Raw genomic sequence first — 72,089 nt, 5'->3', positions numbered from 1 at the left:
AAATACCTCACAATGGGCTACGTCATATGGGTTAGTAACACATCACAATGGCCATGGCATATGGGCCGGAATTACATTACAATGGACCTTTCTAAATAGGAGATGGGCCCTACACATGGGTCTCAAATACATCAAGTGGTCTGCATCAATGGATCGTACCGATGGACCTCATGTACATCACAATGGGTCGCAATACATGGTGTCACCTATATGTCAGTTGGGCCACAATACATGGGCCGAAAAATACAACTCATTGGGCCTTACCAAGTGGGTCGTGCCAATGGCCTCAGCACATGGGCCATAGGTTCATCACATCAGGCCTTGTCCACGGACCTTAAATACATCACAACGGGCCTCGAACATATCACAATGGGCCATAACCCATGGGCTTCAAATACACAATAGGTGGGCCCTACACATGGGCCTCAAATATACATCATGATTGGCCTCATGGATGGGCCACACCAATGGCCTAATATACATTAAATGGGGCCACACCATATGGACCGCACCAATGGTCCTCATATACACAACAGGTAGGCCCTACTCGCGGGCCTCAAATACATAACATGTGGGCCCTACACATAGGCCTCGAATGCATCAAATGGGCCTCGTATCTGGGTCTCGAATATATCAAATGGGTCATGCGTCATGAGCCTTAGACATAGCACAATGGGCCTTGCCTATGGACCTAATACATATCGCAATGGACTTTGCCTATAGGCCTAATACGTATCATAATGGGCTTTGCCCATGGGCCTCAGATTCAAGCAGGTGGGCCCCATCATGTGGGCCTCAAATATACATTACAGGTGTGCCTAAAATATAAATTACAGGTGGGCCTCAAATGGGCTGAAAATATATCAGAATGGGTCTTATCAAATGGACCACAACTACATAACAAATGGGCCCTGCACATAACCCTCAAATATATCAAGTCGAAAGATCATCTGAACCATACCATGACGGAATTGCACGGTGTGGCCTACCATGATGTATTTTGAGATCCAACCTATTCATAAATTAACATAGGGATAGATGAAGTGAAAACAAATATCAGCTTAATTGGAAACTACTGTGGTCCTTAGAAATTTTGAATGGTGGATGACACTGTCCACTGTTTAAATGGTGGGGTCCACTTGAACTTTGGATCTGGCTCACTTATTTTCCCATGCCATAAAATGATCTCACATGTGGTTGGATAGTATGAATACAGTGTGTGCATCATGGTGGGCCCCACTGTCCAAACAGTGGAAGGCGTAGAAATACATACATCAATTTGGGGCCCACGGCTTGCTGCCATCAAGAGTAGTAGCAATATAGTTGTTGTTCATGCAGCTTGCTGCACTTAAAAAGGCAGAGGTGGGTCCTACTTAGGGCCCACCATCATGTATACATTATATAATGTAATATATAATATATATAATATAATATATACATCAACGTGTATTCCACACGTTGGGTGGGTTAAAACCCATATATCATGGTGTGCGCCGCACCAGCAGATGGACGGCCTGAAGCAAAAATCAAGGTGGGCCCCACAGAACTTGGTGACGTCAACTACTCGTGGGACCCATGGAGCTTGCTGCGTCAAAGCAGCAACTATAGGGCTGGTGTGCAGTACACCAGCCACTCCAATTCCCTTCACAGGTGGGTCCCACGTGGAGCCCACCATAACGTTTATTTTCCATCCACCGGTTGGCAGGGTCACACGGACCGGATGTAGAGGAAAAACAAATTTCATATCTGATCCAAAACTTCTTTGATAACCCAAAAGGGGTTTTAATGGTATACGTTAAATTCACCACTGTTTCCTTTGACGTGGGCCACCTGAGTGTTGTATACGGCTAATTTTGGGGTGGCCCATAGCTGGAAAGGGGGGCCACTAAATAAACGGTGTTGATGTACTACACACATCATGGTGGGGCCCACGTCCCTGGCCCGTTCACTGTCAGCGCAGGACGCTGCCGTCCTCTGACAGTCAGCAGCAGCGCTAGATATTTTCTTGGGGTTTTTCTGTGATAGGGCCCGCATCGTGAGGATCGACCTCGCCCAATGACCCCTACGGCTTAATATAAGCCAAACAAGCCCAATATTCAATATATGTTGGCGTATTGAAACATCGGGGTTGATTTAAACAGTAGACACACTGTTTGCTATGCTATGGCCCACCAGAAAATCGGATTGGCCCCAGTTTTCGGCTCAACGCCTAAAATGATATGGAGAATGGAATAGACGGTGTGGATTGGATTGATACATCAGGGTGGGGCCTGTGTGAGTGGCCCACCCAAAAACCATTTTTTTTTCCTTTTGTGTTGTTGCCGGTAGTACACCCCACTATCTACCCACGCTCCACAACATGGCCGTGTCCAGCGTCCCTGGACGCTGGATGATTTGGTTACACACATTTTCAAGGTGGGTCCCACATGGGCGTGACCCACCTGGGACGTGGCCCACCTAATTGGATCAATCAAATATTTGCGTTTTCCCCACGTCCGGCTGTGGGTTATGGGATGTCAGGTGGGCCCACTTGATGGACAACATAGATAAAATGTATACTTCATGGTGGGGTCCATTTAGGTGGGCCACACGGCCAAATCATCACATGAAAAAAAATGAAAGAGAGAGAGAGAGAAAGAAAGAAGCACCCACTTTTGATCTTCTCCTCCTTCTTTCGCCAAAGTATCCTAGAGGATCAATAGACAAACTTCAACGGTCGAGATTGGATCATGGACGGTGGAGACGAGAGTAAGGAAGGTGGACCACACTAGCTTCTCCTCTTAGAAGCCATGGACGTGAGTTGCTTGGTGAGAGGAGCTTGAAAAATTAGAGAGAGAGAGAGGTGTAAGAGAAGTGATGGAAGAAAGGATGGTGAGGTGATGAGAAAGTTGACTTTTAGGATTACCTTTTGTACTTGGGAATGGGGAGAGTAATGGGTGTACTTTTGATAAATGAGGTGATTGATGTGATGGATTCTCTCAAAATTTGTAATGTGCGGCATTTTCCTCGAACTGAATGCGGGCCCACATCTCCTAGCCAGGGTACCACATTGGCGTGCAAGACGCGACATCGGAACCTCGGCGACGGCGTGGTTGCACTGGTATAAGTCTTAGGTCGAGCCGACTCAGATATACAGGACACATCTCAGGGTCGCGCGCAAACACCGATAACCAACCGCGGGTCGCCGGAATTCGACCGGGATGACCGCGGAAGCCTACGGAACAGTACGTGATAGGATACAGGTCTTACGGCACCAACTCGACCTAACCCGCCCGACTTTCAACCCTATCTTCCTAAGATGCCAAAATGTTTAGCCTTCCTTAAAATAGCTTAGGATTACCTTAATCTCGTAATTACACTCATAGGGGAAAGGTTCTATATGGTTGAGCTCATGGGAACTCCCCATGAGGTCGAGTTGTGTGGGCCCCACCATGATGCGTGTCGAACATCTACCCCATCAGTCAGATGCACCATTCCATGGTGGGCCCAGGGCTTAAAAATCAAGTCAATCTGTGACTTTTGTGGGCCGCACCACGTACAAAAGTTGAGAGGTTACCCCCCATTAAAACATTCATAATCATTTTTTGGGCCCATTGAGATGTGGTTCACAAATCTAGCCCATCCATTATGTGTGTCCCACTTGGATGAGGGGTCAGACCAAGTTTTAGATGCATCTAAATTTTAGGTGGGCCCCACCAAGTGCTTTGATATGTTTTAAGCATGTCTTCACATGATTTTAGATGGTATAGCCCACCAGAGTTCCATATACGGCTGATTTTTGGGATATCCCATAATTTAAATGGGACCCATCAAATGAATGGTGTTGATGTTTGACATACATCATGGTGGGGCCCACACAACTCGACCTCATGGAGAGATCTTATGAGCTCAACTGCGTGTGTGTGTCATGTTGTACCCGGAATAGAAAACAATTCTCATAATTTCGCAAAACCGCATGCTTCGGCCAATTTCATTGACAGGCATTGAAGGCCCTTCAATGAGATTGAAGCCTCCTTAGATGGCATTGAGTAGCACCTCAAAAACAGTTCAATAAGCAATTAGAATAAATAAGGTTTTTTTCGATGGGATCAAATGTTGATGATGTGATCCATAACTTTTTAATGGGATCGAGTGGTTTGTTGATGGCACTGAGACATCCTGTTCCAACTAGATTAAAGACATCTAACAGCACCCACCATGATGTGTGTTTATCCACATCGTTTATCTGTTTTTCCTGCTAATAGTGAGATATGAGCGAAAAATGATGCAATATAAAGTTCAAGCTGACCACACCACAACAACAGCGGCGATGAATACACGCACCAGGTCCGGGTGGAGTTCAATCCCCACCGTTTTCTATGGTGTGGTGCACTTGAGCTTTGGTTCTGCACCTTTTTTGGGCTCATATACTAAAATGAGCTGGCAAAATGGACAGACTGTGTAGGCAAAACATATACATCACGGTGGGCCCCACAGAGCTAGGGCCACGTCGTGCCGCAGGGATATGCTGCAGCCTGCAGTCAATCTCCTTCCGACGGTGATGTCCTTACCCATATCAGAATCGTGCACGATCCACTCAACCTCTTTGGGCCTACCATGATGTGTACGTGAAATCGACTCCGTCCATTAGGTGATTGGCATTATATTCATGAAGGATAAGCACGATATAATAAATAAAAATAAAATAAAATAAAATCTCATGTGGGCCGTGCCAATGAGAACAATATAAAATTAGGCATAAACCTCTTTTAAGTTCAGCCGTTTTGACTCACCTAATATTTTAATCATGCTGAGTTTTGTATCTTCTTTCAATCTTGGTGATTCACACATATGAATGGGATTGGTGAAAGATATACATCATGGTAGCACCACACACAAACCTATGGTTTGAGTTATCCTAAAATTTCACTGTGGTGTAGCCTACCTGAACGGTGGATCTGTTTGATTGTTTGAGTTGTGGAGTTGTAACCGATGGCCGGAGTGGATTTCACGATGCCTTGAAGCCGATGCGATTGGCTCATGTCCTTGGGAGGTCCCTCCACCTGGGCCTCAGATTCGGTGGATACATGACTTTGGGCACACCGTGAATGGATGTGATTTATATCCAAAACCGTTCATCTGTTTTGATAGATCATTTTACGGCATGGGCCCAAAACTGAAGTATATCTAAGTGTTGGGTGGACCACACCACTGAAAATAGTGGTGATTGAATGCCCGCCATTAAAAAACTTCTTAGAGCCCACTGGAATGTTTGTTTGCCATCCAAGGTAAGGTCATACGGATTTAGATGAAGGGAAAACACAAAATGGATGGCGTGGATATAACACACACATATCAAGGTGAGTCCCACGGAAAGTGATCCACTTACCTTGGTGGTTCCGTATCCCTGTTTGGTACATAAAATTAGGAATTGCCATTCTCTGGAAGATAGATTGAGGGAGGGACACCAAATTCAGTTTGACTGTGATGATGGGCCTGTGGTGATTGAATGTCTACCGTTGGAAACTTCTTATAGGCCTCACCAAAATCTGAATTCAATTCATGGTGATCTTGTCACTACATACCTCAGTGGTGACATGATGTGACAAGAGTTGATTGGGCCAAGTACCACTGTTTGAGATTGGATCAAGTATAATCACCTCATCAAGCAGGTGGTATGCAAACATGAATTGCATGAGACCATCTTCTACAGTGGCATTGATCCAATCAAATCATGTCATGTATGTCATGATAGATGTCCGTGGTGGTAGGTTGCCGTGCAATCTGCAACGGAGATTGCACAGTAAGCCGTCCACCGTGCTTTTGCCAGCTCATTTTATTATATGAATCGGAAATGGAGGCATATTTATAACTTAAATAGACCACACCATACAAACATTGAAACCTTTCACATGCCTGCAATAATGTTTAGTTGTCATCCAAACTCTTCCTAAAGTCACACGTACTTGAATGAAGGGAAAACACAAATATCATCTTTGATTGAAACTTCCGTGGCCCTAAGAAACTTTCAACTATAAGCGTTCGATCTTCATTGTTTTTGTTGTGTGGTCCACTTAAGCTTCGGATATGATTCAATTTTGGGTAGATAAAAATCACGACAGTGGGCCCCATAGGGTCCTGCCCAACGTGATCAGAACGGGGAACAGGAGCGGGAGTGGAAACGGAAGCAGTGAAGCTCCAAATTTGAAGCGGGCATGGAACATCAACGTGCACATTTATAGAAATAAAAGAAGACATAATATGCCAACAATCAACCTCTTCATTTAAAAACATAGTATTATAATGTTAAAAAACAATCCATCCTATCAAGTACCAACTCATCTTTAAATGTATATTAATTTCATCATTTAAATTATTTAATAAATAAAAAAGAAATGAGCTCGAAAAACAAGAGACGTGAGAGAAGATTCGAAGAGAGTTGACAAGAAGAAATGAGCTTATTGGAAGTCTAATTTTTGAATCATAAAGAAGGAAGAGGAGAGATAAAAGAAGGATAGAGAGAGAAGTTACTTGTTGTTGACATGAGCAGAGGCAGTTCGGAAGACCAGGAGATGGGAGAGAGAGAGAGAGAGGAGCGACTCGAGAGGCTTGGACTCTTGAATACAGTTCAGATTTTATTGTTATTATAATGACAAAATTTTCTCCATTTTTATTAAAAAAAACAAAGATAAATAAAGTAAAAAATGAACTGCGGTTTGCAAACAGTTCCATGCCTGAACTAATAAACCATAGTTCTGACGTGAATCGTCTGTATGTTTGGACAGTTCCAGTTTCTAAGGTCCTACCACCATCGAGGTCAGTGGTGTTAGGGTCACTAGGCCATCCACTTCCCTCTTCAACTCGTACACTATACGTTAGCAATGTGGTATACGCGCGTCTTCAATTACAGGAAGCTGGGCCCATTATCTGGTAATCCAGACCATTGCTCGGTTGCATTCCAGCTAGAATAGATAATCTCCCTGAGATCTCTTAATAACTTGGAAGATGGCAACCACTGATATGGGTGCTTTTTTCAGTTGAATGCGTGACGCTGTTATATTTCTTTTCTTTGCTGTTTTTTGTAGTCTCTAGCCCTCTCTCTTTAAGTGCATGTGACATCCAACCTTTTTAATAGGTTGGTCCCACCGTGACGATCATCTAATGCAAAAATCACCCCTATCTACATTTTTGGAAGGCCACATGGTATAAAACAATTTCTAACCATTACTGAATAGCTAAAAATATGCTTGGTGCATTTGATAAGTGTGTGTGTGTGTAGTGATAAAGGCTTAAAAAAGGTATTTGGATGGGCTGGATGTCACAGGCACGTGAAAGGTTGGAAGGTATTGGTTGGGTGGACTTCCCTCTCTGCCTGCCCTTGTAAATGATCAGAAAAGTTTCAATGAGTGAGTACTCACTCTCAACTGATATCTGTGACGTGGATTTTTAAGCCCGTGGCTCACCACGGAAGAGTGCATCTGACTGATGTGGTGGATGTCACACATATATCATAGTGGGCCCCACACTGCTCCACCTCATAGGAGCTCCCACTTGGTCGACCTCCCATGAGGTGGAGAAGTGTGGGCCCCACCAAGATGTGTATCGAAAGTACATGCTGAAACCTGGTGCGACACTCCATTCAAGTGAGACACACAATGAATGGGCTGGATTCCTACATTACATGCAACATTGAGAGGGGTTATCCTCCTATTAAAAGCATTCGAAATCATTTATTGGACACATTGAGATGTAGTTCACAAATTCAGCTCATACATTATATGTCCCACTTGGATAAGGGAAGAGACCAAGTTTCAGCTACATTCAAAACTCAGGTGGGCCTCACCTAGTTTTTTTTTTTTTTTTTTTTTTCTTCCCTTAAATGTTTTAGGCATGTCTGCATATGATTTTAGATGGGCCTCACCAAGTTCCCATGAGGTGTGTGTGTGTGTCTATATATATATATATATATATATATATATATATATATATATATATATATATATATATATATATATATATATATATATATAAGAGAGAGAGAGAGAGAGAGAGAGAGAGAGAGATGCACGTCATTATGTGCGAACCTTCCTATCAACCGTCGGATAAGGTAGACGGTCTGGATAAAGGCACTCTTAGCGCGAGCTTAAAAAATCGAGTTTCCTTCTCTCGCACGCCTCTTCACCCACTATTCGAATGATGCGGCGAAAGCCTTTTCACATAAAATTCTTTCGCTGGGATACTTAGGTGGGTCCCACCAAGATGTTAATGATAAATCCACGCCGTCCATGCATTTTTAAAAATAATTTTATGGTATGAACCCAAAACTGAGGTAGATCAAATTCTTAAGTGGGCCACACAGTGTTGATTGAATTCTCACCATTAAAAACTTCCTGGGGTTACCTAATTTTTGGATTAAGTTGATATTTGTTTTTTTTTTTCATCATTCAGGTCTGCATGACCTAATCTACAGATTGGATGTCAAATAAATATCACAGTGGCCCCTAAAAAATATTTAACGGTGAGAATCATTATCACCGCTGCTTCCTGTGGTGTGGTCCACTTGAGATTTGGATCTGCCTCAGTTTTGGGATAATGCCCTAAAATGATAAGGAAAAATGGATGGACGGGGTAGATTTCTCAAAAACATCATGGGTGGCCCTACCTAGATTTCTAATGAACTTTGCAAATTGCGTGCGTAATTAGGGGCAGATTTGATTTCCTATGAAAGCCTTTCGCAGGAAGTTCCTGCGCAATGATGCTGGGTGGGGCCCACCACCATGTTTTTGGGAAATATACTCCGTTCATCCGTTTGTCGAGCTCATTTTAGGAAAATCTACCAAAAACGAGGTGGATCCAAAACTAAAGTGGGCCACACGAGAGGGAAAATTGGAGAAAGAAATACCTACCGTTGAAACCTTCCTGGGCCCTGCCTTGATGTTTATATCCCATCAAAACCGTTTATAAGGTCATTAACACAGGGATGAAGTGAAAATATAGAAAATTTATCTTGAAAAAAAGTTTTTATGATCATAAAAATATTTCAATGGTTCTCACTGAAACCCTACTGTTTCCTCTCGTGTGGCCCAGTCAAGTCTTGGATCCACCTCGTTTTTTGTCGCTTGTCGTAAAATTAGCTTGCAAAACGGATGAACGGAATATATTTTCCAAAAATATGGTGGTGGGCCCCACCCAGCATCCTTGCCCAGGAACTTCCTGCCAAAGGCTTTCGTAGGAAATTCACCTCACCACAGAGGTTGACGTGGATTGGATTGGATATTGGCGTAAGTTTAGCTAGAGACTGCTGGAGTGACGTTACCAAGTTCTGTGTGCCCCATATAATATATGTGTTGTATCCCCACCGTCCATACATTTGGAGAGATCATTTTATGATATGGTCCAAAGAATGAGGTAGATCCAAGGCTGCGGTAGACCCCACCATAGAAAACAGTGGTGAGAGTGATGCCCACCGTTGAAACCTTCAAAAGGTCCACGTAATTTTTATTTGAGATCTAATCTATTCATGTGTTAACGCAGGCATGAAAGAAGGGAAAACACAAATATTAGCTAATATGATCATGCTATAACTTGGCATGTAATTGGACCTTATCTGGGCTGTGGAAATAACCTGTGATCGAGACATTAAGTGGACGCAGATCTGGACAGCGTGTGGCCCTCACAATTGGACAGCATGTGGGCCATACCATGGGCCATGGGATGGACATCCATCTGGACCATCATATGGGCCTGAAAAGTGGTTATAATATGGGCCTAGATCTGATGTGAGATGGTGCAAAACAGTGGACCGTGCACTGATCAAGTAAGATGAAATGGATGGCTCTTATCATAAGGTGAAGGATGCATACTTGATTGAGGCTCACACGTGCTGAGCGCTTTAGAGAACTGCCATGTGTAAACTACCATCTGTTGCTTATAAGTAGCAGCTGCTGTGAATGAAGGTTAGCTGCCTCATACAACGGTTTAGATGAACGGCAATTGTGTTTTCCCTTCTTTCATGCCTGCGTTAACACATGAACAAATTGGATCTCAAATAAAAATTATGTGGACCTTTTGAAGGTTTCAACGGTGGGCATCACTCTCACCACTGTTTTCTATGGTGGGGTCTACCGCAGCCTTGGATCTACCTCATTCTTTGGACCATATCCTAAAATGATCTCTCCAAATGTATGGACGGTGGGGATACAACACATATATTATGTGGGGCACACAGAACTTGGTAACGTCACTCCAGCAGTCTCTAGCTAAACCTACGCCAGTATCCAATTCGGGTCAACATCTGTGGTGATGCGGATTTCCTGCGGAAGCCTTTGGCAGGAAGTTCCTGGGCAAGGATGCTGGGTGGGGCCCACCACCATATTTTTGGAAAATATATTCCGTTCATCCGTTTTGCAAGCTAATTTTACGACAAGCGACAAAAAACGAGGTGGATCCAAGACTCGACTGGGCCACACGAGAGGAAACAGCAGGGTTTCAGTGAGAACCATTGAAATATTTTTATGATCGTACAAGCTTTTTTTCAAGATAATTTTTCTATATTTTCACTTCATCCCTGTGTTAATGACCTTATAAACGGTTTTGATGGCATATAAACATCAAGGCAGAGCCCAGGAAGGTTTCAACGGTAGGTATTTCTTTCTCCAATTTTCCCTCTCGTGTGGCCCACTTTAGTTTTGGATCCACCTTGTTTTTTGTAGATTTTCCTAAAATGAGCTCGACAAACAGATGAATGGAGTATATTTCCCAAAAACATGGTGATGGGCCCCACCCAGCATCCTTGCGCAGGATCTTCCTACCAAAAGGCTTTCATGGGAAATCAAATCTGCCCCCAATTTGCAAAGATCATTAGAAATCTAGGTAGGGCCACCCATGATGTTTTTGAGAAATCTACCCCGTCCATCCATTTTTCCTTATCATTTCAAGGCATTATCCCAAAACTGAGGCAGATCCAAATCTTAAGTGGACCACACCACAGGAAGCAGCGGTGATAATGATTCTCACCGTTAAATATTTTTTAGGGGCCACTGTGATATTTATTTGACATCCAATCTGTAGATTAGGTCGTGCAGACCTGAATGATGGAAAAAAAAAAACAAATATCAGCTTAATCCAAAAATTAGGTAACCCCAGGAAGTTTTTAATGGTGAGAGTTCAATCAACACTGTGTGGCCCACTTAAGAATTTGATCTACCTCAGTTTTGGGTTCATACCATAAAATTATTTTTAAAAATGCATGGACGACGTCATTGACATCTTGGTGGGACCCACCTAAGTATCCCAGCGAAAGAATTTTATGTGAAAAGGCTTTCGCCGCATCATTCGGATAGTGGGTGAAGAGGCGTGCGAGATAAGGAAACTCGCTTTTTTAAGCTCGCGCTAAGAGCGCCTTTATCCAGACCGTCTACCTTATCCGACGGTTGATAGGAAGGTTCGCACATAATGACGTGCGAACCGGTGCGTAGCTGAGCGTTCCTCTCTCTCTCTCTCTCTCTCTCTCTCTCTCTCTATATATATATATATATATATATATATATATATATATATATATATATAGACATAGACACACACACACACATTCAAAAATAAATATCAGCTACATTTAAAAACCCATAATGGTTATTTTTCGTTCAATTTGTAAATAAGGTCACACAAAGCTAAGTAGAATGGAAACAAAACAAATATAGGCTCGATTCAATACTTTTGTGGCCAATAAGAAGGTTTTAAAGATAAATCACCACTATTTCCTAATGATGTACCTGAGATTTTGATCTACTTCATTTTTAGGCCATTTTAATTTGCTTTATTTTTAAGCTCTTGCCCTAAGATAATCTCACAAAATAGATGGACGGCATGGACATTCAATACCCACACCATCTTGGGTGAGGCCGGGGCCGCACCTGATCCGCTCTCGGATCATCCATGGTTGGGCACAAAAGTCCAATTGTATGAATTGCAGCACAATGGGCCCCACCTGTGCTGGTCCCTTGTCAATTGCACGGAGCATTGTTTCAATGAGTTTCGCCAATTCCACAGGCGTTTTGATCCGTCCAAATCCACACGCAGGCGCGTGTGCATTTACTTGACAGGTGTGTGAGATCTGAGCTTTTCATCAGGTAAGCCATACTGTTTAGATCTTCTCACATAAAATCAGGCTATTTCCTAGCTCAGGTGGGCCACAGCATATCAAAACAAATGAATGGCTAAAAAAAAAAAAACAAAAACAACCCCTTAAACTTACTTTTTTCGTTGTGGCCCACCTGAAGATTGAAATTGATGTTTCAGGCAGAAATCTAATCATTATTTCCAACTTTATTGAAACTCATATTTCACACACGTGTTTCATATTTGCACGTGGGGCCTTTCGCGCGTGTGGAATTATCACACAAGGTTTAGCAGACGGCGGTCAATGGTCATAGGCTCATAGCTACCTCACCTATAAACGGCTGTTCAGTGCACATGGCAGGACGAAATTTGGCTGGTGACGCTGCCACTATGCAGGTGGACAGTGGTCGGTGCTTTGTGGGCCCCACAATGATGCATGTGTTTTATGACGCCGCTTATTCATTTTCCATATCTTTTTAAGGCTTCACATCCTTGAAAAATGAGGCAGATCTAAATCTCAGGTGGACCACACCATAGGAAAACAGTAGTGATTGAATGTCCACCGTTAAAAAAGGCAAAAAAAGCAAATATTAACTTGATCCAAAACTTCTGTGCCCCAATGAAGTTTTTAATGATGGGAGTTCGATCAATATTGTTTCCTGTGATGTGGTCCAATTGAGATTTGTATCTATCTCATTTTTTGGCTCATACCATAAAATGATCTGAAAAAAATGAATGGACGGCTGGGATGAAACACACACAATGGTGGGGCCTACAGAACACCGACCACTAGCCATTGGCTAGTGGCATGGTCAGTAGCCAATCCGCGTTCCACATGTCAATGGATTACTACTATCCAATCAGTGGGCCACCTAGTCAATGTCAAACATCCTGAAAATCCCCCTGATTGGGGAGTTCACAACCATCTTACCATTACCTCTTATTGGATGGTCAAAAGCAGTTTACGGAACTGTCCTGAAAATTGCTTGTAGATTGAACGGTTAAAAACACCAAATTGATGAAAAATTTGAGCATCGGTCCCCACTTTGAGATGGCCTACAAATTGGACGGTTCAGATTGGTAGTATATCAAACCGTTGTTTGCATTTACTCCATGGTACTCTAGGTGCACTGGATTCACATTGGGAAAGAATCAGGACATTGGAAGAGAATCCCCAAACTTTCTTTTTTTACGTCCAGGTTGACGTCTTTGTATACGAGAGCTTGCGTGGGCTAAACTTGATGATTTGTAGCCCCCAATTCATTCTTACATTTGTTAGGGGATAAAAATGTACTGCGCTAAAGTTGCACCTCATATGTCAGGACCTTAGAGAAATGTCATTTTAAAAAGGTTGGTAGGCTTCACCCAAAATTAAAATTCAACCCGGTTGGATGATTTGATTCATTTATTTTAATTCAACATCTGTAAACTGAAGGAAGGAATTTTCAGTTAAGTATTTGAAGCTATTTGTGGCCCATAATTAAACTAATATTATGCATTAATTTTAAATTATTTTCTTATATGTAGTCTATCTGCGATAAGTTTTGCCCTTAAATTTAGACTGACGACATAAAGTTAAAATCTTTTATATATGAATGAGATGGATTTTCTAAAATTATATATGAATGTAGTCTAAAATTATATATGAATTTTCTAAAATCTTTTATATATGAATGTAGTCTAAAATTAATCTTTTAAAATTAATGGATTACATTGATCATGAGGTCAACCAAATTTTAGATTTTTGCAGGGCTAGGTTCTTTTCTAAAATAACCTTTCTTATTTTTGGAGACGAGAGGCAACGGTACAAATGGCAGCCATGCCATAAGGGCATTTTTGTCCTCTAAAAAATTATAGTTTCAGCGCTACGGAGCCTCAAGTATGGCCCGTAATCCATAGTCCGTACAGACTCTTGCCATGACCCCATCGCACTGTGAGGCCATCTAAACCAAAACCCATGCAGATAGTATGCACCGTGCTCCATATTGTTCATTCAACCTTAAAACATCAATTCGATGGTTGAGATCGCCAGATCAGTATTTTTTTTTTTTTTTTAATAAATTATACGGATATGGATCGTCTGGCATGGATTAACTTGATGATCTGTCCGAACTAGTGAAATGATGTGCTAGATGTCCCGTTCTGGTGAGAAATCACGATAAGTTACATACTCACTATGCACGAGATAAATAGGTTAGTTGGAAATCTAAAATAAAACAACTGCTACACAGATAGAAGTTGGAAGGTCAATAACTTGGAAGCTTAGACTGACCACCTACAACCTGTTATACATCACACCGCATGCTTTATGCTTTCTTTTATATCTGCCTATATCGATTGAACCTGGACCATGTTTCAATGGGCCAGACCATTTATATGATAGCTTCTCAAGATTTAAAAATCTTATCAATGGACCAAAAACCAATGCAAAAGGAGACGGTTAATATTCAAAGTAAAAAACAAAAATGATCAAACGGTTGAAATGTTCCCATAGAGTGAATTCTTTCGTTTCTCCCACATCTACCGTGAGGCCCATCATTTTCACGGTTTCGATTATTAAAATATAACTCCAATCCAACAGCTAGAGTCCGGGCGTGTACAAGTCTAACCATTGCTGCACGTTGTACCAGACCTCTCGGAATTTTTGTTTCCAGTTTTCCTGGACCAGCAGATTGATCTTCTCGAGTAAACCTACAACCATTGCATGTGATTAGTTCACAGAGGCGGAGGGCAAAACGGTCAATCAAACAAAATAGAAGGCCCCAAGTCCAACTGGTTGGACGACAAGTCATGGTCCACCTACCAGATAAATTCCAACCACTTAAGTGAATATGACATCCAACCGTTGCAATATGTTGGCCCCACGCCTAGTACAAAACCTAGCCTCATTAAGTCATCAGGTGGGCCACGCGACAAAATAATGTCTAACCACAGAAATAGAAAAGACAGATGTGGTCCACTGAATGAGTGGATTAGGCTAACCTTTCCATAAGGTAATCCTTATGGTGGGGCCAACCAATTGGACAGGTTGGATACGGCACGCACATGAAAGTTTTGAAGTTGTCCGTGAGTTGTACTATTCCTTATGGTACAACCGGTTGGATTCAAAACCTTCTCCGTATAAAATACGCTCCACGTCGTTATAATCAGGGTCCACAGCAGATTGAGCGTGCGGGAATCCCGACGTGCATTCAAAATCCAATGGATGGTGAAGATTAATCCATGAACTCTCCCAGCCCCAGTAGGCGGACTCCTTGGAGCCATCACCATCTTTGACTAATTATATAATCCTCGGCCGGAGGACACGTAATCTAGCCTTGAAAAGTGGGACCCATAAGGGTCCATATTAAAAATAAGTACCTGATCGGAAGATCTGAACCATCCAATCTTTTGGCACGCTTTCACCAAAAAGACCTAGACATTTTACATTTTCTTTTCTTAGTCGTCCGTTTCCGCTCCACCAATTGGAGGGTTATGATTGTCCCATCCGGAAATTTCAAAGAATAATGCCATCCGCAATGGGTCCCATCAAAGAACTGGTATGGGTCACTAAACCATGTGCGCCACTTGTACGAACAATACCAGTGCACGATCCTCAGGCAAGGACCACAAAGTCCTTCCCATCTCGTGGCCACACGAGGTGGGGTCCACCAGCTGATGAATGAACGGTCTAGATCTCTTCCTGCACTTTAATTCGTCCGACCCATATAAATAGAAAGGCCATGTAGCTTTTCTTCCTTGCTGTGCTTTGATCGTTTGGCCTGATAATGGAGATGAAGAAAAAGGGAAGCTGTGTGAGCTTTTTGAAGAAACTGTAGCAAACAGATATCTTTTTCACACACACACCACCCCATCTACAGTCCTCCTTTTTGCTATTTTACACCCTTTTTTTCTAGTTCGAGAGTTCGTTTCATCCTTTTTAAAAAAAAAAAAAAAAATAATGGAATCGCTACAGAAGCAAGAGATGGAAGATAAAGACGACAGAGAAAACGATCTGGGCGAGAGAGGCAGTAGCAGCAGCAGCGATGAAGAAGATGAAGAAGGTCTTTCTCCTCCACCATCAGTTGCTCCTTCAAATTCTCTTCCGCCTCCTCACCCTTCTCCTCCAACCCCATCATCGACCCAACTCGTCCAGCAGCTCGTTTACCTCAAAACAGAGCCCGTCGTTGACGACCGTCGGCTCGACTACGTGCCGGTGAAAAGGGCCGGGCCTATCGTCGGACGGAGGATTTCGAAAGATAGGCATACGAAGGTTGAAGGCCGAGGACGGAGGATTCGTATGCCGGCCGTTTGCGCGGCGAGAATTTTTCAGCTGACTAGAGAGCTGGGCCACAAATCAGACGGTGAGACTATACGCTGGCTGCTGGAGCACGCGGAGCCCGCCATCGTGGCGGCTACCGGTACCGGGACCGTTCCGGCCATAGCTACGACGGTCGACGGGACTATCAAAATTCCGACGCAGACGTCGTCGACGGCGGAGGAAGGTTCTAGGAAGAGAAGGAGACCGGCTGCTAGCAGCTATCAGCAGGAAAAGGCCTCGGTTTCAACGGGCCTCGCACCGATCAGGCCCACCGCTCCGGCCCAGAACCTGATGCCGATGTGGGCCGTGAGCGGCGGAGGCGGAATGATAACTTCCAACCCCAACATGGCCACGCAGACCTTCTTGATGCTTCCTCCTTCCGCTATTGCCGGGCCGTCGAACCAGCCGCAGGTATGGACTTTTCCGGCTCCCGGAGGGGCGCCACTCGTCAATCTCTCTCCGCGGCCCATTTCTACGATGTTCTCGGCGGTTCCCGGGCTGAATCTCGCCACCCCAATTGAAATTCAGGCCCCTACTGTTGTTTCAACGGCTGTGATGGGTGCTTCAACGACGGGACGGGCGGGCGGTGGGAAGCAGGAACTGCAGCTGATGGGTGGTTCGAAAAACCATCAGCAACAGAACCACAACCCTCCCGCAACCACCAGATCTTAGCAGGCAGTTGGGTTTTCATTCAACGGCGGAGATTGGTTTTCTTTTTCTTTTTCTTTTTTTCTTTTTTTCTCGTTTGATTTTTTATGTTTTCACAACTCTGTAATGGTGGAGGGGTGGGGGAAGGGTGTTGGCACGTGCGCACGTGGGAGTTGATCGGTGGGGTTTGATTTTAACTCGTGTTAGTGGGGTCAGGTTAGGCAAAGGGTACGTGAGGTGGGGCCCACTTGTTGGTGGGGAAGGTGGGTGGGTCAACAGCTAAGGCGCGCTCCGTGTACCGTGCAGAGTGGTTTTCTCGTGGGCCAGTCTCTGTCTGACATGTGATGGCGGGCGCGGGCCCCAAAGTTTGTGGGGCCCAACCCGCCTTATTCGCCTCGATGCTGCCGCGTTGGTGGTCCCCACCTGTTCTTGCTTTCAGAGAGAAGGAAAGTCAGGTGGGCCCCTTTCCAAACACGCCTCTGGCGCTAGCTGGAGAAAAGGGGGACCAGACCGTCATGGGCGCGACACGTGGCTCGATGGACGAGGCAGGCGAATATGCGGTTAAAATGGCATGGATACCTTTTTTATTTTTATTTTTATTTTTATTTTTATTTTTATTTTTATAACATGGTAGCGAAGGGTATGCATGGATGATGATGTATGGATGAGATGTGATGTGAATGGGAATGAGAATGGGATGGCTTGTTTTCTTTTCCTTTTCTTCTTTTGGGGGTAAATTGGGCAATAGAATGTTCCCTTGTTTCATCTGAACCGTTTATTTGTTATTATTGCTGATTTTCATACTTTAGATCTGACAAATGTGTTATTAGACCTCTTTTTTCACTATGGTGATAAACGGTTGTAATTGTTGCTAGATGAATGAACATGGGCAAAAGAGGTCCGTTGATGGTAAACAGTGGTGATTTGAATTAGTGAGATGGAATACAACTTATAAAATTAGTATCCTTTCATTAGGTTGAGAATTGGATACAAATGTTATGAACGGTCAGATTTTCAAATGTGGGCCCACTTCTATGGCCCACCTAAGACTCAGAATTTCATTATTTTTAGCTGAAGAATTAAAATTGATTTACTTTATGTATTTCAATTTCTGTCATCCAAATACAATTTTTGGATTTCAACTTATTGTAATTATAAGCATCCAATTATAATTACATTGGGTATCTTTGTTACTCTAGATAGTGTGATTGATGATACACAGGCACTTAGAATTTATTGAGCATTTGCAGACATGTCATGCAACTGATTCAAATTAAGCTGTCCAAAGTATGTTGCCAGCATAGATATATCAGTAACCAAGAATTAGGCGTTTGTTATCTGGATATTGGATTGTTAGATGTTTGCTCGAAGGTTAAAAAATGAAAATATCTAATGGTATTGCTTTGGAAAAAAAGGGTCCACGAAACCAGAGACTAGGATTGCTCCTCCAATCTGATTTTGGAACTGTAACTGGCGACAGTAGGTTCCAATTTATCTGGTTTAATTGAATTGGTGTATAGCAGGTGTGATATTCCAGAGTGCTTGAGTATCAAGTGTCATATGTTGCCAGAGTATTAATTAAGACAGAAGATTTGAGCGAGGAGTGGGGGTGGAGTTTGATTTCAACTGTTGTTAGTGGGGTCGGGTTAGGCGGAGGGTTCTGTTGCTGGTGATGTGGTTGAGCACAATAAAATATAGTGAAAGCTTATGTGGATGATGGGAAGTGGGTTCCATTTTCTTCGACTTGTTGTGGGTGGGACCCACCTTAGCGGAAGGTGAGTTTTGTTGGACCCGATTAGGGAAAAAGTGTTAAGCATCTGTTGACAGTATAGTGCACTTTAGCTATATAGTATCTGATTAAATGCTTTTATCTTTGCTATCAAGCATCTTTCATCTTTTTACACGTTTAGAAAATCTGGACCGTTCATGTGTTGGGACCTGTTATTAATGGTCCATAGCCCATTTTCGATACTTCTTGGATATTTTCAGTATTTGACCAGAGAACTTGTTATTGCTATTGAATTTGTGGACACTCCCTCTAAATGGCCTGGATCATTCATCCATTCAGTTACAAATGGTCCAGATCTCATGCTTCATCAATAGCTTTGAAGGATGAAGCAATATTCTCGACCTGGGAACCTGACTTGTTCAGGTTATAGTTGGTACTTGTACAACTAGGGCCCATGATTCAGTGATCTAAGCCATTGATATGGTGGGCCAAATGTGAATGCTCCATGCATCAAACATGCGATGGAAGATCCTATTTGCTAGCTACCTATTAAAGGGCTAGGATTCTGTACGTGAACCAACCACAGATGGGCCTGTCATTATATACGGTTTGATTTTCAGTTTTTAAGAACAAAGGGTGATAGGACAAAGGTAGGGAAAGTTTGTATGTAGTGAAATTAGCATGGTAACTGCTCTAAGAACGATTAGAGGATCCTAACCATTGAATAAATAGCATGTAAAATGAACAGTCAAGATCGATTCTTCATCTGAAGACATCTACTGTATAGGCTTATGATGGAGTGATTATGACTCGAAGAGGGACTTTGGTTTGATAATGCTAACCACTCCATCTACTCTCGTAGGAAAAGGAAACAGACGACTATAACAGAACACCAAACATTCAAAGGCTAGGATTATCGGATTGGTGTGATTTTTTTGAACACCTAACAGTCCAGATACAGATGATCTGGGCCGTCGAATTTGTGTGTTGAGATGGTGTAGTAGCTGGGAAACCACTTGGATTATCTCTCATTTTATTTTCGTTTTTTTTTTTAAAAAAAAAAAAATCTAAAGATCCGGATCGTCCACATGGCCGCATGGATAGATGATGTGGATCGTCCATTTGCAGGACCTTGCTGTTGACGGCAGGGAACAATTATCACATCAGGTGGACACTCCCATTGTGGATCCGACGTGCTTAAAGGGATGATAAGAATTGGAAATCGTGAACATTACACCTTCAATCTGAACCGTCGATCTGGGGCCACAAAAGTATGGGATCATTACGTGGGCCACGCTGCGGGTTTTGGTATGTCCCACAAATCGCTCAGGTTGGACCATCCTAACTAATGGATTCGGGGATTGAATGTTGGATCCATGGGTCTATTCTTAAACTTCATATTTTAATCGGATCTAGCTAACTGGAGGCTGAACTTTGGCCAGTGTAAATTCATGGAGCATGCCTGATGAGAGGTTCGGATGTCTTACACGTGCACCAAGGTTAGGCGTGCCGGCATGCGTAGCATGGTTGTACTCAGGAACCAAGCTATCAATGGGTTGGGTCCATGTCGGACCACTAAACTCTTAGACGTCGGGCTGATGTTAGTCTTCGAGCCGTGGGTGGGCTAATAAAAGTCAGGCCTGAGAATGGCCCATCACAAAAGGGCCTGGATCCTGGCTTTGGCCTGATTTCAATAGTAAATCTTGTCCAACCTCTCAGACCGGGCCAGGCCCGTTTGTTTTCAGTCCACGAAAATTGACTCAGACTCAGTCATTGGGCTCAAAGATGGGGGGCCTACAACTGTCTTTTAGTAGGTTACGCTCAATCTCAGAAGCCTGATGGGCCACCCTGGCAATGGACATCCCAGTCACTAACATTTAGAGAAGAAGGCTAATTACGAAAGCTATGGTCAGACTCAATACAGGATAGCATGTAGGGGTGGCATTGGGTCCGGTTGGGGTCAGCCCAAGCCCAACCCTTACTAAACGGACTAAGAAATTTAGTCCAAACCTGACCCACAACCCATTAGTGACCCAACCTCTCCCTCTTAAAATTCATCAAGCCAAAGCCCATCCTATCTTGACCCATTTTGAGTGTAGGTGTTTCTAACTTGACCGATCCAACTCAACCAGTCCCCATACATACATACATTCATATTTATACTTATTTGTTGTAGGCAAAATCGAATAGATCCACTACATGGAAAGTGTAACCTACCACAAAAGAAATATCCCAAAATTGAGCCGACTAAGGTATCACGACGAATTCTTGAGCTAACGGGACACAAAGTTCGGAAGATATAGTAAATAACTTTCCCAATAAAGAGATGAGCCTTGAGTCACCTCTAGCTAAGTTGCTCAAGGGGAAAGCTCGGTGGGGGGATTATCTCTCGAGTTGACCAGATCGACTATAGCCAGAGGTGAGATACAAATCCTGAAGATAATCCGGCCTCGAACCAAGAAAAAGAAAAGTTCGATATGATCTTACCCGAAAATCATGCTAACCGAGGTGGGCTCGACATACTTTCGGAGGTAGATTCCTATCGAAATTAAGATTTTCCAGTGAGTCCAACGAATTCCATAGGGATATGCATGTGACACTGGCTGTGGACCCTATATGTATCTCGTTGCAATTGAAGGGAGGTAAGATAACAAACCCAAGCTCAAGCCTTTTAATTCGAGTCTACATACCTGACTTAAGCATCGGAGGATTTACAACCGTCATCAGTTCCCTCTGTTATCTACATCTTCCTATTTCTGCGCAGGTCTATCGTTGGTCTCGCCTCCACAATTGATCACATCTATTCAATCAGAGTTTGATGATAATAAATTTATCTTCTATTAATTCCTCTCAGTTTTCTAGTCAGGTCAAGTGGGGTCCGGCCCATTGATAACCTATATGGGTGGGTTTGTGTTGGGTAGGGTTCAACACGTGGCCAACCCATTTACTTTGGTGGGCTGCATTTTGTATAGCCGGAGCCTGACCTGTTATCCATTTAGATGGGCCCAAAACGGCCTCATAAGCGGGCTGGGCTAGTGGACCCCACCCAACTCATTGCCACCTAAAGCCGTGTTTGGGCCTTGTACAGCAGCTAGCCCTATATGCATCAATCTTTATGAGGGATGCGAGTAGACTTTTGTGGCACTTAACTCTTGCACGTGCCATATTGTCACACGTGAGACGCATAAAAGCTTCTCATCAAGCGGGCCCTATGTGCATGGCCGAAAACTCAGCCGGTCAGCTCACTAGTCAGGCACACATGCATGAATGACTGTATGAGATATAAAACCGTACTCTAGCATAAAGATTGTACAGTACCATCTGATTTATCAGTTCCTACAGGGCCGTTGATTTCATGGGTCCCACGAATTATTGGAACACCAAATAAAAACAAAAATCCCAGATGGAAAAATAATCTTGGCCTTTCAAACGCTGACCAACAAAAGTAACCGTTGATAAATAACTACAGCAACTGTTCCCATGCAACCAATAAAAATGTCAAAAAATTATCTACCTTGCATCTTCCAGTCTGGGAATTTTGCTACATTCGCCATCTAAGATGTGTATAATCTCTAGGCGAAGCATTGTATAATACGTCCATACGTGACATGTAGGGCGGTCAATGGGCTGGGTTGACCCGATGGGCCTCCAGGCTTGGCTCGCATTGGGCCGGGTTTGTGCTAGGTACAAGCGTGAGGATTAGGTTTGGGCTTAAATCAGGAGCCCGATTGTAAATTGGGCTGAGCTTGGGCTTAGCACCGAAAAAGCCCCAAGGCCAGCCCAACTAGATAGAAAAGTTTGTACGTCTACCATAACCATTCCTTCTCTTTTTCCTCAAAGGGTGCCCATGATATCTCTATTAGGGGACTACGGAAGCACACGGAGATGAATCAAGTGAAGTAATTCAATTGCGCCTTCAATCGCGCCAAGCAAGCGCAACGCAAACACCAATTTTAACGTGAAAAAAACAACAGCACAAAGCAATAAATAATCATTATGAAAGTAGAAAATTACAAGCATAGAGAGATTACTTAGTTCGAACAAGTCTTGAATCACCCTAAGTTATACCATTGAAACCTGGGAAACGAATTGGAAAAACTCTTAGATATACCCCAATCTCGATTACACCCCTATGTATGGCCTTAGGAAGAATCACAATTGAAAACGAAAATAAATTCCGTAAATACTTAACTCTGCGTATATGTTCGACGACACCTTTGATGGGACTTCGATGACATCGACAAACGGTCGGTATCATCGAACCTGCTTCGATGACATCAAACCAATACCAAAACAGTCCAGAGACAATATAGAAAATTGAATTTTCTTGATTATACTTTGATGGGTCCTCATTGGCATCAAACTTAAGTTTTAAAAGCATCGAATCTAAGTTTCGATGTCATAGAAACTATTCTCGACGGCATCAAACAGGTATCCAAATAGTCTAAAAACCAATTAGATAAATTCTGAATTTCTCAATGGAATTGAACAGCTGTTCGATGGTATAGATCAATACTCGATGACATGGAATGATATGTCAACGGCCTGTTTCTGAATTGATTTAAAACATAAAAGACAACGATCTCTTTGCAACCCACCGCGCATGATACAACCTCTCTAGCCTGTGCTTCGATTTTTTTAATTTTCATCGGCGCGCGCTATCCATCTCAAATCGGATACAACGGAGCATGGAAAGATCCTATAGTTGGAAGCTGTGGGTCCCATGTAGATGCATGTGATAAATCCACTCTGTTCATCTGTTTTGCAAGACCGCAATAGGGTAGAGGTCGAAAAATCAGGTATATCCAGTAATCAAATGCGCCATATTACACAAAACTGCAGGGAACGAACGCTCATCATTGGAAACTTTGTGGGGCTACAAAAGTTTTGCATCAGGATGATATTTGTTACTACAGTTTATGTGATTGGTAATAACCCTCTGAACGTTTTGATGGCATGTAAACATCACGGTCGACTCCAATGAGGTTTCAATGATATCCTTTCCGTTCCTGCTATTTCATTTTGTGTGGCTAACGATTTTTGAATCAACCTTATTTTTAGAACCCTGGACCTTGAACCCTAAATCCTATTCTATTATCTCTCAAAAACAAATGGACGGAGTGGATTTGCTACGAGCATTTTTGTGGCCCTATGCAGCTTCCGACTATGGGAACTTCCTGTGCCCAATAGTGTCCCAGAGTCCCTACCGCCTAACGTGTGTCAAATACAGCTGTAAAGCCCAAAAGCTTTTATCTTCCCACAAACGGATTAGATGCGGATTCAGCTTCACCTAAGACAGTACGGCTCTTGCTTAAGGCCCACCTTGGTACATGAATTCTATATCCACATCGTTCGTATGTTTTAGCATATCGTTTTATGGCATGAACCAAAAAATGAGGCAATCCAAAACTCAAATGGATCATACAACAAGAAACAGTGGCATTTCCCCGTTAATATTATATAACTTATAATGGGCTAGAAAAGTTATGGATCAAAATGATATTTGTTCTTTCCCTTCGTCTAGGTTTATGCGATCTTATCAATAGGTTAAATGGCCACCAAAAAAAAACAAGAAAGTGAGGGAAAAAAGGAAAAGAGAGAAGAAACAGAAACATTATGGAAACTTTTAGTGAGCCCCATGGGGATTTCTAACAGTGAAACGTTCAATCACCCAAGTTGATGTATTTTATGATATTTAACATAGAAATTTGAAAATTGAGATTGCTCAACCCTATAAGGTGGGGCCCATGGGGCAGTCATCAAGTAGTTGATACAATGGGCCCATCTATGGATGTCCCTTAACCAAATTCTCCCAAGTGGGAAGATCTTAACCCATCAAACTAGTGGTTAGTGAATTAATGGTTATGAAAGAAATTACTGGAATGGTCCATATTCAACCCCAAGAGGCACAAAAAATCAATGGCAATGATCTCCCCAACATGAGAAAGTTGGGTAAATGTGCCATCCAAGGTGGGGCTCATTATATCAACAATTTGAACTGAAGCACGGATCCCACCCCTGCATACCAATATGCAGATGCAATGTAGATATTCATTGTCTGAGTATTGCATAACACCTTCATTGAAAAGTCCTCCCATGGGTGGGTAGGCTCATTTAAATATTGTAGCTTTTGGAGTGCAACTTATCGATGGTTGGGCCCATTAGATGAGTATGTTCAGATGCTAACTCAGGTACAAATAATAGCATTTATACTTTCTCTTCAAGCAACAAACATACATATCTTCTATTTCAAAGCTAGCTAGAATCCATCTGCTTTCAGTCAAAGAATAGTCAGATTGAACATCATCCTTCCTACCCAAAACTCTAAATAGTGAAGCAACAGCAAGAAAATGTGAATTTATAAAGAGAAGAGATTGTATGAATGCCCAAGGATAGTGCACGCGTATATATGAGAAACAACACTAATACCATCCGAGGGGGAGAGAGAACAGGAGTGACAACGGGAGAGGGGAGAGAGAGAGCCAGAGCGAGAGAGGGAGTGTGTAACAAAAAAAGGAAAAAGAAAAAACAGAGAGGGAGAGCGCGAGAGAGACATGGAAATAGGATATCCCTATTTCAAAATGAATTTTTTATTCGCTGTCAAATAATGTGAGTTTATAATCAAATTATATAATGAATTTCACTTTCACCCGATACATTTAAGGGCGCATTTAGTAGATAGTTAAGATTGTCTTATATAGGCACAAGACAAATATTAACCATCTACAAGAGGACCCACTATTTGGCTAGTCTGGATAACTTTACATCATTGTCACTAGTGAGATAAACGAGTCACCACCATTTTATATTGGACCCAAAACTAACACATTTGGAACAAAACTAACAAAGATATGGCTAGTGTCATTCCCACTAGCCAGGTGGCTAGTAGTCGATGCTCCGTGGCCCTTATCATGATGTATTTCTTTTATCCACACCGTCCATCCATTTTTCCAGATCATTTTAGAGCTTTACCCATAAAATGAGGCATATTTAAATATCAGTTGGACCACACCACAAAAAAACAATTGTAATTGAATGTCCACCATTAAAAACATCCTAGGTCCCACTCTAATGATTATTTGACATCCAACCTCCTGATTAGGTCAAAATGACCTGGATGAAGGGAAAAACAAATATCATCTTAGATCCAAAACTTCCACTGCCCAAGAAGTTTTTAATGGTGGGCGTTCAATTAACACTGTTTGCTATGATGTGGTCCAGTTGAGATTTGATATTAAAAAATGTATGGACGGCATGGATGAAACACACATCATTGTGGGGCCCACAACACCGACCAGGGTCAGTACCCCATCTTAGTCCGTTACCCTAACTGTGTGGGCCCAAGTTGATTATTTTATGTATATCCATCCCGTCCATTTGTTCTTTAATATCATTTTAGGACCCAATTCCAAAATACCAAACCTTAAGAAGATTCAAATCTCAACAACTGGATTAGAGTTTGGGGTCTAATGAGTGCACATTTCTTAGGTTTGGTGAGGTTAGCAAGTTGCAGCGCAATTTTGACCTCAAATTTGACCTAATTTGGAAATACGATCTAGTCACTCTATTCTACTCATCAAGAGCTTCGATTTAGCTAGTCACTCGCCCTGATCGAGTTTTAGATGAGAAAGATATTGTGATGGATAAGATTAATCAACAATATGATGGGCCATATCTAACGATCTAACAGTAAGATCTGAGTGAAATTTAATCTAAACATCTGAAGTCAATTAGTCTTCAATCAGGACTGGTAAAATTTTCCAAAATCTGATCAAGATCTAGCTAAACGAATCATGCTCGTGTTTTGTACTGATCTGATTCGTTTCTAGTCAGATTGGGCTGAGTTTTATTCTCCATCCTCTTTAGCACGTTCTAAACATATCTGATCATTCAGATCAACTTTATGGTACCTGATCATAGAATTTGATCAATCTCATCATTATTAGTAATTCTAGCAATTGCACTTACGGGTTGTTTGATTTTCTAACTGTAGTGGTAATTAGGGCGGTATACAAACCGACTTAGCTTAGTTAGCTCGCTCGACTCGACTTGAAAAAGCCCAATTTAACTCGGTTCGAAATTGAATTCGAGCCGAGTTGAGCTGATTTTTTGAGCTTGAAAAAATTTCGAACCGAGTTCAACCTTGCCCAAGCTCGACTCGACTCGGATCGAACCCCAACTTGAATCAAACTCGGATCAAACCAGTTCGGTGGCTCAGTTACTTTGACATTGATGTTGCTCACCAAGTGTTTGATGAAATGACTCAAAGAAGTGTCAACTGGTGGGAAGGAAGGTATGTATATGAAACAAATATCATTTTTTCTTGATTTTGATGTTGCCTACAAGGTGTTTGATGAAATACCCGTGAACAATTATTGTTGTTTTTACATATGGTAAGAAATTGAAAGTGCACTTCATGTGTTTGTGAAAATGCTGCACAGGCTCGATCTTGACTCGAACTGGCCCAAGCTGTTGACCAAATCGAGTCGAGTTGGCCAGTCAGGCTTGAGGACCGAGCCGAGCCAAGTTTGAGCTGGGTCAAGTAGTGGCTGAGCCGAGTTGAGTTGTGCCAAGCTCGACTCGGTTCAACTCGTGTACACCTCTAGTGGTAATTTAGGGCCTGTTTGATTTTCCAAATTGCATGTAAATGCCTAGCAAATTACTAATTATTACTTGTCCACCTTGTTCGAAAATGCACTAACATTTCAGTTTTGAAAACTGAGTCAAAAAGATTAGTTTAAATTTTTGAGCCCCACCTTGATATATAAGATATATCTGCGTCTTCTATCCATTTTAGCGTAACATTTTGAGGCATGAACCAAAAAATGAGGTTGATCCAATACTCAAGTGGCCTACATTAAAGGAAATAGTGGCACCGATAAGTTTTTAACGGTAGATGTTTGATTCCCTAAATCCTGTGGTGTGGTCCACTTAAGCTTTGTATCAACCTCATTTTTTTGGTCAAGCCATAAATTTAGCTGGCATAACAGATGGATGGTGTGGATATGCTACATACATCAAGGTGGGCCCCAAATATATTTTGTAGTGTCCTTGGTTTTTGAGCTAAAAAAGTAACCATCAAATCAAGCACATGTAACAATGCCGTAATTATCAAAAGAAATAATCATTACTTTTATTTGCCATGTATTTACAATTGATTTAGAAAATCAAACATGCCCTTAAGGTCAATGTGTAATAATTATTTACCTTTGAATTCAGCTCCATTTTCAAGGTGATGTCGACAGCCACCTTCATTTATAGCACTCTCATGCCACCCGAGGAAAAACATTACATTTTTGGGGTCCACTATGATATATGTGTCTTATCTACACCATTCATCCCTTTAGCTAGATCATTTTAGGGCATGAGCCGAAAAATGAGGCAGATTTAAAGATCAAGTGGACCACGCCATAGGAAACAATGGGAATTGATCACCTACCATTGAAAGCTTTTTGAGGACCGTAGAAGTTTTGGATCAAGCTGATATTTTTCTTTTCTTTTTATCCATGACTCTGTGACCTTATGAATAGGTTCGATGACAAATAAACATCAATGTGGGCCCTAGGGAGAAATAGCTTTCAACTGTTGATGTCTTTACAACCACAGTTTCTTAAGGTGTGGTCCACTCGACCTTGGGATTTGCCTCATTTTTGGACTCATACACTAAAAGGTGATGTTAAAAAGGTTGGATGGTGTGGATAAATCACATACATCACGATGGCCCCCACAAGTTTAAATCGGTAATAACATGATTTTTGTGGACTATTTTCGAGATGTAATTCCTCGCATATTTGAAACAGGTGAATTTAGTCATAATTACTTATTTATACATATTTATTAGGAAAATTAAAAATCAAACATCCCCTTAATTATACTTGGGCCATACTTTTATGTGCATAAACAATTGGTGGTTTAGTTAATGGATGTCCCTAGTAATTTAGTACATCTTGTAATGTTTATTTGACATCCAATCTGTTTACTAGATCTGTCATGCCTTGAAGTTTGAGTACAGAGTATGCACCCTCAGACCCAAGTTTCAGTTCGTAACTCATACACAAAGTATACTAACTTAATTCCTTAATCGGTTTAATCAGAGGTGATAATTACATTCAGTCTAGGTTCCACCCCAACTCCAATCACACATAAATAACACTTAGCACCAATCAACCAGGCATATATAAATCTTAACGACCCTTAAAATAATATAAATATTAAAAATCATTCATTTATTATATCATCATACTACAAATATATTTATTTCAAACTAACATTATTTCAATTAGATACATCTAAACAATTTCTTAAAATCTCAAAATCAATACTAATATGCATTATATTCTAATCAAACTATTTTATCAAATAAATCACATAATCAGAAATAGTTTAATATCGCCACTTCATCTTCAGATAAGTATGACCACGTTTCACATGGGTCGTGTTCAAGTGCAGTAAATCCTTCCGATTCTCGCGCCGCATCATCTGCTAATGGATCCTTTGTACGGTTTTTCCATCAATAAAAATGTAACCTGGCTAGACTTAGTGAAATAACCCAGCATGGTTCATAATTATAGCAATTAAAATAATACAAAAATATATGTACTGTGATATGGATGCAAAATGGTATATGAATGCATCAGATGGGATGATGGTCCATTTGCTTGGGTTGGAGGTCGTCAACCCGCATCCACCCGTTGGGTAGGCTTCCACCTCTCGGTAGGATTGGGCATAGCCCACATCTGGTAACCCTCTACCAGAATCGACATTTTTTCTAGGGAGGGCCCTTAAGATCGACTATGCATTATGCAAATGCAATGAATAATGGATGATATGTAAATGCATATTTTCATATTTAGCATAGTTGTCTTGATCAGAATATTCACATTTGAATTTAGCGTATAATTATCATAACAAAATACTCAAATCACTATATCAATCCATTAAACAATTACAAACGATTTATTTTAATTTTAATGAATTATGAGACAAATTGGGTTACTCACCTGAGTCTGGTAGTATAGACTCTGCAAGGTAATTAGGTCCTATCAATTATATCAACAATATTATTATTCATTTGTTTTTATTACATGGTGGGGCTCACCTTTGATTAACATCCTAGGTGGTCAAATCCTAAAAGATCAAATAATTAAAATTTCTATTTTAGATTTCTATATTTTATCTCTTTTTTAAAATTATAAAATTGATTGTAAATTACTTGATCGAGGTGGCCCATCGGATGATTAGATCATTCAGATTCTTGAGGTTTTGTCATATTTTGCCTCTAAACATTGGATGAATGGTGTGCATCTAACCACACATACACTAATGGCCCATCTCGACCTTCTACGCTAAGTGATACCAACACTTACGCAAAAATCTAAACACTTCTAAATCTAATTAGTGTAGCCCATTTGATAGTTAGATTGATTTGAAAATTAGGGCCCTTGTATATTTTGGCCTTAGGGATCATATGATCCGTACAGATCTAATCTAATTTGATCAGATTGCACCTATTAAATTTATTCATAAAATATTACTGACCAGATCTGAAATCATAAAAGCATCACTTTATTAAAATTTTCTCTACACACCTGTATAATGATTGTGTGGATGATCCACACCATCTATTGTATAGATCGAGAAGAAATTAACAATATAATAAAAAACTAAAAAGATCTAAGGGTTGAAACTTACCTAATTAAGCCCTCTTAGAATCTCCTCTCCCTTTTTCTTTAGGGCTTCCTATCTTCTTCTTCTTCTTCTTCTTGTTATTTTTTTTTTTTTAGATTACAGAAACCTCTTCCATATCCCTTAGGATGAGTACATCCTCCTTTATCTTGAATTTGAATTTTTTTATGATATTTCATAAAAAAATTATTATTACTAGTCCAAGAATCAATCCCTAAACCTCTCTCTTAATTAAGAATGTCTCTACCAATTCAACTATTGACTTATTTTATTTTTTATTTAAAAATAAAATCTTTAAATATTTATTTTAATGTTTTTTTTTTTTTTTGTAATGCACCAAAATTTAGGGTTGTTACAAGATCATACGGACCTAGATGAAGGGGAAAAATAACTCGATCCAATAATTTCATGGTCTCCAGTAGGTTTTAAACGGTAAGAGTTCCATTCTTCCCATTACTTCCTATGGTGTGGTCTACTCAGTGCTGAAGTTTACCTTAATTTTGAGCTCATGCCTTCAAATTATCTATCAAAATAGATGATTGGCACGATAAAACACAAATATCAATGTGGGTCCCACAAAACACTATGGGGTTGTCCATCTTTAGTTAGGTCCTAGTGGGGACCTTGTTAATTTTTTTTTGAAATCTCATTTTTTATATCGTACTTCTCTAATTGCTTTTAAACTTCTCAACTCTTTTCAAAATATAGAATCTCAAATTTTTTTTTTTGAAAATTTCAAAAAATTTCAAATCTCTCCTTCTTTTTTCAAAAGGCCAATTTTTTTTCAAACTTCTCAATTTTTTTTAAAAAAATTTATTTATTTATATAAAACCTTTCATTTTTTTTTTCAAAATACAAATTCTCAATTTCTTCTTGAAAATCTCATTTTTTTTTCCAAGATCTATTTTTTTTTTTTTCCGATCTTATCAATTTATTCAAAATTCTCAAAATTTCCAAGATGCCATTTTTTTTTTAAATCACATTTTTTTTTTTTTTTACAACTTTTCAATTTTCTTTTTTAAAATGTTAAAAATTTGCAAAAATCTCAGTGTTTTTTTTTTTTTTAAAAAAAAAAAAAAAATATCAAAAGTTCTCAAACATTGTCATTTTTTTTCTTTGAAAATCACAATATTTCTTAAAACTTCTCAATTTTCCTTTTCAAAATGTCAAATTTTTTTAAAAATCTTTATTTTTTTAATATCATGTTTTCTTTAAAATTTCTAGTTTTTGTTTTTTTTTTTTTCAAACTTCTCATTTTTTTTTCTTCAAAATCTAAATTTAAAACAAAATCTCATTTTTGTTAACAAACTTTTCAATTTTTTTTTCAAAATACAAATTCTCAACTTCTTTTTCAAAATCTCATTTTTTTTTTCAAACTTTTCAAAATTTTCACAAAGCCAAAATTCTTTTTTCAATATCACTTTTTTTTTTTTTTTTTTTCAACTTCTCAATATTCTTTTTCGAAATGACAAAATTTGTCATAATCTCGGTGTTTTTTAAGTCTCAAGGTTTTTGAAACATTGTCAAATTTTTTATTTTTTTCAAAATCACATTTTTTTTTTAAACTTCTCAAATTTCCTTTTTTAAATGTCTCTTTTTTTTGTTAAAATCTTGATTTTTTAATGTCATTTTTTGTTCAAAATTTGTTTTTGTTTTCAAACATCTCCAATTTCTTTTTTAAGATGCTTTTATTTTATTTTATTTTATTCACACTTCTAATTATTATTATTTTTTTGTTTTTGTTTTTCAAAATCTCATTTTTGTTATCAAACTTTTCAATTTTTTTTTTTTTCAAAATACAAAATCTCAATTTCTTTGTAAAAATCTGACGCAGGGGAGGACGTGAGGTCGAGCACCGTCTTCCTCAAGAGGATAACTATTCCGAATCCACGGAACTTCTCTGGACTCCTCACAGAGACTTCTCGAATCCACGAGGAAAGAAAGCAGAAAATAGAAATAAATTCTAATAAATTCGAAATTGATTGATGAATGATTAAAAATGAGTTCACAACCCTTTAAATAAGGGTATCAAGCAATGGGAAAGAAATCATGATCAAACTACAACTCAAACTCCTAGAATCCGCGACTTACTATAAATAGTAAACTTACTATTTATAGACGGTCGTGATGTCTACTAGTGCGCAAGGTTTTCGGCCAAAAATAGTAAGTGTCCTATTTGGCTTCACCAAACCGTTCCCCTAATTACTCTAAGCTCTTTTCACGTTGGGCGCAACTCCTAAAGACCAATGGATGAAGAGTTATAATCAAACTAAAACTTACTATTTATAGTAAAAACGAAATTAAAACAGGGAAACGACCGTCAATCAAGGGGTTTTTCGCAATTCTAGGCTGTGCAACCTGGCGCAGTGCGGTTGGTTGGCTAAAGTAGCTCGTTCTACCCCAAAATCATATATTTTACGTCAGCTAACTCATTCCGGATTGCGAGATACGCCCGATCTAAGGTCCGATGGTCCGGATCACTTCTGTCGTCGACCGGGCCTTTTCTGATCCATCTTGGCCATGAAACTGTCCGCGACCCGCTCTACATCAAAATCTTGAGTTTTCCGATATCTATTTTTTTTTCTTCAAACTTATTAATTTATTCAAACTTCTCAATTTTTTTTTTAAAGATTTCAAATTGTTTTTTGTAAATCATATATATATATATATATATATATATATATATATATATATATATATATATATATATATATATATATTTGATTTCTTTCATTTCAGTAGACATGTGTGGTTGTGCTTCATATTCTAAGAAATTCCTGGCTATTTTTAAATATCAATTCTTTTCTCAAACATTGTTAAATTTTTTTCAAACTTTTGAAATTTGTTTTTCAAAATCACAAGTTTTTTTTTTTTTTAAAACTTGCCAATAAAGTCAATTTTTCCAGAATTTTTTTTTTTTTTTTCAAAACTATCAACTTTATTTGAAATTTTCAAATTTTTTTTTTTTTTTTCAAAATGTCAATTTTTGTTTCAAAATCCTGATTTTAATCGAATCAAAATCTTTTTGAAAATCTTAATTTTTCTCAAACAATATAAATTTGTTCTAAACTTCTCAACGTTTTGTTTCAAAATCATAATTTGAATTTTCATTTTCAAAATGCAAATTTGTTTTGTCAAAATTTTGATTTTTGTAATATTTTTTTTTTCAAATTTACTTTCTTTTTTAAAATCTCATTTTTTTCTCCAAAAACTACAACATCGGGGATTTTGCATGTGATATTGCCTAGCATTTAAAATCTGGTTTTCATGCAAAAGTAAACATAAATTCCACTCAATTGATAAAAGAATAAAAAATCGATGCATTCATTCAATTCATACAAGAACAAAATCATATTGAGATTTGGGGCAAAAGTTACTAATTTTGTTAAAGATCACTTCTTGAATTAAAATAATGTACATTTTTTCATCAAATTCTACAATAATAATAATAATAATATTGAGGTTTGGGCACTTGGCAAGATTTACGACGAACCATGATTTGTCACATAATGATGAAAAGTCCGTCACTAAATGTTAGTACACATGTGGAATTTTGAGCTAAAAAACTTATTTTTCAACAGATTATATCTATCACAATATAAGATTCTTATCCGTCATAAAAATCTTGCCCAATCTGCCAGAGCGGGCAGCAACGAACTTTTTCTTACTTTTATGATGGACATGGTCCATCATCAAATTTTTTAATGAATAGTTTTGGTTACTCTACTTTGTTAATCGTCAAAAGTAGTCCATTATCTCTTGATCCAACAATGAATCCGAGTACCATCAACTTGCTCATATGATAGCTAAAATCTCTTGGTCATGGATGCTATTTAGGGATTTATGGGTGCCTCTTTCTTTGGCTGTTATTTGGTGTGATAATATTTTTATTTTACTGGCTTCTAATCTCATTTTTCATTCTCAAGTATTTGGAGGTCGCTTATCACTTCGTTCATAAAAAGCTTGCTCAAAAGGAACATGATGTTGCATTACCAACAAGGTTGATTTTGACATTGCCAAGATATCAAACAAATGACCAACTACGTCTGGGACAAAACATTGTTGCCGCAGTGTACATAAACGATGGAAGGTAACCTTCGCTAAATTACGACGGATTTCGTCCGTCGCCAACAACGCAGTTCAAATTTTGCAGCAGATAGGCCGTCGCTAATCGTAGGAAAAGTGATGGACCAAAACCGTCGCCAATTTCCGACATTCAAAAAATGGAAATTAAATTGAAGAGCCTAAATCAAATGCTGAACTCTCTTATATGAAAGATTGAATTAAAGGTAATAAACATTTGAAGGTGTGTTCATATACAACCAAACACACTAAAAAACTGCACCAAATTTCATGATATATTATGAAAATTTACACCAAATTAGACTGATTAATCATAAAATACCATGAAATATCATGATATTTGGTGCAACTAAATGCACCCATAGGTATGATTAGAAACTAACATATGCACAAATTCAAGTATCTTAAGCATGTTTTTGGTGTCCATAGGAATTTGGCCTCAGTTTTTGAGCTTCATCGATGACGGGTTCGATGCTCCTCCAACAAAATGGAAAGGGATTTGCCAGACTACAGATAACTTCACCCGTGACAAGTGATTTTACTCTCTCTAGGCCCACCATTATGTGGACCATGCCTTAATATCTCACCTTATAGATGATCCTAGCCATTCAATGAAAATGAACATGTAAATCAATGGTCTGCCTTTAAAGAGGGCGATGGATGGTTAGGATCCACGAATGGGGAGGATTTTACCGCGCTACCACTCGCCACGTGGACACTGGTGATTCGGATCAAAGATGGGCCCGAAAAATAAAATTCATTGGCCAAGTGAATGTTGGATAGAACAATCGATTTATATTCTCTCTTAGAGTTTCGTCATGTTCATTGTTAGATCTTTTAGTAGCATTTTTGGATTTATAACAAACTCATCGGAGCCCAATACTACAACAGTAAGGACTACTATGATGTTATGGAGTTCAAATCTCTAAGAGAGTCAGAAGGACACGGGACCCATACTTCTTCCACGGCAACAAGTTGCAAGCCGTGGCTGGAACAAGCTACCTTTTTTTTTTTTTTTTTCTTTTTTAAAATGAAGGCACAAGGCCGAGAGAATTCATTGATCAACAAAATGTACAGCCTTTCAGGTGGGGCCAACAAAAAGGATGGAGGCCTCACGACTGTTAATCAACATGGAATAGGCGGGAATGACTGTGATATGCATGGAAATGACCGTGAAGTGAAGCGATTGAACCGTGAAATGCGCGGAAATGACCGTGAAGTGAAGGGGCATGATCGTGAAATGCGCCGAAATGACCGTGAATCAATACAGAATAGGCGGGAATGATCGTAGTATGCATGGAACCGTGAAGTGAGGCAATTGGACCGCGAAATGCCGGAAATGACCGTGAAGTGAAGGGGCATGATCGTGAAATGCGCTGAAATGACCGGGAATCAACACAGAATAGGCGGGAATGACCATGGTATGTATGAAACTGACCGTGAAGTGAAGCGAATGGACTGTGAAATGTGCGAAAATTACCGTGAAGTGAAGGGGCATGACTGTGTATCAACATGGAATAAGCTGGAATACCCGTGATATGTATGAAACTGACCGTGAAATGAAGCGAATGGACCGTGAATTGCGCAGAAATGACCGTGAAGTGAAGGCGCATGACCGTTTATCAACACGGAATAGGTGGGAATGACCTTGATATGCATGGAACTGACAGTGAAGTGAAGCGATTGGACCGCGAAATGCGTGGAAATGATCGTGAAGTGAAGGGCATGACTGTGAAATTCACCGAAATGATCGGGAATCAACACGGAATAGGTGGGAATGACTGTGATATGCATGGAAATGATCGTGAAGTGAGGTGATTGGACTATGAAATGCGCGGAAATGACTATGAAGTGAAGGGCCATGACCGTGAAATGCGTCGAAATGATCGTGAATCAACACGGAATCGCCAGGAATGACCGTGATATGCATAGAAATGACCGTGAAGTGAGGCGATTATATCATGAAATGCGTGGAAATGACCGTAAAGTGAAGGGGCATGACCGTGAAATGCGCCGAAATGACCGTGAATCACCACGGAATAGGCGGGAATGACCGTGGTATGCATAGAAATGACCGTGAAGTGAGGCGATTGGATCGTGAAATGCACGAAAATGTCTGTGAAGTGAAGGGGTATAACCGTGAAATGCTCCTAAAGGACCGTGAATCAACACGGAATAGGCAGGAATGACCGTGATATGCATGGAAATGACCGTGAAGTGAAGCGATTGGACCGTGAAATGCGCGATAATGACCGTGAAATGCGCCGAAACGACCGTGAATCAACACGGAATAGGCGGGAATGACTGTGATTTGAATGGAAATGATTGTGAAGTGAGGCGATTGTACCATGTAATGCGTGGAAATGACCGTGAAGTGAAGGGGCATGACTGTGAAATACGCCGAAATGACTGTAAATTAACACGGAATAAGCGAGAATGACTGTGATATGCATGGAAATGACCGAGAAGTGAAACGATTAGACCGTCAAATGCGCGAAAATGACCGTGAAGTGAAGGGGCAAGACCGTGAAATGCGCCGAAATGACCGTGAATCAACACGGAATAGGTGTGAATGACCGTGGTATGCATGGAACCGTGAAGTGAGGCAATTGGACTGCGAAATGCGCAAAAATGACCGTGAAGTGAAGGGGCATGTCTGTGAAATGCACTAAAATGACCGTGAATCAACACATAATAGGCGGGAATGACCGTGGTATACATGAAAATGATCGTGAAGTGAGGCGATTAGACCGTGAACTGCGCGAAAATGTCCGTGAAGTGAAGGGGCATGACTGTGAAATGCGCCGAAATGATCGTGAATCAACACGGAATAGGCGAGAATGATCGTGGTATGCATGGAAATGACTGTGAAGTGAGGCGATTGGACCGTGAAATGCGCCTAAATGTCCGTGAAGAGAAGGGGCATGACCGTGAAATGCCCCGAAATGACCGTGAATCAACACGGAATAGGCAGGAATGACTGTGGTATGCATGAAAATGACCGTGAAGTGAGGTGATTAGACTGTGAAATGTGCCGAAATGACTGTTACATGAAGGGGCATGACCGTGAAATGCGCCAAAATGACTATGAATCAACATGAAATAGTTGAGAATGACCACACTATGCATGGAAATGACGGTGAAGTGAGGCGATTGGACTGTGAAATGCGTGGAAATGTTCGTGAAGTGCAGGGGCATGACCATGAAATGCACCGAAATGATCGTGAATTAACACGAAATAGGCAGGAATGACCGTGATATGCATGGAAATGACTGTGAAGTGAAGCGATTAGACCGTGAAATGTGCGGAAATGACAATGAAGTGAAGGGGCATGACCGTGAAATGCACCGAAATGACTGTGACTTAACACGGAATAGGCGAGAATGACCGTGATATGTATGGAAATGACCGTGAAGTGAAGCAATTGGACCATAAAATGCGCGAAAATGTCCGTGAAGTGAAGGTGCATGACCGTGAAATGCGCCGAAATGACCGTGAATCAACACGGAATAGGCGGGAATGACCGTGATATACATGGAAATGACCGTGAAGTGAGGCAATTGTACCTCGAAATGCGTGGAAATGACCGTGAAGTGAAGGGGCATGATCGTGAAATGCACCGAAATGACTGTGAATCAACATAGAATAGGCGGGAATGACCATGGTATGCATGGAAATAACCGGGAAGTGAAGCGATTGGACCATGAAATCCGCAAAAATGACCATGAAGTGAAGGGGCATGACTGAAATGCGCCGAAATGACCGTGAATCAACACGGAATAGGCAGGAATGACCGTGATATGCATGGAAATGATCGTGACGTGAAGCGATTGGACTGAAATGCGCGAAAATGATAGTGAAGTGAAGGGGCATGACCGTGAAATGCACCGAAATGACCGTGAATCAACATGGACTAGGCGGGATGACCGTGATATGCATGGAAATGACTGTGAAGTGAGGCGATTGTACCATGAACTGCGCGGAAATGACCGTGAAGTGAAGGGGCATGTCCGTGAAATGCGGCAAAATGATTGTGAATCAACACGGAATATGCAGGAATGACCGTGATATGCATGGAAATGACCGTGAAGTGAAGCGATTGGACCATGAAATGCGCGAAAATGACCGTGAAGTGAAGGGGCATGACCGTGAAATGCGCTAAAATGACCTTGAATCAACATGGAATAGGCCGGAGTGACTGTGATATGCATGGAAATGACCGTGATGTGAGGCGATTGTACCACGAAATGCGCGGAAATGACCGCGAAGTTAAGGAGCATGACCATGAAATACATTGAAATGACCGTGAATCAACACGAAATAGGCGGGAATGACTGTGATATGTATGGAAATGACCATGAAGTGAAGCAATTATACCTCGAAATGCGTGAAAATGACTGTGAATTGAAGGGGCATGACCGTGAAATGTGTCGAAAGGACCGTGAATCAACATGGAATAGGCGGGAATGACCGTGATGTGCATAGAAATGACCGTGAAGTGAAGCAATTGGACCGTGAAATGTGCGAAAAATACCGTGAAGTGAAGGGGCATGACCGTGAAATGCGCGGAAATGAACGCGAATCAACATGGAATAGGCGGGAATGACCGTGATATGAATGAAAATGACCGCGAAGTAAATGAAATGAATGAAATTGACCGCGATGTGAATGAATTGGATTTTCGACCATAGATCTGAAGGAATCTTGAAAAATAACCAGGTTGGTTGGCTAAAGTAGCTTCTCCTACCCCAAAATCATATAGGGTATGTCAAGTAACTAATTTTGGTTTAGAAGATATTCTTGTTAAATGAATAAAGAAATAAATGAAAAAAAGAGAGAATTTTTTTTATATGCTTATATATACATATTTATATAAATATGTATTAGAGAAAATTGTAGGTAGAATAAATTTATCCATGTAAAAAAATAATAAAAAAAAATTTCATAAACTGGCACAGACTACAGTTATGGCTACGGTTATAATCCGTAGCTATTGGTCATATCACCTTCGATACATATCGAATACTCTTCGATATGTATCGAAAATTGTAGGATTTTTGAGGCAAACTCGCTGGACAGTTCTGGACCTTTTTCGATTAATCGAAAGACCTTCGATACATATCGAAAGACATATCGAAAGACCTTCGATACATATAAAAGGACATATCAAAACGGTGGGGGCTATGGCTATGACTATGGTTATTATCCGTAGCTATAGAAAACACCGTAGCCATAAGTTCCTAGCCTATTTATTTATTATTATTTTATTTTTTACTGTTGTAATCCCCACTGCTTTTTGTGGGTCCTATTATGAGGTATGTGTTATATCCAAACTGTCCATATATTCGAAGAACTCGTATTAAGGCTTGAGACCAAACATAAGACAGATCTAGCTATCAAGTGGACCACACTGTAAAAGGCTGTGGAGGATTGAACGTCTACCATTGAAACCCTTTTAGGGGTCACAGAAGTTTTTGATTATTATGCAATTTGTTTTTCCTCTTCATCCAGGTCTTTGTGACCTTATGAATAGATTGGATGGAAAATAAGTGTTATGGTGGGCCCTACAAAGTTTTTAACGGTGAAAATCAATTTTTCCGTTGCTCTTTGTGGTGTGGTCCAGTTGATCTTTGGATATGATTTTTTTTTTTTTGATAATGCTCCCAAATGATCTCGAAATATGGATGAACGTTATGGATATAATAAATACGTAACTGTGGGGCCCATGTAACTTTGATATCTTTTGAACTGTTCGTACAACTCAGAGTTCGAGGAGTGTCAGCGCTTGTCTTCGAGCACCACCGTTCCGCTTGAAGGAAAAAGCAGGGGCATTTTCGACCTTTGGCAAGCCATCCGTACAGCTGGGGCTTATTTTTGCAAGGTAAAATAAGGTGGGCTTGGTCTCGTAAATGGGCCATAAATGGGTTGCAAATTTCTCATTTTTAAATCAACCTTATAAATCTTGACGAAATTATATTCAATATAAGGTCCACCATAATCTCAATCACACATACATAATACTTAGCACCAATCAACTAAACATACATAATTCTTGACGACCCTTAAAATAAAATAAACCTTAAAATCATTCACTTATTATACTATTATATTATAATGATATTTATTCTATGCTAACATGATTTCAAAGAAATAAATTTAAATAATTGCTTAAAGTCTCAAAATAAATACTAGTATGCATTATCAAACTATGCTAACAAAATACAACATATAATAAAAAATTATCTAATGCCGCCACTTCATCTTCAGATAAGTATGCCCATGTTTCAGGTGGGTCATGTTCAGGTATAGTAGATCCTTCCGGTTCTTGCGTCACATCATCTGCTAATAGCTCCTCTATACGGTTTTTCCATCAATAAAAATGTAAGCTGGCCAGGCTTAGTGATATAACCCACCATGGTTCATAATTATAGGAATTAAAATAATACATAAATACATGTACAATGATATGAATGTAAAATGATGTATGAATGTATCAGATGGGATGGTCGTCTATATGCTTAGGTTGGAGGTTGTCAACCTGCATCCACCCGTTGGGTAGGCTTGGGTATAGCCTGCATTTGGTAATGCTCTACTAGGATCGACATTTCTTTCAAGGAGGGCCCCTAGGATCAACTATGCATTATGCAATGTAATGAATGAGGGATGATATGTAAATGCATAGTTTTCATATTTGGCATAGTTGTCTCAATTAAAATATTCACATATAAATTTATCGTACAATTATCATATCAAAATATTCAAATTAGTAAATCAATCAAACAATCGCAATGATTTCTTTTAATTTTAATGAATTATGAGATAAGTTGGGTTACTCACCTGAGTTTGGTAGTATTGACTCTGCAATGTAATTATGTTAATTTGAATTCCGGGGTCCTATCAATTGTATCAACGATATTATTATTCATTTTTTTGTATTACATGGTGGGGTCTACCTTTGATTAACATTCTAAGTAGCCAAATCGAAAATAATCAAATAATTAAAATTTATATGTTTATGTAAATTTAATTATCAAGATTTAGATTTTCTTTTTAAGATCCTGAAATTGAATGTCAAATAATTAATCGGAGTGGCCCACCGGATGATTAGATCATTCAGATTCTTGAGGTATTATCATATTTTGCCTCTACACATTAGATGGATGGTGTGGATCTAACCACACATACATCGATGGCCCATCTCGACCTTCTACGCCAAGTGATACCACACTTGTGCAAAAATCTAAGATTCCTTTATTATAAACACTTTTAGATCTGACTAGTGTGGCCTATCTGATTGTTGGATTGATCTAAAAATTATGGTCCTTGTATATTTTGGCCTTAAGGATCATATGATCCGTATAGATCTATCTTAGCACAATTAGATTTCATTCATTTAATTTATTCCTACAATATTACTAATTAGACTGAAATCATAAAAACATCACTTTATTAAAATTGACTCTACACACCTATACAATGATGGTGTGGATGATCCATGCCATCCATTGTATAGATCAAGAAGAAATTAACAATATAATAAAAAGTTAAAAAGATCTAATGATTAGAACTTATCTGATCGAGTCTTCTTAGAATTTCCTCTTCCTTTTACTGTAGGGCTTCCTATCTCCTTTTTTTTTTTTTTTAAATGCAGAAACCTTCCGTATCCCTTTTTAAAGAAAATTCTCATAAGATAGGATGAGCACATCCTCCCTTATCCTGAATTTGAATTTTTTTATGATATTTAATAAAAAATTTATTATTACTACTTCAAGAATCGATCTTTAAACCTATCTCTCAATTAAGAATTTCGCTACCAACTCAACTATTGACTTATTTTTATTTTTTATTTAAAAATAAAATCTTTAAATATTTAATTTAGTTTTTTTATAATGTACTAAAATTTAGGGTTGTTACAGTTGCTGTGATTTCGGCTTGCCAACTTCTCTCAACTAAGTTCTTGAAATCTTCATGGACCATCCACATTCGTTGGAATCAAAAGGGATGAGGAAAAACAAAAGCCTCTTCATGGAAGGAGAGCAAGAGAGGAGAATGGTTAGAAAAGGATCACTGTAAATGATGAACTTGGAAGGTAGGGAGAGCCGCTAACCAATCTGTGTTGACGAGCATACGGTCTAAATTCACCCATCTTCGGCTTCTGCCTGCTCTATTGTTGCACCAAGAAAAAGGAGGGCCCTGGTATCTAGCATCGATCAGCCCTATGTCATTGATAGCGTCTTGGAAGTCTCTCATTGCTCCCATCATCTGAGGAGTGCCACCAATACGATCATTAGGACTGATAGTGGTGTTGAAGTCCCCACTAACCAGCCAAGGGCCTGTAGTCGTTCTAAAAATTGCTCTCAGCTCATCCCAGAGCTGTTTTCTTTGTTCCCTGCTATAGCTAGTATAGACTGTTGTGATGGTGATGGGTAGGAGAAAAATTGGCGAGTTGGCTGTGATAGTGATGCTTTGATTATTGGCCTTGATTATCTGCATTTGAACATTATCCTTACCCAAAATCCATATCTTACTTCCCCCGGTCTCGTCAACGATGTGGTTGGAAAAGCCCAACCTAGAAGCCACCCTTGAGTGACGGGAGTCTCTAAGCATTGGTTCCTGTAACAAAACAATTGCAATATTGTGTTTCTTGGTTAGCCTTTTCAGAAAACGGGTAGTTTAAGCATTACTTACCCCTCGCACATTCCAAGATAGGATGTTACTCATCAGTAACCCAACCCCTATTCTTAGCTCGTCGTTGTTTGCTTTTTAGTCTCTGACTTTTCCTGTTAATGATACTAAGCTTGGACAGGTTTTTCCTTTTATTCTTGTTGGTTCCCTTATCCGTAATCTCTTAATCTGATTCTATGCTTGAATTGGAGGAAGGAGCGTCATCAGTACCTGTCTTGCCCTGGATGTCCACCTATAGAGTCAATTCCGTGTTAGATTGTGCACTTGTATGTATCCCTGGCACATTAATGATCTGACCTTGACTCCCATCTACACCTTTGTTAATTGGTTCATTCATTCCACCATCATTTATATCCGGGATTGCAACTTGGGCTAGTAGCTCATTACTTCTTGTTGTTGAATTGTGATGGACTGCATCACAGCCATTTGAAAATGTGAAGGGAAGGGGAGGAGGGCTACATAGATCTTTCACTCCAGAGAGCCACTTGTCCCAAGCATCCATGATAGCATTATTGGGTGGAGTCCATGGGGTAGAAAGGTGGGTCTGAATCAGCTGAGAAGCTCTGCACATGCTGTCAGGGAGGTTACTATCTGAGGGAAAGGGAATACTTCCTTGGAGAGGTCTGGATTCTTGATAAGCAGCTGACTGAGAAGAGAGTTGGGGCTGGAGAACATTGCTGCTACTGGACTGATTTTTCCTTCTGAAATCTTCCTGAAGTGGAGGCAAATCAAGAGTCTGATGATTGAGGTTCAAGGAGGACGGTTGTCTTGACAGGCCCGTTGGGTTATTGGTGGTCAGCATAGCATCTGCGACTTGAATTGTCATTGTGGCATTCTGGCGAGCAAATGGGGCTGTCTTAGAAAGGCCATTTTGGTGATCTGTACAGGAAGTAGAGCAGGGGATGGACGGAGCAAATTGTTCTGGGAACATGATGGTCGATGAGGTTAGCATGTCTGCTGTGGGTTGTAGATCCTGTGAGGCTGAGAGACAAATAGGTTGTGGTCGTCTCGGTTGGCCGATATCCCCCCTGTTATCATTAAGACCTTGATTCTCTCCTTCAGTCTGATTTTCTTGCTGCTGGTTGGGGAAGGACCTGGCTACCCATTGCTTTGTGGTTTCCTTGGTAGCTGGGATGGGTTCAGCTGTATTGTGTTTATCTGCTGTTGAATAGTTGCACATTTCAACTATGACTGAGATCTGATGAGGTTTACCTTCAACCAATAGTTTTGTTTTCATGAATGGTGGTGCTTCTAGATGAGGGATAATCCTAGCCCTGGCGAACCAGCGGTTTGGACCTTCCAGCGAACATCTGTCGAGCTCTAAAACTGACCCCATCTTTTCAGCAATTTGGCCTATGGTGTGTTCACTCCAGGCATGGATTGGTATACCTTCTATTCGGATCCAAGCTCCCCTTCCCGGCACCATCATCGCCAGTCCCCAAGTCCTTGTGTTTTTCAGAGAAATTTTGCTATGAAGGATCTTATCCCTGGAGAAAGCAATGACACTTTCCCTGGACTGGAATTTAAAAAGGTAACCAGTTGCTGAGATTCGGAATATCTCCACCTAAGTGTTGCTGAATGTAGATGATTGAATGACGTCGTATAGGTTCTTGGTGGCATCATTTGGGCCTGGCACTTCTCCAACCAGAGCATAAGATAAGTGTGCCCTCCCCTGGTCCGTTATCCGTTTAGAAACAATAATGGAATCAGTCCACGTTGGAGGTTTGGGGGGAAGAAGAGCTTCAGCATACGACCTTGTGTTGGGAACTGGTGGCACAACACACATAGCTTCTCTACAGATCTGCTGACGAGCTTGGGGTGTTGTCCCTTCGTGGATATAGGGTGCCTCTTCAGATCTGGGTTTTAGGGAGGAAGAGGAAGTGATGTGGGGTACAGGTCTCTGAATAGCATCCGTAACAATCATCCTCCGTCTGGCTAGAAATCTGTCATGAAGCATGTCCTTCGCAGATGTTGCTTCCTCCTTCCTCCTAAATCTGACAAACCCATGGCCTTTTCTTCTTCCTGAGGCTGCAAAAGTAGGGATGTAGACATCCAAGATCTCCCCACACTGACCAAATCGCTTCCTTATGTGGTCTTCTGTAATGGTGAATGCAAGGTTTCCAACGAATAGACTCCATCCTGCATTCTTAGAATGCTTGTGCCGAACAGGTTGCCAGTCCTTGTCTTGGACTCCCCTGTTGACACGGATGCTGGGAGCGCCACTCATGCTGGGACTCCCCCGCATGGGGCAGGTGTTGCAGACTCTTCTGGAGGAAGCTACCTTGGGTTAGCTGACGACATTGCAAGAGGCGGAGTCCCACAAGCAAGAATCGCCATGTACAAAGTGTGCTGGTCATTCGGATGTGCCCTGGCTGATATCTTGGCTTCTTTCGATGATGCGGTGGTGGATGGGGTCGACATCATATCAGTTTTCCTTGGATCCGATTTCCCAGCACCATAATTCGATGACCCCATTGCTATTGGAGCATTCCATACGATGAAGTATGGGATCTTGACCTCGAATTTCTGCTGGAAACTCCAGACCGTACCCAGTATCCGTCTCCACCTATGCACCTTGGACTTTGATGGTGGCTACGAGCACGATCAAACGGAAGTTTGTGTCCTGAGTGGCACTTGGCAATGGACATACCTTAACCATAAGCCAAGTGGATTAATCCATAAAATGCACATTGATAATCTCTATTCATGTCCAGTGATCATGATCATTGATTTGGCATATGTATGGGCCACATTTGAAAAGACAACTCATATGGACTTCTGATCCGTCGATGGCCGGGAAACGAGACGATTGAATTAGAAATGAGGATCGGCTCACATTCAATCTTCAAAAACACCACAATCTGATGGTTGAAAGTGTCTAATCACATGGAGTTTTCGGCTACGGCTCATCACCATGGTGACTCATCATATTAGAAGTTTTGATCATGATACCCATTTGTTATGTGTACGGTGGGGATGAAGTTTTCAATATGATTTCGCCTAATATCATTCCTTGCTCTTTGTCGGCAGGCAAACGCCATTAATCCATTTGGCCTCAATGGTACATTTGACCCATTTATCCATGGAGGATCCACTCCAAATGTATTGGCAGGTGCTTCCATTGATATTTCAAGATACGGATTTCCTGGATCTCTTAATCCATATAAAGTGCAGGGGAAAATAGTCCTCTCTGATACCATCAGGGATGGTTCTGGGGTCATGGAGGCCGACGGATTGGGTAACATCATGGCCCACAACAGATTCTCTGATTTCGCCTGCTCTTATCCATTGTCGACTATTCTTCTCAATCCAGAAGATGGTGTAAAAGCATTTGACTACAGTCAATCTACTAAGTAAGCAATACCAAATCATTTTTGTTCCATGGGCGCATTAGAAGCATTTTTTATTTTTCACAGCTTGACCCAATTAATGGATGGCCCAAAATACATGGGGATGAGGGAGTCATTAAGATCACCTGTAGTCATGAGCGTGGATTTGATGGTGGTGGGGACCAGTCAGGCTAAGTAGCTTTAATGAAGGCGGCATCACCACTCGCATTCGGGCAAGGCATTGAGATGCCCGAGATTATGTTGTACTTGACTCTGGTGGTATCTTCATAATAGATGGAAGGAGCCGCGACCAATGACCAAGCGGCGTGGATGTCTATGTGGCCGGGGCTGTGTTAAGGGTTAAATATTGTATATCAGACCTAGTTATTGCCTGGATTTATGAATAGGATGCTGTTTAACAGCCCGATTTACTTGTGTTTGTGTTGCAAGGTGACTATAAAAGCCTGGACTGAAAAAGGGTGCTAAATGCATGGAATGACACTCCGAATTCACCAAAGCATGAGACGGACCTTGGGAGACCATGATCGACGGATTTGCACGCCAGATATCCGAGAAAATCGAGAAACTGAAGGTCAAGTGGCCTGAAAGTCAACCAGAATGTAAGATTACAGGGTTCCCACCATCTTCTCGGCTTGAAACTTCATACATGGCCTGAGGACCATACATTAACCGTACAAGTTGAATTTCATCTGTTGGATCCCTGTGAAAGTGACCCAATGGATAGATCAGACCATAAACCATTGATTTTGGGCCCACCTACTATTTGAATATGCTTCACTCTTGGTTTCAACGCGTTAAATAGGATGAGGAAGGAAATGGACAGAACAGATTCCACATGTATATCACACTGGACCCGCATGTACATCGCGTGTACATGGGGTACATGCGCCCGCGCCGCACCAGATGACTGATGCGGTCAACAGACGGTTGACCCGTCTTCTTTCTGCACCAGCGTCCAGCGGACGGACGCAGGCTGACCGTTTTTGGCTAGTGGGCCCCACCCATCATCCGTTCAGATGATCTAGACTGTCAATACTCTCTATAGTAGGGGCAAAACCCTCTCCTAGCTTTCCTTTTGGTACCATGTACATACAGACAGATAGATCACCTTTCAAACCCAGGACGGACGGCAGAACAGAAAACGACGTGGGCCACACCGAATCTAATTAAAAGCTAGCCATTTCCAATTGGTTTTTCGAGTATAGTTCAATGATCGGTGTGGATTTCTCAACCGACGTCAATCATGGGTCCACCGACTACCACAGCGCGAATTCGCGGGCTCTGCTTCACAACAGAGGCTGCGGGTGATCGCTGTGGGCCCCACTCATCGTCCATATAGTCAATTAGAACCGTCCATTCGAATTATAGGAGGATTTAGACCAAGATCTAGTTGATCTTGGTTTGAAACATGGCGGACAGAAGGTGAAAAACGGATGGACGACAGAACTATGTTACATGATAAGCCAAGTGGGCCGCATCAAAAGAAGTCCAAAACCCTCCATCTCTGACTGGTTTTGTGAGGAGAAACTGATGGACGGAGTGGATTTCTTCTTCGGCGTCAAGAATGGGACTCACTAAGAATCAGTGTATATGCTGTGCGTTTCTCGCTGCGAGAAACAGGATACTCCATCTTCGACTCTGTCACAGCCATCGTTTCTCCACCGACTCCCTGTTGTTATAAAAAGAGATGAAAGAGAGCCGGAGCATTGAATTTCTATCCAAGTTGGGACGTCCGAAGAGATAAAGTTTGAGAAGATTTTTCTTAGTTTTATTTATTTTTCTTTATGCTTAATTTTGAAGATAGCCTAATCATGGTCGGCTAAACCTCTTAGCTATGGCTAAGAGGTGAAGCTTGTGGCGTGATGGGAGAACTATTTGCTTGTGCCTTTTGTTTAGACTGAACTGATGTTGATTTTAGTTAATTAAGGGAATGTTTTTAGTTTTTAATGGTCTGTTGTGACTAAAATTATAATGGGTCTACGATAGCTTTGAGCATGTTCATTTCCTTTTTATGTTTATGACGTCAGGAAGCCCTGTTATTCACCATCGTCTCCTAGGCATGGTCGGATGACGGTACCCTTCTTAACCTTCATACATTATTGATTGATTGGTAATTAGTTTAATTCTGTTATTTGCTTTGTCTCCTGGGCATGGTTTGGTGATGGAATCCATTCTAATTCATATACCTTTTATCTCTTGAAAACTATATCAAAGGAAGTTCAGTCTTGATTTCCATGGTTACATTCTTCAACTGGATGAAGATAAGACTCTAAGTTCAGTTGAGTTTTTGATGCAGGCATAAGATCTCCCTGATCTCTACAAGTGAATCCTCTGAATCCCTAGTTTCCTACCTTTGAATTCTAAATTTTAGATAACTATTTCGACATTATTCTTTAAATTCAATCGATATAGATTTCATCTTAGTCTAGTTCTACTTCTACTTAGTCTTAGATTACGTACAAGTTTCAGTCCCTTGGGAATCGACCTCGGTCTCACCGAGTTTATTACTACATCACAACCCTATACTTGGGGAGTGAACAGGCTATCACATTCGGCAATCAATTCATCCAAAGTTCAATGTATTAGAGGTTTCTCCAAACCACACCAATCGAGGAAAGCATCCAATAATCCACATTACCGTGAGAATGTCTAGAGTGACTGGGTTGGGTACTTTGGAGGAGAGGGAGATGACGCAGGGGGCAGATGCATCTTTCCATGTCTTATCGATGACGATTGTTCCGATGGGGTTAGTTAAACCATGCAGTTTCATGTTCAAAAGATCTGAAGGCTAATGGTGCGTTTGGATGCAAAATCGAAATGAATCATGATTCATTCCGAAGTGGCATGACACTATTTTAACCCATAGTGAACAAAATCACAATTCGATTCGATTCTATATCCAAATGCAGTCTATTAAAAAAAAAAAAAAAAAACTACTTCTAGACGTCCTCATGGAACAGAGATGATTTAGGTATTCCTTACTCAGTAGCTTGAATGTAGTTCAATACTTTTACACCATCTTCTACACTGAGAAGAGTACTCGGTAATGGATAAGAGAAGGCGAAATCAAAGTATGCACTATCAGCCATGATGTTACCCAATCCGTCAGCCTCCATGACCCTGGAATATTCCCAAATGTCGTCGCAGAGGACAATCTTCCCTCGCACTTTGCTTGAATTGAGAGATCCAGTTTCATGTTGGTGTTGTTGTCAAAGAGGACAATCTTCCGTCACCGATAGAAAACTCAAATTGGTGTTTTATACAGGTTCATGTTGTATACATGCATGGGAAATCTTCCTAAGGTGTGTCTGTTGTGTTGCATCACACCATGTTCAATATGTTCTTGGAAGGTTACTCATGATACTACGAATGCCGCTACTATTTCTATTACCACTAAAATAACAACAACGGCGATGATGATAAGATGAGAAAGAAGATCATATACATACAATGTATAGTGATCATCACAACTCATGTAACCAAGTACCTCCCACAATCTAGTGACAGCTGGTGGGAATCTCAGAACAAGTTGTGAATTGGGATTATCCCAACATGCGCTTTGAAAATCCCCATTTCAATATACACGTCAGAAATCCTGCTTACCATTATTGGATGGTAAGAGATGTGGTATACAGTGTGTGCATTGAAATTGAGCCCCAGTTAACAAATATATATTGTGAGGAGAGACGACCGATGATGGCAAATGGTCTTGTTTCTCAGCACATACCCAAACTAATGGGAGCTTCTCTTTTTCTTTTCTCTGAGATGTCTGAAATTGTATGTATGCAGTAGCTCCAAGGCCAAAGAGTCATTAGTCTATAGTTATGGAAAGAGTTTCAATGGATTTGCTAAATTATCTAAGGAAGAAGTAGCCATGTTTTCAAATGAGATGATTATTACAGAGATGGAAGGAGTTGTTTCGGTTCTCCCTAACACCATGTTGCAGCTTCACACTACAAGATCCTGGGATTTCATAGGCTTATCAGAGAATCGTAAGGAGACATTATCGTTAGTGTTAGATACAAGTATATGCATTACTTGAACCAGTACGCTTTAATCCTTCGAGAAACTGATTTAAATCTTATGATTAAAAATTAAGATTAGCTTATTTTTTAGGGTGTGTTTGGTTGCACCAACTTAGACTGAACGATCATGAAAGTACATACATGCTCGGATGACGTGGTAAAGACTATCTTGCTTTTGTTTTGGTTGTTTGGATGGGGAATTTGGGCCACCTCCAGATTCAACATTTCCTAGAGATCATCCAACAAGGGCATGAATTTCTTTTTGCTATGACTCTTGTGTATGTCTGTCCCGTCTCTCATTTCTTTCATTTTCTTGCAAGGATAAATTAAGCCTACCTCCGGTGTCCTTTTGGATCTTTAACACATGTACTTAGACACGGTGCCCAAATCACCACATCAAAATCACGGGGTCTTCTGACTCACTTGTTGATCGTTTTCAAGAGAAAACATGTGATTAGTGACCTACCAAATGTCCACACCACAATATTGGAGTGTACTATTTCAAGGAACTTGTGGTTAATTGGTTATGCAAGACTAGTCTTGTTTTTAATTCTATTGGATTATTATATCTTATATATAAAAGAGTATTTAGTAACTTTACACCACGGGGTCTATTCTAAAAAATGTGTAAAGTATTTTAAAAATTTTCATCTACTTGGGATGTAATCCCAATTGGGAGGGTTTCAATTGACTAAGCCAACCTAAGATGAGTTACGGCACTACAAATAGGCGCAAATTAAGGTAATTTTGGGAATATTATGGTAAATTAGGGCAAATTAAGGAAAAAGGGAATATTAGGGTAAATTAAGGTAAATTATGAAATATTAGGGTAAATTAGGGAAAATTGAGGTGAATAAGGGTAAAGAAAGGTAGATTATGAAATCTTATCACAAATGGGGATAAATTAGTATGGTGTCAATCAACTTGGGTTAGGCTCCCACTTGAAAACAAATAGACAATATTGTACATTCAAATGAAAAAACATACACTGATCCATGAACCTTATATACCAATGGATTTAGATTGTAACCATCCAACGAAAGCGAGTATGGTGCTGGTATGATCATAAACTAACATATGCACACATTCAAGTATCTTAAGCGTGTTTTTGGTGTCCATAGGAGTGGCCTGAGTCCGAGAGCTTCAGTGTCGTCGGGTTTGGCATTCCTCCAGCCAAAATGTGAAGGGATTTGCCAGATATTGCAGATAACTTCACCTGCAACAAGTAGTTCTATTCTCTCTCTAGGCCCAACGTTATGTGGACCATGCCTTAATACCTCCCCCTTTTAGATGATCCTGTCCATTCAAAGAAAATGAACAAGCAAAGCAATGGTCTACATTTAAAGAGGGCCATACTAGATGGTTAGGATCCAACAATGGGGAAAATTTTATGGCGCTCCCACTCACCATATGGGGCCACAGCGGTGATTTGGATCTCCAAAGATGAGCCCTACAAATAAGATTCATTTGCCAAGCTCATCGAAGCCCGTGTTGGAATTGCAAACCAAAGCCCAACAATTGCTGTGACTGTTCATCTTCCACAGCACAACAACACTTCCCATGGAGCTGTTTTGGAAGATGAAATGTTTTGTGAATTTTCTAGGAACATTAAGTGTTAGAAGCTCCTAGTAGGGGTAGTTTTGTCTTTTCACCTTACATTCAAAAGCCTATAAGCACCTTGTATCCGGTTGTAGTAAGCAAGTGAAGAAGCAACGGTGAATAGCAAGCAAGAAAAACAACTAAGTGTGAGAAGTTTGTAGCAGCAAAACAGTTTAAGAAAATAAAATTTCTATTTTTCTTCTTTCTTCCCTCTGCATCAAATTTTTGAATTGTGCTAAGGCTTTGTAAAGCTCAGAAAATTCTGTTATCTTGAAGCAAAGAAACGATTGGCTTATAAAGCCAACAAACTGATATCAGAGCCAAGTTCTTTTTCTAGAAGAAGTTTCCAGCAATTTTTTTCCCAGCCAAAAACAGATTTTTTTCAGAAAAATCTGTTCAAGAAAAAAAAAAAAAAATCAGATTTCAGCAGCTTTTCAGCCTAGAAAAAAAAAAAAAAGATTTCAAGAAAAAATCTGTTCAAGAAAAATAAGATTTCAACAGTTTTCCAGTAAAATAAAATAAAAAAATAAAAATCAAATTTCAGAAGTTTTTCCAACTTAAAAAAATTTGTTTTTTTTTTTAAAAAAAAAAATAAAAAATAAAAATCAGATCTTCTATTCCATCCCTCTCTCCCTTCATTTAAAAAATCAGCCATTTCTTCTTTAAAAAATAGAAAAAGATGGCTAGTACAATCCAGCCACAGGTTCCTAAGTTGTCAAAGGACAACTATAAAAAGTGGTGCATCCAAATGAAGGCGTTGTTCGGGTCGCAAGAACTATGAGAGATCATCACCGATGGGTATGTAGAACCCACTATGGAGGAAGAAGCCACCTTCACCAATGAAGAAAAAATCACTCTTAAAAATCAAAGGAAGAGAGACAACAAGGCTTTTATTTATTATTATTATTATTATTATTATTATTATTATTATTATTATTATTATTTTTATAATGAGTGTGATATATTTCATTCTGGACAAAAAAAATACAATTTTCGGGTCTGCTTAGGAAAGAAGGACCTAAGGAAGACCTATCGTAAGAAAAACTGGGACATCCGGGCCAAAATAAAAAAACACCGAAAAAAAACTCCAAAGGAGAAGGCAAGCCTTAAATCTTCCTGTCCCTGATCGCTCCTAGACCAACCTTGTCCAGGAAAAGGAGGCCCCTTGCTTGCTGGGGCATTTTTTTTTTTTTTTAAATTTTAATTTTAATTTTTAAAACCAAACGATCCATTTATTCAAGAAAGATAGCTATACATGGACCGAACTGACATTCGGGCACCCATCCAACAAAAAGACATGGATGGGCGCCAATCCTATGGAGGCCCTCTACATAAGAGGCCCTTTACACGATTTTTTAATTAACCCCAAACCAGTTTTATCTAACACGACCAGGCCTCTAATCAGGTGAGGAAGGTCTGCCGAATTCCTGAAGAACAGTGATTCCTGGGAGGAGCTGCCCAGGCAGGCCAGCGCGTCAGCAGGGCCATTTTCCTCCCTCGGGATATGCTGAAACCTGAACGCCCCCTGGCTCCTGAGGGCATTAATCCTTCTAAGCCAATATTTCCAACCCCAACTCGGGGTTGAGTCCCCATTGAGGAGACTAATCACAAACCTGGAGTCAGATTCAACCTCCACTCTATATAGGCCCTGGGCCAGGCAAAAGAACAGGCCTTGCCAGATCACCCTTAGCTCTGCTTTGTTGCTCGAGCCCACACCAAAACTAGCTGTGAACGCAAAACACAAATTGCCATCTGTGTCCTTGCATAACCCACCCTCGCCAGATGGCCCTGGGCCAGGCAAAAGAACAGGCCTTGCCAGATCACCCTTAGCTCTGCTTTGTTGCTCGAGCCCACACCAAAACTAGCTGTGAACGCAAAACACAAATTGCCATCTGTGTCCCTGCATAACCCACCCTCGCCAGATGGCCCTGGGTTGCCGCGCGCAGACCCGTCAACATTTAGTTTGGACCACCCCACTAACAGCCTGATCCATCTGACCACCTGGAATGTGGGGAGTTTAGGGGAGTTCCTCCCATCCGAAAGAGTCATTTTCACCCAGAAATCTACCCTGCTGATAGTAGCTGCACTCGAGCGAAACCTGCCCTCCATCCTCATGAAATTCCTGGACCTCCAAATCTCCCATAGGATAAGGCTGGGAACCACCATGTTAATGGAGTGGTTGCCAGATTCAGCAGCTACCGTCCACCACTGTTTCATCCTCATTTCCACCGAATTTGACGGAAGGGAGGGGATACCAGCCAGAACATCGAAATGCCGCCAGACATTAGAGGCCAGCACGCCATGGAGGAAGAGATGCGCCAGGGATTCGCCCTGGGGTCTGAGGGAACTTTCTTCCCCATAACAGATGCAGGAGGAAGCCAAAGAAACTCCCCTTGATCTAACCTTATCATCCACTGCCACCGCCCCTTGCAGAAGCCGCTAGATGAAAACGGAGATCTTAGGCGGGAGCTTCCCTTGCTAAACTCCTTTAGCCCAGCTCCTGCGTTGGGAAGGGGACTTGCATAAATTTCAAGTTGACTTCACCGAGAAGTTACCTGAGGGGTCTAATGGCCAGAAGCAGGAGTCCTCGTTACCTAACGTCGAGAAACCGCCCTAGAAAATGGAGTCTAGGGCAGACTGCGGCAGCAAATGGAGAGTGGAGGAAGGAGGAAGAGGGCCATCATTGCCAAGAAAGACATTAACTTTTAGATTCTGGATTGTGTCTGGGATCAGATCCTTCAGGAGCAGATGCAGCGGGCCCAAACCAGACCAGTTATCGGCCCACAGACTTCTGTCCCCTATGCCAATGATCCATTGGACCAATCCTTCTAGCAAAGGGAACAAGGCTCTAACTAAGTTCCAAATGGGGGAGCCGCCCACCCTTGCCACAGGGCCGCCTATAGCAGAGAAATCGGACAGGTGCTTAGCCTTCATCAAAGAAGCCCACTGACTAGCCGGCTCCAGAAATTTGGCTGACCAGGCCAATTTCAATCAGAAAGTCTTCATTATGCTCCTGAGAGGTCTGATTCCAAGCACACCTTCACTGATAGGCCTATAGACCTTCTTCCAACTGATCCAGTGAAGCTTAGCCTTACCGTCAGCCCATCCCCAAAGGAAATTGGAGAATTTCTTTTCCAAATCGCCTAGGACACCTAGCGAGACCTTCGACGCAGCAAGGATGTGGATCGGGATGCTCCCCAAGACATGCTTGATTAATGTTATTCTCCCCGCTTGCGATAAAAATCTGGCGGCCCATCCATTGATCTTGGATTGGATCTTGTCCAGTAGGAATTGGAAGTCAGATCTCTTAGATCAACTTGAAATAATCGAAACACCTAGATATTTGAAGCCCGCTCTAGCCTTGGGGAAGCTAATGAGATGCTCTATGTTCTTGGCCCTATTATCTGGGATTCTAGCCGAGCAATGGAACGTGCTCTTGCGCTGGTTAATTTTCAGCTCAGACGCTGCTTGGAATAAGGAGAGGAAGTGTTAAGTGGCTTGGATCGAAGAGCGACTTACATTGAGGACAAGAAGCGTATCGTCTGCAAAGAGTAAATGCGAGATGGTCGGGCAGCCCTGTTTGAGCTGAAAAGGCTTGCCTGGCCCCCTCTCCATGGGGCACTTGAAGCCGCGATTGAAGGTTTCCATAGCTAAGATGAAAAGGCCGGGCGAGAGGGGGTAGCCCTCGCGGAGGCCCCTAGAAGACTTGAAGTAACCAGCAACCTCTCCATTCATTAGGACTGAAAACCAGCTATTTGACCAACAATGTTCCACTAAACTGATCCACTGCTCGCTAAACCCGAATCGGCTCAAAACCAGCTTCAGAAATTTCCAGTCAAGCCTGTCATACGCCTTCTCCAAATCAATCTTAAGCATGAGATTACCCCCCCTGACTTTTCTGCTAATGTCCCTCATCATCTCCTGGGCCGTTATAATGCTCTCCACAATTGATCTCCCTCGCGTGTCTGTCACGCCCCAAACTCGAAAACCGGGTACACAAAATTTTCGATCGCCGAATCCGATGCTGACAGCCTCTGTAGTACCCCATTCTTGGCTCCTAGCGTATATACGCCAGACTCCAATCCTAGGATCCTATAAGGAGAATTTTCCAACGTATATTTATTTCGTAATAAGCATAACCACAAGATTACCCGAATCACAAAGGCAACATTATCATCACATATCCACTAATATAATCATTGAGTACAATATAAAAAGGAAAATACATAAATAAAAAATCAAGCTCCAGAAGACCGCTGCACACTCCAAGCTTAACATTGCTGCAACCTGACATCACCTGCATGCATCTATCGTACATAAGCTTATAGAAAGCTTAGAGGGTGGTGTAAGTATGTGCACAAGGTAAGTGCCAAGTATTCAATATAATGCCATTATCATATAATACCGGAATTACTGGTAATCCATAAATCATATAATATTGGAATAAGTAGAAATACTGATAAGATCATGAATTATTAGAGTAAGCAGAAATACTGACAAGATCATAAATCATACGACAACAGAGTAATTGAAAATATGGACAAGTCCATGAGTCAATCAATATCAGAATACGCAATATAGAACAGCTATGCAAATGAGGTGTCATAAAGAGTCAACTATCAGATGTCAAGAATGCGATGCAATATGCAATTCCTGATGAGTTCATGAATAGCGTCAGTAGTATCTAGACCATATAAATGTAGAAACATAGTAACCCAAAATGTCATATGCCGCGGATGTAATGCAATATGCGGTGCGAATGGAATGACCATGCTGGAGTGTGAAGTCGGGATGATAGTACGTAGTATCGCAGGCTATGGAATCCATCACAAGGGACTTCTATCCAAACCAGTCCCATACCTAAATTTGGATAGTCAGACTCGATGTGGTAAACTCCTGATCTCAGGTTAGTCGTGCGCCCCAACCAAAATCCTGGCCATTGCAAAAATACACATAACAAATGGTTGCGCACCATCAGCCCAAGTGGATAGTGAATGAATAAATGAATGAGTATGCAACTCCTGCTCAATAAGTCCACATATCAGTACTGTTCATCTCTGGGATCATCACCGGGGTTTAGTACACTCCAAATGGCACTGCCCCTCTCCCAGCAGCACAGTCCAAGTGAGTGTAAGAAACCTCACTATCCGCCTGGCCAATAGTCTGCCAATACCTATCCGGCACGTCGATAGCTATTCTCCCTACGCTTGGGCGGGTAAGGCCACACCCCCTCCCAACCAATCACGACACAGTGGGAGATGCGGCCTCCTGGTATTCGGCACTCGGGCGCTCATGTATCCACTCGGTCTCGATGTTGGGGCATCCTCTGGTACTAAGAGGGTTTAGAAATTTTCACCCAGGGCCATCTATGGTAGCCTGATGCTAGAACAAATTTTCGGTGTCCCGTCTGGCCATCCACGATATGCCTGTGGAGGTTATGGCCCTGATGTTGCTAGGGCGTACAGTAATCATAATGCAAGATGCATGAGTCATACAATCTAGTCATGCATCAATCCTACGTATACCGTGTGCTCATGTGAGATAACCTTTGCCTATCAGGGAGTCTCATAACAACATGCTCAATGATATATGCAATGCTCAACCTCATCTCATAACAAACATGCAGATGATGCGTATGGGTATGTATCATGATGTTATGCTATCACATACTCATAATCGGTATTAATAACCGGCATCGACAATCGATCTCAACAATGTGGACATTTAACCAGCATTGCCCTCAAGGAATGACCCACATAAAGCCTAATATATGGTAGACTCATGGCCTCATACAAGGACTTAATATACAACACTATGGGCCTTACTCAAGGGCCACATATATATAACAGGTGGGCCCTGCTCACGGGCTTCAAATACATGACATGTGGGCCTTACGCATGGGTCACGAATACATCAAATGCATCATACATTATGGGCCTAATACATATCACAATGGCCTTGTCCATAGGCTACGAATACACCACAATGGGCCTTGCCCATGGGCCATGAATACATCACAGTAGGCCTCAACTACGGTTCACATATACATCATATAGGTCTCGACAATCGGAATCGACACTCGGAATCAGCCTTAACAAATGGAGTCGGCCTATACAATCAACCTCGACAATCGGAATTGGCTTCGATACTTGGCCTTGATAATCGGGATTGATCGATAATCAGAATCGGTAAATCGGTCACGATAATCAGCCTTGATCGCTAATCAGAATCAGCAAATCGGTCACGACAATCGGATCAGTCGATAATTAGAATCAGTAAATCGGTCACGACAATCGGGATCGATCGATAATTAGAGTTAGAAAACTGGTCTCGACAATCAGATTGATCAATAATCAGAATCGGTAAATCGGTCACGACAATCGGATCGATCGATAATCAGAACTGGCAAATCGGTCACGAGAATCGGGATCGATCGATAATCAGAGTCGGCAAATCGGTCACGACAATTGGATCGATCGATAATCAGAATCGACAAATCGGTCACGACAATTGGATCGATCGATAATCAGAATCGGTAAATCGGTCACGACAATCAGATCGATCGATAATCAGAATCGGCAAATCGGTCACGATAATCGAATCGATCGATAATCAGAATCGGCAAACGATCACAACAATCGGGATCGATCGATAATCAAAGTCGGCAAATCGGTCATGACAATCGGATCAATCGATAATCATAATCGGCAAATCGGTCACGACAATTGGATCAATCGATAATCAGAATCGACAAATCGGTCATGACAATTGAGATTGATCGATAATCAGAGTCAGCAAATCGGTCACGTTAATCGGATCGATCGATAATCAGAATCGGCAAATCGGTCACGACAATTGGATCGATCTCGATAATCAGAACCGGCAAATCGACATTAATGAGATGGCCTAACAAGACCTAAGGGAAAGTCCTAATATGGATATTTAACCAACATTACTCCCAAGGAGTGGCCCACATAAACATCATTACATACAGTATGGCAAAAATCACATATCTCAGCGGGCCTTCAATATATAACAAGTGGGCCTCATTAAATGGGCTACAAAAACATCACAATGGCCATGCCATATGGGTCAGAAATACATCTCATTAGACCTTACCAAATGGGCCAGAAATACGTCACAATGGGCCACGTCATATGGGCCGAAAATACATCTCAATGGGCCTCATCATATGGGCCATAAACACACTACTATGGCCTTGCCCATGGGCCTCGAATACATCACAATGGGCCACAACCCATGGGCTTCGATTACACAATAGGTAGGCCTTACACATGGGCCAAAGATACATCACAGGTGGGCCCTGTACATGGGCCTCATACACATCAAATGAGCTGCATCAATGGGCCACATTAATGGGCCTCAAGTGGGCTTGGATCACACCAAAACTCATTTCAATGGTTGTAGGTGTAACATGTGTATCACTGTACACTATCATTTCATGGGGCACATGGCCCACTAATGATGATCAGCACTGTCCAAACATTGTTCAGCACCGTCCAACACAATCTGGACGGTGTGGATGTACAATACATTCATCAAAGGTGGGCCACAAATAGCACCATCCAGGAATGGACGGTGCAAATATACAACTCCTCTTCAAGGTGGACCCCAACAAAACAGATGGATGATGTGGCTGTACAATACATGCATCCAAGGTGGTTGGACGGTTTGGATTAACACCTACGGCATGATTGGGCCCACACAGCTGTTGTCCAAGCAGATGGGCGGTTTGGATTGACACATACAATCATACGGAACCCACGGAACTTGCTGACGATGCAGCAACTGCTGCTGCTGATGTGGCTTGCTGGCCCACTGTCCAGATGATGGACGGTGCAGCAATAGAATTAAAAAAAATCAAGGTGGACCACACCTTATTTGACGGACGATGTGAGTTTACACATCAATTAAGATGGAGGCCACACGTGGACGGTGTGGATCACGACCAGGTCCAACCATCCAATCCATTCGTCAGGTGGGTCTCACACACGTGGGTAGGCCATCCCACCTATATATATATATATATATATATATATACATGGGCAGCCCAGATTCCACCGTCCAGATGAGTCTGGACGGTACAGATTTTATTTTATATTATATTTTATATATAATGAAGGTGGGTTCCACGTCAGAGGCGGCCCACCTACCATGTATACGACACCCAAACCATTCGTCAGGTGGGTCCATACGGATGGGCGGTGTGGATGCAACCCACGGAACTTGCTGATGTCATACGACAGTGGGTCCCACCTAGCAAAACAGATAGATGGTCTAGATACAAGATAAATACATCATGGTGTGTACCACCGTCCAACAGCTGGACGGTGGATACAACATATACATCAATGCAGGCTCCACCGTCTAGGGACGGTGGATGGCTTGGATGATATGCAAATGTCAGGTGGGTCCACACGTGTGGCCCACCTGCTCCAAACAAGCTGATATTTGTGCCTTTCCTTCATCCAAGCGGTCAGCAGGGGACGACCCTGCTGCTGGTACTACGATGCAGGCCACACCCTGCTGTTGATCTGAACCGTTGAAACGGGCAATACATCACAGTGGGGATAAAGCCCATACATCACAGTGGGGTCCACGAGGGTGGCCTACACAGTTTTGGGTCAGCTGATATTTATGCTTTCCCTTCAAACAGGGCTACTGGCAGGCTGGACAGTCCGCATTGCTAGGTCTGTCCAGACCGTGGGGCCAAGCCTGAAATGTTCTCTCCACATGGATGGCATGGATCTACTCACTTCCTCAAGGTGGGCCACACATAGAGAGAGAGAGACGAACGTGAGAGAGGAGGGGCCCTGCCACTATGGGCCCTCCCTATACATTGCATACATCAAGATGGGTCCCACCAACGTAAGCCCTTAAATCACAAAAAGACAAATACAAGATCACCCACCATAGGATCTTCTTCTTCATTTTTCCACCAACGCATTGTAGAGCTTTATGGGAACAAGATTCAACGGTTGAGATCGATTTTAGAGGTTGGGATTGGGTGATAGGAAAGTGGGCCACACATGGCTTCTCCATGGAAGCCATGGACGATTCTTCTCTTGGGGTTGCTTGGGAGAATGAGAGAGAGAATGAGAGAGAGAGAGAGATGATGGGAGAGGAGTGATGGGAGAGAGGGATGGTGAGTGATGGGTAGGTGTACTTGGTTGTAAGAGAGTGTTGACTTTAGGGGAGGGGTGGTTGTACTTGGGGATGGGGTGTGAGGTGATGGGAGTACTTTGATTGATTGATGGATTGATGTGACATTTCGTAGAGATTCTCGCGAAATTGCAACGTACGGTATTTTTTTCTCGAACTGGACGCGGGCCCACGTCTCCTGGCCCGGGTATCACCTCGGCGCGCGAGACGTGACGTTGGAACTGCAGCGACGGTGCGGTCGCTAGGGTGCAAGTCTCGGGTCGAGCCGACTCTTAAATACGGGATACGACTCAAGATCGCGTGCAAATGCTGATAACAGATCGCGGGTCACTGGAATTCGACCAGAAGGACCGCGAAGGCCTACGGAACGGTATAGTATAGGATACGGGTCTTACAGCTCTCCCCTCCTAATAAAAATTTTGTTCTCGAAATTTAATTACAATACAACCAATACAGAGCTCACCAAGGGAGGGAAATCCTATTAGAACACTCCATACCATCATAATCAAACACCCAAGGGATGGGGATAACGCCCACAAACCTCAGCCCCCTGCTTACAAAATGCCTCATCAACACTATGATGACCCTACTGAACCTCGGATCCTGGGTCGAAAATGATCGAAACTGGAATACTATGCAGCCTCACAATCTCAACAGAAGGGAGCTATATCAGAAAATCTTTAAGTTATTCGAACTCGGGGGTCTAATCATTCTAAGTTCTCAAGAATCATACGGTGTAAGGTATCTATTAGCAGATATGTGATGTTATCTTCAGGTATTCCCAAGTTATGCTCAAATACCAACTTCTGTCACACTCCAAACTCGAAAACCGGGCTCACAAAATTTTCGATCGCCGAATCCGGTACTGACAGCCTCCATAGTACCCCATTCTCAGCTCTAGCGTATATACGCCAAATTTCGATCTTAGGATCCTACAAGGAGGATTTTCCAATGTACATTTATTTCGTAATAAGCATAACCACAAGATTACCCGAATCACAAAGGCAACATCATCATCACATATCCACTAATATAATCATTAAGTACAATACAAAAAGGGAAATACATAAATCGAAAATCAAGCTCCAGAAGACCGCTACACGCTCCAAGCTCAACACTGCTGCAACCTAACATCACCTACACACATCTATCGTGCATAAGCTTATAGAAAGCTTAGAGGGTGGTGTAAGTGTGTGCACAAGGTAAGTGCTAAGTATTCAATACAATGCCATCATCATACAATACCGGAATTACTGGTAATCCATAAATCGTACAATATCGGAATAAGTAGAAATACTAATAAGATCATGAATTATCAGAGTAAGCAGAAATACTAACAAGATCATAAATCATACGACAACAGAGTAAGCGGAAATATGGACAAGTCCATGAGTTAATCAATATCAGAATACGCAATATAGAACAGCTATGCAAATGAGGTGTCATAAAGAGTCAACTATTAGATTTCAAGAATGCGATGCAATATGCAATTCCTGATAAGTTCACGAATAGCGTCAGCAGTATCTAGACCATCTAAATGTAGAAACATAGTAACCCAAAATGTCATATGCCACGGATGTAATGCAATATGCAGTGCGAATGGAATGACCATGCTGGAGTGTGAAGTCGGGATGATAGTATGTAGTATCGCAGGCTATGGAATTCATCATAAGGGACTTCTATCCAAACTAGTCCTATACCTAAATTTGGATAGTCAGACTCGATGTGGTAAACTCCTGATCTCAGGTTAGTCGCACGCTCCAACCGAAATACTGGTCATTGAGAAGGTACACATAACAAATAGTTGCGCACCACTAGCTCGAGTGGATAGTGAATGAATAAATGAATGAGTATACAACTCCTGCTTAATAAATCCACATATCAGTACTGTTCATCTCTGGGATCATCATTGGAGTTTAGTACGCTCCAAATGGCACTGCTCCTCTCCTAGCAGCACACTCCAAGTGAGCATAAGAAACCTCACTATTCGCCTGGCCAATAGTCTGCCAATACCTATTCGACACGTCGATAGCGGACCCATTCACGAGCTGGTCAAACTCAGCCTAGCTATGCCCCCTACGCTTGGGCGGGTAAGGCCATACCTCCTCCCAACCGACCACGACACAGTGGGAGACGTGACCTCCTGGTATTCGGCACTCGGGTGCTCATGTATCCACTTGGTCCCGATGTTGGGGCATCCCCTGGTACCAAGAGGGTTTAAGAATTTTCACCTAGGGCCATCTATGACAGCCTGATGCTAGAACAAATTTTCGGTGTCCTGTTTGGCCATCCACGATATACCTGTGGAGGCAGCGGCCCTGATGTTGCTAGGGCGTACAGTAATTATAATGCAAGATGCATGAGTCATACAATCCAGTCATGCATCAATCCTGCGGATACCGTGCGCTCATGTGAGATAACCTCCGCCTATCAGGGAGTCTCATAACAACATGCTCAACGACATATATAATGATTAACCTCATCTCATAACAAACACGTAGATGATGCGTATGGGCTTGTATCATGATGTTATGCTGTCACATACTCATAATTGGTATTAATAGCCGGCATCGACAATCGATCTCGACAATGTGGACATTTAACTAGCATTGTCTTCAAGGAATGACCCACATAAAGCCTAATATATGGTAGACTCATGGCCTCATACAAGGACCTAATATACAACACCATGGGCCTTACTCAAGGGCCACATATACACAACAGGTGGGCCCTGCTCATGGGCTTCAAATACATGACATGTGGGCCCTACACATGGGTCACGAATACATCAAATGCGTCATACATCATGGGCCTAATACATATCACAATGGCCTTGCCCATAGGCCACGAATACACCACAATGGGCCTTGCCCATGGGCCATGAATACATCACAGTAGGCCTCAACTACGGTTCGCATATACATCATATAGGTCTCGACAATCGGAATCGACACTCGGAATCGGCCTCAACAATCGGAGTCGGCCTATACAATCGACCTCGACAATCGGAATCGGCTTTGATACTTGGCCTCGACAATCTGGATCGATCGATAATCAGAATTGGTAAATCGGTCACGATAATCACCCTCGATCGCTAATTAGAATCGGTAAATTGGTCACGACAATCGGATCGGTCGATAATCAGAATCGGTAAATCGGTCACGACAATCGGAATCGATCGATAATCAGAGTCGGCAAATCGGTCACGATAATCGGATCGATCGATAATCAGAATCGGCAAATTGGTCATGACAATCGGGATCGATCGATAATCAGAGTCAGAAAATCGGTCACGACAATTAGATCAATCGATAATCAAAGTCAGCAAATCGGTCACGACAATCGAATCGATTGATAATCAGAATCGGCAAATTGGTGACGACAATCAGAGGTCGAGTGTTGATGTGCTCGCTGAAGGTTTATCGAGAGGTCGGGTGCCTGTGGGGTTTGCATATTTTTTTCTAAATCATCGACTCTCGTTTCTGCTATAGACACTTGAAGGGAGATATTCCCAAACTCTTCCTTGTTCCAGTATTTCAGAGCCCTTTTAACACTCCTCAGCTTGAAAGGGAGATTTAACATTGGGTGCAGCGTGGACTGGCTCTCCCAACCTGCTTTGACAATTGGAAGGAAGGAAGCATGGAGGGTCCACATCCTTTGGAACTTGAAAGGAGAAGGAACCGAAGGGGAGGAGGACCTAGGAAAAATTAAAAGCAAGGGGGAGTGGTTAGAGTTCACCCTGGGCAGATGCTCGACTCTGAATCTCCTGAATCTGTTGGCCCATTCCCTATTGAATAAGACTCTGTCCAACCTAGCCCACGACCGCGCCGAACCAGCCTGGTTATTACTCCAAGTGAATCTGTTGCCCGAGTGGGCCGCATCTTGGAGGCCTGCTCCATCAACTGCCACTGCGAATTCCATTGAGCTCGGGTCCACAGACCTTCTAATGCTCAACCTCTTGGATGCTTGTAGAACTGCGTTAAAATCGCCGCATACCGCCCATGGGCCTAACCAGGCTCTGGATACATTTGCCATGTCGGTCCATAAGGAGTGCCTAGCTATATGACTACAATTGGCATATACAACTGACAGCAGTATGGGGGTAGAATTGACCTGCAAACAAATTTTCAAGGAGAGCATTTGGTTATAGGCTGATAGAATAGTTACCTCAATCTGGTTCTTGAAGAACACCCAAATCTTCCCTACCTCAGTGACATTTGAGACTAACGAGTGGAATCCCAACTTGAGGCCGATCCCCACTCTGTGATGCTCTCTTACCATCGGTTCCAGGATAGCCTGAGGCAGATCAACCTTACTGAAACTATAAAAACGAGATTGGGACACGCTGCCCTCACGAGCATGAGCGTCAGCCGTTGCGTTGCCCTCCCTGAAAACATGCATGAACTCCACTGTGGCGAGACCGTGGAGCCTGTCTGTTAGTGCTCTCCAACCTTTCCATCTCTAGCCAATGTTGACACTTTCCTTGAAAACCTTAATCATCAATTCAGAATCCGACTTCACCACAATTTGGGAAAAGCCTTTCTCCAAATACTGAAGAAGCCCATCATGAGCCGCCTGGATCTCGGCTCCAATGTTTGACATCACTCCGTAACCAAAAGAGAAACCAAATATAAACTCTCCCTTGTCGTTTCTACAAACTCCGCCGCCCCCTACCAACCTTGGGTTTCCTCTCGAGGACCCATCAACATTAACTTTTATCCAGCCGGCAGGGGGTTTTTGCCATAAGATGACAGACTGCGTTGTTGGCTTTGGATGAAGAGATCGACCATTCAACAACCCGCTAGAGGTTAGGTTTAGCTGTACATACCTCTTATGTCACACCCCAAACTCAGAAGCCGGGCTCCCAAAATTCTTGATCGCCGAATCCGGTGCCGACAGCCTCCGTAGTACCCCATTCTCGGCTCTTAGTGTCCATACGACAGATTCCGATCCTGGGATCCTACAAGGAGGATTTTTCAATGTACATTTAACTCATAATAAGTATAACCACAACTTTACCCAAGTCACAAAGCCAACATCATCATCACATATCCACTAATATAAACAGTTGAATATAGTGCTGAAAGGGAGATACACATGTCAAAATTCAAAGCTCCATAAGTTCGCTGCACGCTCCAAGCTCAATGTTGTTGTAACCTGACGCCACTTGCACGCATCTATCGTGCATAAGCTTATAAAAAGCTTAGTGAGTGGTGAAAGTGTGTGCACAAGGTAAGTGCCAAGTAAGCAATATCAGAGTAAGCGGAAGTACTGACAAGTCCATGAGTCATACAATATCAGAGTACACAATGCAAATCAGTTACACAAATGAGGAGTCAAAGCGAGCCAAATATTAGATGCCGAGGATATAATACAATATCGAAATAAGTGAAAATATATTGATAAGTCTATGAGTGCCATCAGCCGTACCAAGGCTATGCGATGCAAGGCATGAATACTAATGGCCATATCAATGTAAAAACATGGCAACCCAAAATGCTAAGTACTGTGGATGCAATGTAATATGCGGTGCGAATGAAATGACTAAGTTGGAGTGAAGTCTGGATGATAGTACGTAGTATCGCAGGCTATGGGTCCATCACATGGGACTTCTATCCAAACTAGTCCTATACCTGAATTTGGATAGTCAGACTCAATATGGTGAACTCCTGATTTCAGCTTAGTCGCGCGCCTAACCGAAATCCTGGCCATGCGAAGGTACACGTAACAAATAGTTACGCACCACCAGTCCGAGTGGATAGTGAATGAATGAATGAATATGCAATTCCTGCTTAATAAGTCCACATATCAGTACGGTTCCTCTTTGGGATCATCACCGGGGTCTAGTACACTCCACGCCACTTGTCGCCCCATCAAGTGCACAACTAGGTAAGTGGAAGAGACCTCACTATCTACCTGGCCAGTAGTCTGCCAATACCTACCCGGCTCGTCGATAGCGGACCCATTCCTCGAGCTGGTCAAACTCAGCCTAGCTATGCCTACTCCCTCGGGCGAGTAAGGCCACACCCCCTCCCAACCGACCACGACACAGTGGGAGACGCGGCCTCCTGGTATTCGGCACTCGGGCGCTCATGTACATCCACTCGGTCTCGACATTGGGGCGTCCTCTGGTACCAAGAGGGATTTAGGAATTTTCACCCAGGGCCATCTATGGCAGCCCGATGCTCGAACCAAACATTTTCGGTGTCCCATCTGTCCATCCACGATATGCCTGTGGAGGCTACGGCCCTGATGTCGCTAGGGCGTATAGTAATCACAACACACAATGCAAGATGCATGAATCATACAATCCAGTCATGCACCAATCCTGCGCATACCGTGCGCTCATGTGAGATAACCTCCGCCTATAAGGGAGTCTCATAACAACCTGCCCAATGACATATGCAATGGTCAACCACATCTCATAACAAACATGCAGATGATGCGTATGGGCATGTATCATGATGCTATGCGGTCACATACTCATAATCGGTATCAATAACCGGCATCGACAATCAACCTCGACAATGTGGACATTTAACCAACATTGCCCCCAAGGAATGACCCACATAGAGCCTAACATACAGTGGACTCATGGCCTCACACCAGGGCCAAATATACAGCACCATGGGCCTCACTTAAGAGCTTAATACACATCACGATGGGCCTCACTCATGGGCCACATATACATCAAGTCGGGCCTCACCATATGGGCCGGAAATATATCACAATGGGCCACGTCCCATGGGCCTCGAATACATCACAATGGGCCTCAACAATCGGAATCGGCCTCAACAATTGGAATCGACACTCAGAATCGGCCTCGACAATCGAAATCGACAAATCGGTCACGACAATCGGAATCGATCGATAATCGGAATCGGCAAATCGATCACGTCAATCGGAAATCGGTTACGATAATCGGCCTCAATCGCTAATCGACAATCGACCACGACAATCGGAATCGATCAAAAATCAGAATCGATAAATCGGTTACGTCAATTGAAATCGGTAATCGGTTACGATAATCGACCTCGATCGCTAATCGATAATCGGTCACGACAATCAGAATTGGTTAAAATCAGAATCAACAAATTGGTCACGTCAATTGAAATCGACAATCGGTCATGATAAATGGCCTCGGTCGCTAATCGGCAATCGGTCAAGTCAATCGGAATCGGCAATCAGTCACGACAATCGAAATCGATAAATCGGTCATGACAATCGGGCTCGATCGCTAATCGACAATCGGCATTGATAATCAGTAGATAAACAAAGCGGGGTCCATGGGTGATCAACTGATCAACCATAGTATAAAGATCAACACTCAGCCGTGGTTATATCAATTAGATAGCGTGGAGCCATCCGTCTACGGTGAATGGGGCCCACTCATTTGGGTTAACCCACTAAGGAAATGATGAGAAAGGGCCTTACAAGTCCTAAGGGAAGGTCACAATGTGGACATCCAACCATCATTGCCCATCAATGTGGACATCAAACCAACATTGCTCCCAAGGAGTGGCCTACATAAGGAATTCATAGACAATATAACGGTCACACATACATCACATTGGGCCTCACATATATTGCATCGGGTTGATTGAGTGGGCCGCTCAAATGGGCCAAACCAAATGGGCCGCTTTAAATGGACCGAGTCAAATGGGCCGAGTCAAATGGGCCAAATGTATTTCAAATCGGGCCCACCCTTATGTATTTTGAGATCCGACCTATTCATAAGTTAACGTAGAGATAAATGAAGTGAAAATAATTGTCAGCTTTAATTGGAACTACTGCGGCCCTTAGAAGTTTGAACGGTGGATGTCACGGTCCACTATTTAAATGGTGGGGTCCACTTGAACTTTAGATCTGACCCATTCTTTTGCTCACACCATAAAATGATATTTCAAATGGTTGGACGGTTTGTATACAACACATGTATCATGGTGGGTCTCATAGATAAACGGCGTGGATGGAACAGGTGGGACCCACAGATATTGCTGCCGTGTGCAGCGACTGGTGGTGGAGCCCACTCTCCTGTATAAATATAAAATATATAATGTATATAATACATGTATATTATAGCTGCTACAACTGCAGCTTGCATTTAAAGGCAGAGGTGGTCCCACGTAGGGCTCACCCTTATATATATATATATAATATAAAATATAAAATGCATAGCTGCTGAAGTGCAACTCTCAGCATTAAAAGGGAGAGGTGGGTCCCACGTAGTTCCCACCACAACATTAAAGATGTAATATTATTTTATATTATAATAAACTATATAATATATTAATATTATATTAAAATATAGACAACGTCCAGGCCCTGGACGGCCTGGACGGTCACATGCATTAAGGGAGGCCCCACACGTGTGGTGGGTCCCACCGTCCAGGGATGGTGGAGACCACACACACAGCACGGTGTGGCCCATCAACGTGAATGGATAGCGTGGGTGGGTCCCAGGACCCCACCGACCATAGCGTTGAAATGAGGTACCTTTCACTCCTTGGTAGCCACCTGCACTTGAAATAAATGCCAAGATGTCAGCGTTGAAATGAGGTATCTTTCACTCCGTCTACCAGTTGAGCCGTGGATATGTGTCCCACCGTCTGGACAGTCTGGATCTCATGTGGGACCCACAAAAATTGCTGACATCAAATGGCAGATGGGTCCCACCATTTAGACGGCTTGGATGTTGACGCCAAGAGGGGCAATGCCCTGCAGCTGGCCGTCCACAGATATAAAAGAAATGGATGGACGGTGTGGGTAAGACCCATACACCACGTGTGGTCTCCACACCTCATGAGATGCTGGCTCCTACCAGATTGATGAACAGTGTGGGATCACTCCCATGCACAAAAGCTGCCAGTGGGTGGGATCCACGTTGTAGTGGCCCGCCCATTTAATATAAGATATTATATAATATATAATATATGGAATATATACTATATGTATGGTATATACACATATAAGTACATGTGTGTGTGTGTTAAAGCAGGTGGCAGCGTCCAGTGTCCAAGGACGCTGGACGACCTGGGTGAAAGGGGCTCACCTGTCAAGTAAGCCCCACATGAATGGACAGTTTGGATGGCCTTTCCCAACACGGTGGCCCCACGTCAGGTGCGAATTCCATTGAGCTCGGGTCCACAGACCTTCTAATGCTCAACCTCTTGGATGCTTGTAGGACTACGTTAAAATCGCCACATACCGCCCATGGGCTTAACCAGGCTCTGGATACATCTGCCATGTCGGTCCATAAGGAGCGCCTAGCTATACGACTACAATTGGCATATACAACTGACAGCAGTATGGGGGTAGAATTGACCTGCAAACAAATTTTCAAGGAGAGCATTTGGTTAGAGGCTGATAGAACAGTTACCTCAATCTGGTTCTTGAAGAACACCCAAATCTTCCCTCCCTCAATGACATTTGAGACTAACGAGTGGAATCCCAGCTTGAGGCCGATCCCCACTCTGTGATGCTCTCTTACCATCGGTTCCAGGATAGCCTGAGGCAGATCAACCTTACTGAAACTACAAAAATGAGATTGGGACACGATGCCCTCACGAGCATGAGCGTCAGCCGTTGCGTTGCCCTCCCTAAAAACATGCATGAACTCCACTGTGGCGAGACTGTGGAGCCTGTCTGTTAGTGCTCTCCAACCTTTCCATCTCTAGCCGATGTTGGCACCTTCCTTGAAAACCTTAATCATTAATTCAGAATTCGACTCCACCACAATTTGGGAAAAGCCTTTCTCCAAACACTGAAGAAGCTCATCATGAGCCGCCTGGATCTCGGCTCCAATGTTTGACATCACTCCATAACCAAAAGAGAAACCAAATATAAACTCTCCCTTGTCGTTTCTACAAACTCCGCCGCCCCCTACCAACCTTGGGTTTCCTCTTGAGGACCCATCAACATTAACTTTCATCCAGCCGGCAGGGGGTTTTTGCCATAAGATGACAGACTGCGTTGTTGGCTTTGGACAAAGAGATCGACCATTCAATAACCCGCTAGAGGTTGGGTTTAGCTACACATACCTCTTACTATAACATCATCTCTTGCACTGGCCAGCCACTAAGAAACTCTCGCAATGACCGACTGGGAATTCATAGTTCTGTCGTCATAAATCGCCCCATTTCTGGATCTCCATAGCTCCCAAAGAATATATGTCAGTGCTAAGAGCTAGCTTACCCACTGACCTCTTCTGTCCGCGCATGCCCTTCTCCATTGCATAATCCTTACTTCCATCGTCAACACCTGCATGATGGAAATCCTAGGGCTTTGTTCCTCCTCTATCAAGGGTTGGATGAATCAACCTTTGAAAAGATTGTTGAAGCAACATCAAGCAAGCAAGCTTGGGATACCCATGGCACCATCTTCAAGGTTATTGATCGAGTGAAGCGGGTTCGCCTTCACACACTAAGAGCCGAGTTCAAAGTGGCACACATGAAGGAAGGTGAAAGTATCTTTGATTACTTCTCACCTCTAATTGTTATTATTAACAATTTAAAAAGAAATGGTGAAAAAGTTGAAGACATACGTGTCATGGAAAAAGCACTGCGCTCTCTCACAACCAAGTTTGACCATGTGGTTGTGGCGATCGAAGAATCAAAGGACTTGAAAAAACTATCCATTGGAGAGTTGATGGGATCGTTGCAAGTGCATGAGCAACGAATGCAAAAGAATGCAGGAACGATGCTTG

At 41.8% G+C, this 72,089-nt stretch overlaps 2 protein-coding genes across 2 annotated transcripts; one reads left to right on the top strand and one right to left on the bottom strand.

The window, feature by feature from the left end:
* Positions 1-15,812: 15,812 nt before the first annotated feature.
* LOC131248464 (transcription factor TCP9-like) lies at positions 15,813-17,637 on the top strand. The gene has a single exon (XM_058248738.1). It carries the CDS (start codon positions 16,037-16,039, stop codon positions 17,066-17,068), a length of 1,032 nt encoding a protein of 343 aa, XP_058104721.1. The 5' UTR covers positions 15,813-16,036; the 3' UTR covers positions 17,069-17,637.
* Positions 17,638-44,791: 27,154 nt separating this feature from the next.
* LOC131249541 (uncharacterized) lies at positions 44,792-45,702 on the bottom strand. The gene is made up of 2 exons (XM_058250345.1): positions 45,509-45,702; positions 44,792-45,455 (listed from the first exon to the last, which is right to left on the bottom strand). The coding sequence occupies exons 1-2, from the start codon at positions 45,700-45,702 to the stop codon at positions 44,792-44,794; spliced, it is 858 nt and encodes a 285-aa protein (XP_058106328.1).
* Positions 45,703-72,089: the final 26,387 nt, after the last annotated feature.

This window comes from Magnolia sinica, chromosome 6 (genome assembly GCF_029962835.1).
Source record: "Magnolia sinica isolate HGM2019 chromosome 6, MsV1, whole genome shotgun sequence".
NCBI classification, from domain to species: domain Eukaryota; kingdom Viridiplantae; phylum Streptophyta; class Magnoliopsida; order Magnoliales; family Magnoliaceae; genus Magnolia; species Magnolia sinica.
This window is presented reverse-complemented; position numbering and strand designations above follow the sequence as displayed.

What these genes read in the sequence shown, in the direction of transcription:
- LOC131249541 (XM_058250345.1), bottom strand. Translation starts at nt 45,702, where the DNA reads ATGGGGTCATCGAATTATGGTGCTGGGAAATCGGATCCAAGGAAAACT. An exon ending in ATGTCGTCAGCTAACCCAAG is followed by an intron (nt 45,456 to 45,508) that starts GTAGCTTCCTCC and finishes GGGGAGTCCCAG; the next exon opens with CATGAGTGGCGCTCCCAGCA.
- LOC131248464 (XM_058248738.1), top strand. Translation starts at nt 16,037, where the DNA reads ATGGAATCGCTACAGAAGCAAGAGATGGAAGATAAAGACGACAGAGAA.